At 39.8% G+C, this 72089-nt stretch overlaps 1 protein-coding gene across 1 annotated transcript; it reads left to right on the top strand.

The window, feature by feature from the left end:
• The first annotated feature begins 17817 nt into the window (after nt 1-17817).
• On the top strand, nt 17818-67103 carry NECTIN3 (nectin cell adhesion molecule 3). Its single transcript, XM_059821757.1, has 6 exons — nt 17818-18037; nt 44365-44703; nt 51847-52143; nt 54017-54134; nt 57017-57168; nt 66332-67103. The coding sequence occupies exons 1-6, from the start codon at nt 17818-17820 to the stop codon at nt 66922-66924; spliced, it is 1719 nt and encodes a 572-aa protein (XP_059677740.1). The 3' UTR covers nt 66925-67103.
• Nucleotides 67104-72089: the final 4986 nt, after the last annotated feature.

Here is a 72089-nt window from a genome sequence, read left to right as displayed (position 1 = left end):
TTTATATTCAAGACTGGTATAAGTGAAGGAGATCAGCTAGCTAGTTGTCTTAACTAACATACTTTTACCAAGCTTTTAGTTTCTGCTTTTCTGTCCTTGTTGCAACAAACATCTTTACATCTGAAGTAATAAAATACCATGCATTCCCATGGACAAAACCAGAGCTTAAAAAAAGCTCAGAAAAGATTTTGCACAGTTCACATGTCAGACAAACTTGTACAGGCTCAAATTGCAACTGAAGACAGAGATCAGAAATTACTAGAGGTCTGTACATATGCATTTACTAAAGTTGTCTGTAATTCTTGAGTAATATTGGCACAATGTTGTACAGGCGCAGAGGAAACAATGAGCAGTTTATAAAAATCACCTTTACCAGGAGTTTGAGAAGACAAAAGCAAGCAAAGACAATGAGAAGCCCGCATGCAGATTCCAAAGCTATTTCAGTCATGGGAATGCAAACATGGGTCAGTCTTGCTTTTCAGTAAGATGTAATGAAGTGACTCATAATACAGAGACCAAGCACGAATTAGCATGGTATTGCAATGACATGGATACTGAAAATGTGGGAATTATATACAAATGTTACGAGGTGAAAGAGAAATCTCAAATTACGTCAACATTATCTGCATAAATAAGTGTGAGTATGTGCGTATGTGCACCATGTGCAGCCTCCCTCCCCCTGACTTCTAGCACACAAAAGCTTAAACATAATTAATTTTCTCTTATACTCTTTTACTTATACTTTTTCTTATACTGGGTCACTTTGTGCTCCCCCCCCCCACTCCGCCACCGCCAAATTCCCACAGAAAGGTGGAAAAGGAAGTTCCATCAAGAAAATCCAGTCACATTAAACTGAACAGTGAAGAGGAGTGATTTTCATCTAGCAAAGAATTTACCTAAGCGGTTTACTTTCCGTAGGCACCAGTTCTGCAACGAACATCCTTCAGTTGATAAGCTGTACTGTGTGTGGTGGGGATACTGTCTTTTCTGTGACTGTATTCAGTTGTAGGAGTGCTTTGAAAATATGATCCATCGTAGGGCAGAGGTCCTAGATCTCCCCGCTTTGCTTGGTTCCCAAATTTATGGCTCACAGGAGAGTTTCAAAGGATGGAGTCTTAAGCCTTGTCTCTGTTCCGGCCCTTAGGTGTTGGGCACCCTCTCCTCCCCACCAGCACTGCTGGGTAAGGTGACCTGCCACCAACTCCCATGCTTCCATGCTGCAGAAATATTGCAAATATTGTTGCTACTGGACACTGCGTAACCTGCTTTGTACGTCTCCTGGGCCTCAGGGAATGGCAAGATAATAAAGTGTTTTTCTATAGTGTGCTTGAGTGTGGCCTTGTATTTCCTGCACTTATTCAGAAGTCCTGGACAGAACTATGATATAATTAACGGTGATGGCAATGTAAATGGCAGTCTGGATAGAACTTAAAATATCCAAGATAGAGATTATATTTATTACTGATGTGGCTTCAAAATTATATCAGTGTGGTTTCAGAGGTATGATAAATATCAAGACTAACTCTAATGCTGAAACTCTAATGCCTGCAATGGCTTTTTAGGTCTGGCTTTTTAGCACAAGGGTTGCAAAAGGAATATAAACTAAATTCTTGAACTGCTTTTCTGAGCCAATATTTAACTAATTCTTAATCATGGCAACGGGAGATCTTTTCTGCATAAGTTGCCATGCTCTCCAGATGAACTTGTCCAAAGAACTCAAGCTTCTGGTCACCAATGATCATAAAAGTACCTAATAAATTAATTACAAGGATAAATCTCAATATTCTGGTCAAATACTATTTTAGAAGATATTGTTTCCATTCAGTCTTCTCAAATTTTCCACTGGGTTTTTAATTTTCACTACCTCTTTTAAAATATCTCACCCATGCCACCCTTTCCAACACTGTAGTCTTAACTCTGCTAAGTTGTTCTCCTAACTTAGAAGACGACTGCTGAGGAACATCTGTGAAACGTCACCATGTTCGATTGTAGTTTGGCAAGTTTTTTAATTATTATTTTGCTTTCTGTTTTTTTCTTTGGTAGTTAGTTCTTCAACAGAAAGTGGCTGCATTCTATCGAAATGTCAAGACACACAATTGTTCACCTCAATATAAAACTTAATTGTGGTAAAATGGGGAAAATGTTCCCTTTCAGCAAATCCAGAAAAGATGTTAAAACAGTCAGTGAAGTCAGCTGATACTGCATCACTACTGTTTGATATGGATAGGAAATTTTTGTCATAACCTGATGAGTGTTACATGGCTCAGGTTCAGGAAGTACAACTCAGTGTCATGGCAGAAGATTTTGTGTATGGCACTAAGCTGGAAAAGAAATCAGTAGGAGGTCAATAAAAAATTACTGTGATTGTATGTCAGTGTGCATAGGTCTCCAAAATGTTAATCTCTTGCGAACTTCATCCTCCAGTGGAACTAAAGGGTTTGTCATGTGGATTAAAAATGTAGGGGTATGCTTTGTAAATTACTTCCCTAGCGGGGTGCCAGAAAAAAGGGAAAACACCACCCAGATTTCACATTTGAGATGGATGCCTCTGAAGGGAGAAGTCTTAGAGGGGAAAATGGGTTTGCAGCACCATTTTTATAATTAGTTAAGGGCAAATCTCAGGAAAGAGTGACTTTAGACATGAACTCGTGTGGACGTGTATGCTTATGTCCTCATACACATGGAGAGAACAGTAACAGCACACACCATTATACCTACATCCAAACAAGCCTGTGTGTCCTTTAGAGCCTGACACCCCTGAAGGTGCGTCATTTTAAAAGCTGCATATGCAAAAGCTGCATATACATAGTTATGTCTTGGATTCATGTCAGAGAAAACCTCAGCATGGAAAGAAGACTGATGGTTATTAGAGCCTCCAAGATTTCAACACCAGGCTGTTAGTCACTTCTCGTGTAGTCCACGAAACTGTTGGTCTCAATAGCTTCCCAGGATGCTAATGATGTGTATGCTCTAGCGGGACAGCAAAATAAGAAAAAAATATGACAGGAATCTAACTTCAGTTAAGTGGAAATAAGCAAGCAAATCCAGAGCTTCCAAAAGGTAGAGCTACTGCATTGCTTGCGCACCTGAGAAAAGAGGAGTCACTTCTGGCGATTAGTGGAGTTGGGACTCCACTACGGAGCCGCTCAAAGATTCAGCCCTGGGAACCAGATGGAATGAAATCCTGCACTTTCCCTTCTGCAGCTGTTCTGAGTCTGGGTTGGTTACACGCATGGTGCCTACAACTGGCATTATAGCACAGTCAACGAGGCATGTACCTAGTAGTGACAAAAAAGGGTTGCAGTATAGTTAGTCAGAGTGTGCAGTATCTCTTTCCTTTGCCTTGTAAGCTATTGCGCTAGTTTTCAGTTAAAGTATGCTCAAACACTTTTCAATTTCCTTTTCGCACCTGTGCAGGGGGCACTAAGCTTGTCTCCAGTCACAAAAAGTCTGCTCAGGTGTATACTTTGTTCGGTAGAAAAAGATGTAAACTTCATATGTAAATGACTTGCATAAATTATGATGAGCCTTAGTCCAAAATATATTCCTAAGGACTGGACTTCCCTTTCCCTAATTTATATGCCTATAATGCAAATGCCTACACTTGACCTAGTTAGCTCAGGCTTTCTAATTGTTCGAAGTGAGAAGCAGACGCTTTTAAGGGTATGTTCATCTACCCTATTTTAGTTGTCCACTTTAGGATGAGATGAACTGCACCACAGAAATGCCTTTTCCTCTCTGCTATCTATGAAGGAAATCCAGACTGGCGATAATAAATTTACTTTTCAACAGATTAATCCCCCTATGCATTTTAAGTCCAAGAACAACTTGTACAAGACGTTTCCTCTAGGTGTCCATGGTGTCACCCTGAGCCTTGGAGTCTTTATGTACTACCCATGTGACAATTTAGTGGCCTTAGTTGGGTTTTTCTGATCCTGTTGAGAAATTTTTTTCCTGGCGGGTTATGCTGGGGCAGGGGCACTCCTTGTTAAATTACTAAACTTTTTAAGAAGTTGTCACCTGTTACAGGACTTCCATGAAGCCATATAACATACTTCCAAGGGAGGATGTCATAACCTTCTGAAGGGAGACTAGCCATAAGCTGCGTCCCCATCGCCAAGCACCTTTGCAAGGTTTCCTAGAAGCAGCTGGATATGCCGTAAGGATGCAGTCCATAGGTGGGCAAGTGCGGTTTCTGTAGCTCTGTGCTCTGCTTTGCCCCAGGAGGAAGAAGCTGTCTCAGCCATTCAAAGGCTGAAACCAGATCTGTTGTGTTGCTCGGGCTCCATCCATTAATTACCCTGAGGATTATGTCTAAGGCCTTCAGCTGACTTTGGAAAAAGTCTGGAGCCAAAAGAAGGAAAGAGGCATGAACATCTTTCATTTGCAAAAGTCTGAAGCTAGTCAGTAGAAGGTGCTATACTTTACAACACGTGGATTTGCCATCCTCACCTACAGCTGCAAATTCTGTGAATTATAGTAACCCTACATGGAGGCAAACAGTGCAAAAGTCATTGTTCTATGTTTTTTTTAATTAGTCCAGTGAATTTTATTCATATAAAATATCAGAAAGTTACACGTTTGCACCTACATGTGTATTTTGATATCATTAGTTATCTAGTCTGAATGAATCTGATTAACTACCAGCTGAATTTTATATGGAGAGCAACAAAGAAGTTCTTTTTGCTAGCAGGAGAGCTGTTTTTGAATGTTCACATTCTTGTTTGGAGTGATCTATGAGTAGTCTGGAATCCTATAACAGGAAGAATTTTGTAGAAAATAGCTGGCTGCCTGATAGAGTCAAAAAGTAGCTGCTGCGGCAGTAAATCTCTGCCATAGTTTTGTGTAAAGGCATATCTAAATGAGGAAACTGAGCATTATATTTTAGAAACACATATGAGAAATGAAAGTATCGCACGTGACAACAAATGGTTATTTCACCTGGGAAGGGATACATATAAAATCAAAGTGTGCCATGAAATTGGATTCTATGATACATTTCAAAATGGGGAAAAACCCAGCAGATTAATGTTGTTTGTATATTTTCAGCAGTCCTGCAGTCACCTTGTACTTAGCATTGGCCATGAAATGATGGCAGAATCAAACTTAGTAAATATTTATTTAGCTCTAAGGTATTAAGACTAATCCCCTCAGTTTTCCCTCTGTTTTCCCTTCACACAAATGTGAAAAAGTTGGCACGTTGAAACTTTAATTTGCTAATGATAACCCAAGGGGATATACAGCCATTTCAACTTACAGAGGTGCTTGCATAAGCAGTTACAAAATCATTATATTTTTGTTGTAATATAGGACAAAAGGTTTAAACTTTGCAGTGTGGTGGCTCTTAACTGATTGGTGGAACAGAGGTCTTCTGTACAAAGGCCTGAATCCCATCATTTCATGGGGAGAGTTTTGTGCTGAGGATTTCTGTGCTGCAACCAGGAGCCAACAGATGCTTGGTGGGGTTTCACTGGATCAGCTTTACATCAGTTCAGAAAAAAATAAGTGAAAGAACATGGTCCAAATTCTTCTTTTCTTTTGCATCAGCACAGCTTCTTTAATAGTTAACACTTGTACACCCTGGAAACGTGCCACGCATCCTAACTCTTCTTTGCCCAGTTTATGAGATAGGCGTGTCGCACTTCCATGCCAAAGCTCTGAAGTCGGGCTCTGGCGTGTTCCAAACACATCTTCCAGATATCCACTTCTGAGTGCAACAAGCCTTCTGCTCCTGTAGCTGTCCCATTCTGCTTCTTCAGCAGATCTCCAAGACTTGAGAAAATAAAGCAAGCCCACACCTTCCCTTACATCTGTCTACACAAGATGGCCTTAAGTCAGTCTTTCAATGAACTCTGTGGGCTCTTGATAAGGTCCTTACCATGACAGTTTTTTCCTGCAAAGTTGCCTCATCATGCCCTGTACATCTTTCAAAGGACGGAGTGAATCAAGCCAGGCCTCTTCAGAGCCCTGGCTTCGTTTCTTGCTCTAATATACTTCAGTTCTCAGGACCTAGTTAGGCTACTCCTGCATTTACACATGGTGTAGCCACCTTTACTTAATTCTGTTACCTGTGAACATTGAAAAACCATATTAATTGCATTGTCACACAGTTACAGGTTTTTTTCCTTCCAAAATGTAACTGGATCTAAATTGATATGCATACACTGGGTTATTGACACCTACAGTCATTATTAATACAGCAGAGCAAATTATGATTCTTTTTAGTTAAATAATTACAATAAAAAATAAGGGAAAAATATTCTGCTACATCGAAATCAAAATGAACTTTTGTTGTGTATTTTTCATTGAAATGTTGCATTTTGTTCTCAGATTATGTACCTCTAATTATTTCGTCTTTAAAAAATACAGACCACTCGCCAATGAAAAATGTTTGAAAGGGAAAGCCAAAATGATTCATTAAAAGAATGTCAAAATAAGCAGTTGGTGTTTCTGAAATGAAACATTTCAGGTCTTTTTATACTGCTTCCATATTTTTTCAGTTGTAATTGTTTGCCAAATTACACTCACTGGTGTGAACAATTTCGGTCACTTTAGAACCGTACTTTCAGCGACTTTTCCAGTAATTGAAAAGAAATTATCTATCCCTGCTGTTATAACAATAAAGGATGTAAAAATATTCACTGTAAAATGGAGCAGGAACAATAGACACAGTCATAACAGCTAAATAAGAAACAGTATTTCTGTTTCATGAAAGGAATCCAGTAGGCATTTTCCAAGCTGTCTACACGTAACCGTCGTGAGCGGTCTATAGCTATCTCTAAAAGCAAGCCTTCTAGCACCTCACATAAACATTCCTTCATCTCCCAGGTTGAGGTTCCTCTCTTGCCTAAGTGAGATTCTGCATTTGAGTCTCCAATAACGTATCCTTGCATCAGTACTCTGGTGACTTCTTTATCAGTGCTCACGCCGCCTTCTCTGTCTACTGAAGATGTCTAACGTAGTAAACATAATTCAGTAAATAGGATTTCACATGTTTCAGCTAACTTTTAGTCTTGGAGATTCTCACTCACACCAGAAATTCCAGCCTTTCTGAAAATGGTGTACACTCTTTTGTGAGAAAGTCTGATTTAAATTCACCTACACTTTCTGATTAAAAAAACAGTTTTGGTGAAATTTCCCAACTAACTGTAATCAAGTCAGATCAGGGCTTCTATATTGCTAAGGTTAACACACAGACTGACTCTACATGTGTCAGTGACATTGTTTTGGTTACACCAGACATATAAAATAAAGCGTATGACTAAGTCTTTGCAGGATCAGGTCACTTACAAGACAAGTCACATCTAATATACTTATTTAGATAAAAATAGCCATACATAGGTAGATAAATGCTACATACTAGAATGATAAGTGGGTTGCAACCATAGTTCTATTTTGCTTAGAACACAAGAAATGTTCCTCTAGTAACATACAACAGAAAACTATAAATTACTGTCTGTCTTCTACCTCTGTGCTCTTAACTCTTAAAAGACATACTTAGTATTGCTGGTCAGGGACATATAAATATTTAATGGCATAAATCTCTGCTCATAATACACCGAAATTAAGGACTATAGCATTTTTCCTCCTGGAAAGGAGTTGCACAGTACATAATTTATACTATTTTCCACACATACGAGGGAGAGCGCAATGTCTTCTGTTTATCGACCGAACAGGCAGAGACAGCACCAAGATCACCTTTTCTTCTCATACAACCTGCCAGGATGCCAAGACCCCAGTTCTTACGCAGGGTTCATATCCTTACAAGTGAAATTGTTTATTATTGTCTCACCTAAGTCGGTTTCCTTCCTCATTTCTAAGAATATTATTAAGAATATTATCAATAAGAATCCAAGTCATTCTGATTTTGGAGAAGCTTTTTTATTCATCTGTCTTTCCAAGAGCTTACGACTTTGATGAATGCTTCTCATGGGAAACTGAAGTGATACAACCAACAAACGATGCAGCTAAAAATGTCTGTCAGGGTTTGGACTGAGTATTTTAGATCAGTCTCAGCCAAGGATCCACGGAAAATTTTATTACAATTGGTTATACATTTTCTGCTATCGAAGTGTGAATATCTTCTCTCCTGGTGAAAATGTGCTTGCTTTCTCATTGAAATTCTACATGTTTTGGGGGGCTAATTTTTATGTTGGCATTTATTCTTGAATACCCCCTCTCCCCAACAAGATCGGTTAGCATAACTATGCTACTCATATAACCACAGCTATTTATGCAGGTTATTTAAACCCCGTGCTAATAAAACCTTTCTAAAGCATTGCACTGTTACTCAGCCCATGGACAGCCATCAGTTTCTGAAATGCTCCTAAGAGTCGGACTTGGGGTGGCAGGGGTTAAGGATGATCAGGACTATCTGCTATTTCTCTGCATTTCCTATTTTATTTATTGTGAGTTTCTTTCAATAGATTGCAAGCAGATGAAGAACATAACTGGTAAAATTAAAGAAGCTCTAAAACTAACATAAAATGCCCATTTCAGCTTGAAACGATTAAGTTAAATATCCAGCCCACTCAAGGCTAACGGCAGAAGTCTATAGTGGGAACTTGGAGTCTTCTCTGAAAATGCAGCTTGTGAACTGGATGCTGCCCTTCCTGAACCATGTGAAGTCATTTACACAACCAAATTGGAAATACTAACAAATTTTTCTGTTCATATAACTATAAGCAGGTAACAAACGAAGAGACTAACAGGAAAATCATGCAGTTCCACAAACTTGCTTCTAGCCCTGCAGAACCATGAGATAATGGGGCTGACGGCTCTCACTGCATACAGCCACCGTCGTGGTCCTTCGCGACCGGGTAACTCCGGGAGAAAAATCTGAAAACCAGGATTTGTCAGGTTGGCATCGTTCTTCATGCTCATCAAATTGTTTAGAGAGCTTAGCTGAAGCAAAAAGTGAAACAGGAGAGCAGCTGGTGCAAAACATTTGATAGACGACGTACGTGAGAGAAAGCATGGCTCTTTGGCTGAGGGAGGGAGAATTGCAACAAAGACCTCAATTTATTTTTGCCATTCTACTTATTATACCTAGGATTACCACAGAAAACAAAGAAATAATGGCGGTGTTTGTTTCAAGTGCAAAGTGTGACTGACTGCATTTCATTCTGCTCTATTCCTTCCACAGATTAAAGCCCAAGAGTTACGACTATGTTTTCACACCAAAATCTAGATAGATGAATAAATCAGTAAATAAAAATGATCATTTGCTGCAGGGCAGATGTTAACAAAGCAGTTGTGGTTCAGAAGTGAGACTGGTATCAAAAACATTTGCAAACAGCTCTAGGATTGGCAACCGTCAAAAGCCGAGAGATTCATATTTAATGCTGGTATTTTTCCCTAATTCAGATGTATTAAAAAAAACAGACACCATATGCTCAGGGGTGGGAACAGGGTGGATATACCAAAGTAACATTATATAGAAACTATAATAAAATCACTGTTGAAGAATTGATCCCAGATGACATGCTGTTGAATGTACTTGGATGTAAATGAGCTGACAAAACCCAGATAATTAAATATATAATTAGGCCTTGGAACTTGCTGTTGAAGGATAGTATTGAGGATGCAACTAATTTTACGAGGCATTAGCAGGTGTGAGTTCGTAGGCAGGAGAAATATGTTTTACAGCCTTTGTTTCTCAAGGTGTTTACATGTACATGCAACTTAGAGCACGTCTTCGTTCTTTTAACTCGTTCTTCTCATACTTGAAGTTACACATGCGTGTGTTTAACCAGTTAAGCTTGTACTCTTCCGTGATTGTGTCTGCTAAAGGAGGACATTAGAAGAACGTCAGGTGTTTCGGTATTGTACACCTCACATAAAATATTCCTTTAAACTGATTTATTTCATGTAAGCTGAAAAGAGGACTTTTGTATTTCTGTTGCAGGGTGGCCTGTTTTGGATTACTTAATCCTTTCCGAGTGGATTACTATAAATTAAGAGGAAAAAATTCTCAGGCTTTGTGAACTCTTAAATAAGGTGCAGGTGTATTCTTGCTCCCCACCTCTCTCCCCCCTGCCCCCCCGCCCCCCCCCCCCCCCCCCCGACAAAAATAATGTTACTCCAAACCTCAGTTTCGCAGAATCTGAAAACATTTGTGAATTTGGGACAGTTTCCAGCAAATGGCAGAATGTCTCATTCTGGAGGACTGAAACAATGAAACAGTAAATATTTCCAAAATGAAACATCGATACTTCACATTTAAATGATGCTTTTGTTTAGAAACTGACCTAATTTGAAGGGTCAGAAATGCTTATAAAAGCCAAAAAATTGAGCAATACTTTTTTGGCACAACTGAAATGACATTTTTCCCATATTTTGGCTGGATGACCAAAGAAAAAAAATCCATGATTCATGTGCCCTTAATCTAGACAGATTTTTTCCTTGTTACATAACGATTTTGATCATGAGGCAATTTCTAGGCAAAACAGTTATGTAATTGCGATTTAGGTGTAGTTATTATCAATAAAGGCATTGTTTTTCCTTACAGGAATAAGGGTATACATTTATTTATAAATGCAGCTTTCTCTTCCCTATAAGAACAGCTGAAGTGGTGCAAGATATTTATGTAGATGAAGACTTCAACCTCAGTGACACTTTCCATGTGCACCAGTGTATTTCTTTTCGTGTAAAGACACACCTTGGGACAGACCAATGAATGCTCAGGTTAAAGCAGAGCTTTACAGATTTTCTGTATGCTTCTAACAGCATCTATTAAAAAGGTGTATAGAAATGAAGCACTCTTTGTGCACAGAGACTTGTTTTTAAAGTTTAATAAGGATCCTTCAGTATACAAATATTTTTTTCAAAGAGTCAAAAGCGCATAGGTGCATTCTGGGCTGCTCTTTTCAGGTGGAAAGTAGAAGGGCAAATTCTGAATTCAATTGAACATGTAAAAGTGTAAAAATAGCTGTCTAAAATTAATATGCATTCCTCCTTGCCACTCAAAGTTTTAAAATACTTGATCTGTAAGTGACTTAAAATGTGCTCAAAAATCAGTCAGAGACTGAAACCTTCATTTAATTTCAGGCAGACACTAATTTTTATAGATATTCAAAAATGGCATAATAGAAACTGTGACATACACAGGCTTCATACAGCAGAAACCTACAGGTATAATAAAGTGACATTTTCCTAGTGAACTATGGCATGTTTCAATCTTAGGCTGGTTTTTGAATTCGCAGAAGTTAATATGGTTTCAAGTACAAAACATGGATGTAAGCAGCAGGGATACAGCATATTACTGCAGTTACCTTGTGACTAATGGTTGGACTTGATGATCTTACAGGTCTTTTCCAACCTTTGTGATTCTGTGATTCTGTGACTTTACCTTGATGCATCTTTCAGATATTACATATCCAAGCTGTATCCCTCGGACAGAGGCAGGCACAACCCTTGGGTTCGTGTACTCCACTCATCATACTGTGGAAAGCCTGCTGCATTTAACAATCAATCCACAGAGGAAAAGACAGTGGAAAAGAAGAAAAACAAAACAATAAAGTTACACCACTTATAGTAGCTAAAATCTCGCCGAGACGTGCTCATTTCTAAGGATAAGAATAAGCACTCTCAAGGAAAATGAAAAGACTAAGGGAGGAGCAGTTGAGAAGATGAAGAGAGTAAGTCTGAGAAGAAAAAACAGCAAGTTCCTCCAGGGAATTCTAAACCTGCTTCTTCTCCCATAATTAAGTGAAGCTGGTGTAACAGTGCTGATACTAAAAATGAATAAAGGTTCCCATTAAAATGAATGTTAAAACTCCCTTTTCCTTGAATGAAGAACTAACCTCCTGCTGGGGCTGGGATCACATCAGTGAATCGGGACAATGAAAATACCATCGTGAAATGTAGGTATGCACTATAAAATTGTGACCTCATTGGGTTATACATTTTTTTTTCCGGAAGTCATCTTTCTTCTTTTTGACCCTGTAGAAAAGCAGATTCATTTCGGTTTTCTTTAGTCGTGAGAGAAACATCTCCCGGGACAGCAAGAATCCTCTTACAGAGCTGAACCAGGACTGTCTTGGGTAATTGTCCCTCCTCCACCACTATACCTCGCAGGGGCCGGATGAAGCGGCAGGTCAGCGGCTCTCTCTTGGGCAGAGAAATCAGCCAGAGCGTGGAGGTGTGCCTGGGGGCATCTTTTCGGCCACTGGAGAGACCACTGCCAAGGGCAGGGAAGTGGGACTGCAGTATAGGGGTGTCCAATTGGCACCCAAGCAGACCAGCAACACCTTCGGCTTCTGGCTAATAGTTTTGGCTGGGGAGCAGCCCCAGGGGGAGTGACACGAAAAGTGAGATTGAGCACCCTCCTTTTGCTACACCAGCTATTCCCCAGCTATAGATCAGGGTACGGTCCTTTGGGTTTCTTCCTCTCTTTCTAACTGTACCACTACACTCCTGCTTCTGAAACGTCATGGTAACAGTGCTTGCTCGCTCATTCTCTCTTTTTCCTCTCTTCTCCACCCGTTCCCTTCGCTTTTCTCTCTCTTGCCTTCCTGTGCTCTCTTTTTGCTCATCTTAAGTATCTAATGCTTGTATCTGGAAAGAAATGTGGTAGTTTTAGAACAAAATACACAAACTGTGCATTTGTACATACAAATGCACATGAACGAAGGGTGTTCTCTATTTATTAGTATATAATATCACAATTCTATGTAAGTATACCTAAATAGTTAAAGAGAGAAAGGCAAGAAAGCAGGCATACAGAAGGAGAGCAAGAGACTACAGTAAGAGGAAGCAGAGCTGAAAGAAAACAGAGGAAGCATTGTCTGACTTGCAAATATTCTTCCTTAAGCTTTCTGTCCTCTTTCTCAGTGAGGTAAGCGGCAGCCAGAGATCTAACTGAAAACCGTAGCATTTCCTCGCCTATTATTTTTTGTCTGTCAGAAATGCATAAGGAATTAACGTAGTTGGCTGGGAGTCTTAAACCTCTTGGCTGAGACAACGGGAATCTCAGTCGCATTGTAGACTGGATGATATGTACCATAGGTATGAAACATAATGTTGGGGGTGATTGTTGTCAGTAACCATTACTATTTTGGGAAAAAAACATGAGCTTTGTGACTTTTCTGAGACACATAAAGGTTCTCGCACAAACATGTGAGAGCAGGGCCGCTCTGTGTGCAAGAGAATTACAGTTTTCTAATTGTACTTTGCAATGAAGAGGGAGTTGGTCACTCAGATTTCTCCTTAAAGGGATAGTCTTTGATTGCAACAAGATTTAAGTACGTCATCTTTAATAAGCAAAGTACTGGGCAAATGGATTTTAAAAATATTGTATAACGTGACTGTACGTATGTTATTCTTGGCTAAGCTTGCTTATGATTTGAATCAAAATATTATGATAGATTTTTCTATGAGATGACAACCCAGATCATTTTCCATTATACTATATGCAAAGAGCTGGGAAACATGAGAATAGTCCAACTTTACAACATATTCTTGATTTTAGTCATTTCTTAATAACAGTCATGGTTATAGAAGATCCTTCCCCCAAAAATTCCTGAGTGTATCCAACACTATTAAAAACATAATTTACCAGGGATAAGCCAAACTCTGTGCATTGTGGGGAGCTGTCTGAGCCTTTCCCAAACATGATGGTGGACGATCAGAGCACCGAGTCCACCACTGGGTCAGCAGACGCATGCATATAAATATGCAGGCCACGTCCTTTGGTCCTGCTGAAACCTCTGTCAATCATGCCTGCCACACAGCCTACAGAGATGCTTTTCCATGTCTTTCTAGACAAGGAATTGGGCAGGCACCTTTCTCCATACAGCCCAGAAAATAGTAACTCTGACACAACTATTCTGACTTCGGCTGGAGGAACGATGCAGAAACACAACCACCTGTTAGCAAATCGCAGAAACTCTGTGTAACAACAGGCTAAATATCTCATCCAGCTGGAAGCGCGTGGAAAAAAGGCAGGTTTTGTTTGGGCTTGGTTTGGTGCGGTTTTGTTCTAAAGGGTCGTAACGGGCGGTGGTGTGCAAGCATCGCCAGGGAGGCCCTGTCCCATCCATTCGAATGGAAGCGAGAGTTTTCAGAAAAGCACATTGTTCTGCCACAAATCTATTTGCCGATTCCCACTGAAGTGAATAGCCCTTCATTCCAGCGAGAATTTGCGCCGTCACTTCGAATGTTATGCATATAACTTAATTTCACACTGCTTCAGGACTTTGTTTTCAAATGACCAAAAGGGTTAAGAGAGGAGAAGTAAACGCTTGCCAAACACCCCAGTCTAAATTAAGGGTAAGGGCTTTTTTTTTCACGGGGGGGAAGGGAGGGTGGGTGGACAATGGCCAGAAAGAGAGGGAAATATGGACTGGAAATAAAGTACAGTCTTTTGTATTTCTGCAGCTCAAAGATGCTTTTGAACAGGACCGCTGCCAACTGTGGAAAACCATCTTTTTATGGAAAAAACATGCCAGTAACAACGGATTTACAAGAACTGAGCCAGTGTGTCCTATACGCATTTATTCAATATTATGCAAAATTAATTGTTTGGAGCATCATGCCTTCAGGAGTGTTCTAAGCATTGGGGAGCCAAATTTAGCCTTGATATCATGAAGTCAAACTTCCTTTTGTATCACAAAATCCCCAGGATGCCTGATTACAACAGTGCTGAATCTGGCACTGAAAGATATTGCCTACAGACTGGGCACAGTTCTGTTTAAATATGACAAACTGCATTTGTTTCCTTAGCCTGCATGCATCGATTGTACGTATTTTGGTGCTAGACCTTCAAAACATTTAATTTTAAACAGACTTAATGTCTTTTGTTGTTTTGGAATGAGAATAAATGAAAATATTATAGTAGATGACAATTTGATTATAGTTGTCACAAACAGGATTTTAAGGGTTGCACTCTCAATTACACTATGGCCCCATTATATTTCCTGCTCATCCTAAGAGTGCCTTAGACTTTGTGTAAATATAATTATGAGATGTAATTTGCTTCGACTGTTAACTATATAAGGGGATTTATCTATATAGGACTCGTCTATACAGGGAAATGGAATAATTACACCCAATTAAAACATCTACCTGGAATGTTACATCAGCAAAGCCGTACCAGTATAAATTACCCTACTACAGTTATGGTCATCAATTTTCCCATGTAAAAAGGCTCTTAACATAAATAAAAATGGGGCTCTAATGTTTAATTCAGTACTATATTTATCCAGGTTTATTGGCATGGTGGAATATATTGGTTTCCATGGAATCACAATGGCAAAGAGTCTAACAACAGTAAAGGACCAGGCTTCAAAAGTATCAGCAGAGTGGGAAAACCTCTTTTTTTCCTTTAAACAAACTGTCGTACAAATCTGTTTACGCACTTTTGGACAAGATCCTGTGTACCACCTGAGGAATCCCGAGTCCCAATCCCAGAGCATGAGAACAGTTTTGTGTTAGCAGAGGATTAGACTTAGGGAATTACACTGATTTCACAAAACTTTGAGTGTCTTCTCAGTTATGTAGGTTTGCACAGCAAAATGTTGATGAACATCGAACGTCCATCACGGCTAGCAGTTTGCCTCTAGTAAGTCTTCGCCTGAATTCTGTTTTGTTTCACAGTTACAAATTAATGAGGCCAGTTAATTGGCAAACATTCAGTGTAGCTGAAGACCGGATGAACATACTATTGTGAGCATTTGATAAACTTAGCCATGCGTAGCTTTGAAAGAAACTGCTGTTCATGCCCACCATTGAAGGAAATGATCAAATATTACACTGCATTGGAGGAAATGCAGGGCTTATACGGAACCTGCTCCCAGTAGATGTCTGAGCAGCAGGTATGGTATATACAGCTATTCAATATTTTCCTTGAAGTTTTGCAAGGATAGTGCATCAGGAATGAAAAAGCACGCCTAGATTGTAAAAAAGCAAGAGTCTCAAGCCAATTCTTTTGAGCTTCTCTATTTTGCTGTCGAAAATCTGATTTGGGGATACATCCATTGACGTTGTGCCCACAACACTGACGTACAGATCAGTGCTGAGATGCAGCAAAGAAACTGTATTTCCTAGGAAAGCCACCTTTAATTTTGTGACCTGGTTACAGCCTGCTCTCATCCCAAGACAGCCCTTAGCTGGACTCCTGGGACCTTGGGCAAAGGCACGAATCCCCTCTCCACCGGAGAACGGCTACCTCGCCTGCCATCCCACTGGCAGCATTGGTTTCCGCCTGTGGCTGGGGCATCATGGCTCCCTCCGGAGCAGCTCTGCCCTCGTTGATGACAGCCTTACCCAGAGCAAAGCTATGTGCTGTGTCACAGCCAAGAATCCCTGCGGGCGTTAGCGTGACAGAAACCCTCCGTGCCGCCGCCCGGACCCCTGCAGGCCCCTCTGCCAGGGCTGCAGAGGGCCATATTTGGTATTCCTCGGTGATTTCTGCGCAGGGCTCACACTGCTCCCAGATGGTTTCAGAGACCCCTTAGCTCTGCCAGAGTCTGCCTTCGGATACCGTCATCTCTTGCGGGCTTAGGATGGGGTCCGCATCTTTTCGTGCCCGTGCGCTTGATGCTCCCCTTAGGCTGCCAAGACGCCTACCCGAGCCAGCTTGGGAGGTGCTGTGGAAGCGGCTGCACCTCGCTGGTGATCGGGGAGGACACTGCGTCCCTCTCACGAGGGGTTTGCCAACGGCAGAGCGAGCGATGAGGGGACAACGGCGGGAAAGTTTAGTGCTGGTAAAACCGCGGGGCCAAAGCCGAGCGCCCGCTGCCAGGGGCCCAGCGGCCCCGCGCAGGATCCCCCGCGTCCCGGCCCCGCAGCGGGCGGGCGCCCCCGCGGAGCAGGAAACGGCCCGGCCCGCCGAGGAGGGAGCCGCGCCGGCCGCCCCCCCGCGCCTCCGGGGGAGCCCGGCAGCGGCCCTGACCGGCCCCCCCGGCGGCCGGCCGAACGGGAACGCCCGCGACCGCGCCCGGCGCCTGGCGGAGCGGGCTGCGGCGAGCCCCCGTCGTCCCGCGGGGGACCCCGCCCGGGACGTGCGCTGCTGACCGGTCCCCAGGCCGCGGGGTAGCGGCCGCCCGGCCCGGCCCGGCCCGGCCGCGCGGGATCCCTCGGCCGCACGGCTCCTCTCTCCCACCGGCTTCCCGCTGCCTCAGCGCGGCCCGCGGCCGGCGTGCGCCGGACAGCGGCTAGAAGGACGCGTGGCGGAGCCTCCCTTCCCCACAGGGGCGAAGCAGCCCGGGGGAGGCGGAGGAGACCGGGGAGGCTGCCGGGGAAGGCGGCAGACGCGACGGGGAGAGGGCGGGAGCGGGGGGCGGGCGCTGAGTCAGGCCGGGCCGCCGGGGAGCGCGGCGCCCCCGACCACGCTCGGGGCGGGGGCGGGCGGGCCGGGGGGAGGGGGCGGGGGCGGGGCGGGACGTACCAACAGCCCCCCGGGGGAGGACACCGTCGCACCCCCTCCCACCAGCTCCCCGCGCCGCCCGCGTTGTCAAGGGGAACAGCCCCCCACACACACCCCCCCACCCCCGCGCTGCGCGGGCCCGTCTGCGAGTCCACAGAGCGGGCCGGCAGAGGCGGGGGTCGAGGCGACTTGCCCCGGGGCGGGTGGAAAAGGGAGGGGGGGGAGAGGCGGGGGTCGAGGTAGGCGCGCACGGCACACGCCTCCTTCTCCCCCCCCCCCCTCCCCGCGGCGGGGTGGTGTGGCCCGCTCTGAGGAGGGCGGGGAGCGGCGCGCAGCGCCTCCCTGCTCAGTGACACACGCACCCGGTGCGGGGAGGCGGCGGCTGAGCGGGCGGCGGGAGCGAGCGGGCGAGCGTCGTAGCGGCGGCGACTGGGAGCCGAGCCCGGAGCATGGCAGGGGCCGAAGCCGCTGCGGAGGCTGCCTCTGGTTCCCCCCCTTCGCCGGCTCCTCCTGTCCGCCAGGAACTTTTTCCAGCGGCCGGCGGCGGTGCCTCCCCCCGGTGGTCGTGGTGGCAGCGGCGGCGGCAGCAGCGGCGGCGGCTCCGCTCGGCGGTGCCTCCCGGGCCGGGGCTGGGGCTGCTGGGGCTGGTTTTTTCTCGCTTCTGCTGCAGTAAGTGGAACTTTTTCCCGTTGGTGGCCGGGGCAGGGCGAGGGGGCGGGAGGAGGAGGAGAGAAACCCGAGCCCCGGCGGTGCCGGGGGACTCGGCCGAGTTGGGGGAAACTTTGTCTGCGCGCCCGGCGGGGCGGGGTGGCGGTTGCTTGCCGGCCGCTCTGCGGACGGGGAAGGCGGGGGGGGACGTGGCCGGCATCGCGGTGGCCTCCCCCGGGCGCGACTGGGAGGGAGGGGGGGGAGCGCCGGGCGCGTTCCCCCGCCTTCTCCCTGAGCAGCCCCCCGCTGGCGCCGCCGCCGGGACGCGCACACGCCTCGAGGCCGCTGGTGGGAGCGGGTGCCGGGCGTCCCGGGAGGCCGCGGTGGGGCGGGGAGGGCCTTTGTCCCGGCCGGGGGCTTCGCTTGCCGCCGCGGGGACCGTTACTCGCGCGAGCGCGGGGGCCCGTGGCCCGCAGCCGCCCCGCCGCGCGCCTCCGCCAAGTTTCTTCGGCGGTCGGCTCCGCGCCGCCCGGCCGGGGTGGCCGCAGCCCGGGGCGGGGCGGCGCGGCGCGGCGGGGGAAGTTCGTCTGCCGCTGGTCCGGTGGCGGGGCCGGGGCTTCCCCCGGCGGGCGGCAGGTTATCCGCCGTGATTCCCGTCCTTTGGCTTGTTTGCGGGAATTGGCGGCTGCTCCCCCCCCCCCCCCCCCCCCCGCCCAGGCAGTGGGAAGGGCAGAAGGGCGGGTCTTGGTGTTCTCCGGGTGTACTTCGGGGGAGGAATAGCACGCTCTTCGCTTCTGGTGCTGCTGGCTTGCATCGTTGTTTCCTCTTAATTAGGGTGAAATCGGTGCTAGTTACTGCAGGCTTATGGTTTTAGATCGCTTATCTCTCCGTGTGGGAATGGATTTGTGTACTCTACATCGCCCTCGTCTTGCGCAGCCACTACTGGGGGCACTGCGGTGCGGGCCCCCCGTGTCGATAGTGGGATCACTCGTAGGAAAACACCACCACCGCCCCCCCCCCCCCCGTGCTTTTTTCTGTGGAAAACAAGCAAGACACATAGCAGTTGGAAACTAAATCAGAGCAGGATTTTTATTTTTTTTACTGCATGCAATGTAGTGTGTGTAGTGTCATTTTTACAGCAGTGGAAGATGAGGGGGGGAAAAAAGTGAACTTGGGCAAGAGCACATCGAAAACCGTCATCCTGCTGTTGTATTCCCAATGCAGTAATGAATAGTTGGCGAGGATATTTTATTGTAGGATACACCGTGTCCTTTCCCCCTTGCAGGAAGGAAGAACAAGTTAGAGGAGGTAATCTCTGGAGATTCAGGTGATAAAAATACTGAGGAACTTGGAAGCTATGCCACCATAAAGCAGTTGTATAGTATCTGAGAACTGCTTTTTCAGGGAGGGAGTGGAGGCAGCGCTGCTGTAAGATTGTGGTCTTGCATGTAATAGTCTCCCCCCTCTGGCAATGATGTAGCTTTCAGAAAAGATGATTATTACTAATTTAAGCTTAAACGCATGTATTTGCTGAAAGAGAACCCTGTTAAATTGCGTATGTTCTATCTGTCCCTGAAGAAAGGCAACTGTGGGAAAGAGAAGGGTGGGTCTTCATGGGTTTACTTCAGAGGAGGGAGAGTGGTTCACCGTCATTCCTTGTTCTGATGGTGAACCTGTTACTGTCTCAGTTTACTGAGAGCTAATGTGCTCACGTAAATGTTGAAAGGACAGATTTGGTCCTGGTCAAGCTGAGTAACAACTGCAATAGTTGTTACAGCAGAAGAGTTCTGCAGCACTAGGTGATGCTCTCCTTAGCCAGAGATTACCGGAATGCTTCTTCAGCGAAGATTAACTATATGTTAGAGAAGTGATCTGAAAGTTGAATTGCTTATGTAGAAATTTTTTCTGGGTTGCATACAGTATGTACTGGCTACAGGATTAAGTCTCTAAATTGATGGCTTTCTTATTTTTTTTCATGGATCATCAGCTGTTAAACTAAGCTGCTGTTGAAATAACTGAAACAAGATCTATTGCTGCCTTGTATGTTCTCTAGAGCTACTTGGCTGAGTGTTTTAAAAGGTGTTAAAGACCTATTTTTCTTCCTCTTTAAAATGCATCCAGCAGTTTAATTTCCCACGCATAAAACTTGGGAGCTCTTAGTTGATAACAAACACTTATTAGACAGTATTTGGCTTTATTTGTGGTAAATCGACTTTTTTCAGTGTTAAGAAGGTGCCACATTTCAAAACCTTAGGGCTGGAAGACTTAGCTTTCATAGGGTTGGGGAACTTCTTGCGCTAGCGGTTTTTTCCCCTCCCTTTGTTCAGGGTGATTTCTGCCCTTTTGCGATTAAAAAGGTAAAGTTGCAGACTTGACATAACCTTGCCAAGCTATTTTTACATGTAAATGAAGATAACAGTAACAATGAAGTTGAGCGTCCGTGTGTCATGCAGTGGCTTACTATTTCAGTCTTGATGAGTGTAATTCAGATGTCAGTCTTCCCAGATTACTTTTGGCATACGTGAACTTTTCTGATAATGCTTCAGAACATGTGCCAAAAGTGGGAACGTTGTGTTGAAAATATGTTGTTTTTGAAGTGTAATCAATGAATAAAGGGGGAAACTTAAAAAAATACTAGTGACTTTTGGACTGTGAGGTAAGAAGCAGGGGCAGATGTTTTTTTGTTAGTATCTTAGTTTTTAGGTAACTTTTTTGCCCCTGAAATTTCCCACAATCTCTGTAATTGTCACAGGTGAGTGTGAAGGAAAAATAATGTAATGATTGTAGCTTTTAAGAGTGCTTGTAAATACATTTTGAGCATGTTTAGATTTTGATGGAACCCAAAACTGCTGACTACTTTTGGTTACCATTCTTTGAACTAGTTGGTCAATTCTGGTAATTATAGCAAAAAGAAGAATTGAAAAAGGCACCACACAAAAAAAGCTAGTAGAAAAACTTCAGTATCAGATCAATTTTTATGCAATAATTCTGACTGACAGCTAGAGATGATGATTTATTTGATCTATAATTCCTCAGAGAAAGATTACCAAAAAAAACCCCAATGCTCAAACAATAAAACTGAAGCGGGAAGGAAGAGAGAAAATGTGTGTGGAATCTGAAATAACAGCAACTTTTGGATTTTAGAATAAAAATAAACCTGCTTTAATAAATACTCCCCTTTTTAGGTAAGCAAGACTATCAGGTTCAGGTTACATGTACACGTAATTCTTCCACTTCTCAGTCGAACAGTGCATCATGCAGTGAAGTGTGTACTAAACTTAAACGATCGAAGTTAGTGTAGCTTTGAACTAGGGGAGATGTATGGCATCTATAAGAAACATGACATAACCTTTGATCTATAACATAACTTAGTATATGTTGTGGCAAATATTTTTCAGCTATGCTGTATATAAGGACCTGCATGCTACTAAATAATGAATTCCTCGTAATTCCAGTGCCTCGTTAGTTTGCACACAGTGATGAAGTTTTTGAAAAGTTTTTTGGAACATAATTATGAATTAAAAACTAAGCAAAATGGTCAAATGAGGTGAATAGAAAGGAAAGATGTACAAGATGCATTTTTCAGGGACTTGACTGAAGAAATATTTTTTTTTCATTTGAATTGTTGATTATTCTAAGCTTCTCAGTAAGGCTAGAAACAGAAGTGTTTGTGGGGCATATGTTTTTAAATTCCCATTGAATTTTTTTTCCTTAAAGCAGCCTGGAGTACAGAACTCCAGACTGTAGTGGATCTGGAAGGGTTGGATTCTCAAGATGTGAATAAATACAGGTATACAGTGTACCATATACAAAAGTGGAGTTGCAAATAAAAAAAGGAAATTTCCAAGTAACTATTGATCAGAACAGTCTATTTGAATAGAAACTTTTTTATGGTTTTCAGGTTAAGTCACGACAAAAATATGAGGTCAAGCAAACCAGGTTGCTACCTTGGAAATGGGGAAGTGTGGTAGAGTGTTCAAAAAGACAACAGACTATGTTTTTTTCTCACTGTGTGTAAAAGGCAATGATGATAGCTTAGAAATTCATGTCTGAATATGCATTTTTTGAAAATGGGAAGGAGAGAAATGCACTTTTAGGAAGGCATTAGGTGAGCCAATAGGACAATGCTAAGAGAAGGAGCAGGAATACTATAGATGGTATTTGAAAAGTTGGAGGGAATTAAATGTTGGTAAACTACGTAGTAGGTGAGGCAGTAGTGTAGAATGCTTTGAGTATTACAAAAGAATTGTGATGGTTGTTTAGCCACTTGTGCCACATAGAGGCTGAACAGTCTCTTGATTTCAACAATGTGTTTCTCTCTGCCTCCTTTAAATAACTTGTGTCATAGAATATGAAGATTGTTTGATATTGAACCGAAGAAGGCTCTAGCAGGATTTATTTCTTGTAAGATTATGGAGTCAAGTATCTTGTTTAGAAATATGGTCAAATCTAGGTTGTTCTCTTTACCACCCCCTGTATGTGGTACTGGTCCCAGGATGATACTGGGAAACAAAGGACTGTTCTGTGGCAGGAGAAGCAAAAATATGTTGCCTTTACAGAGCACCTGTACCAGCTGATAACCCATCAGGTGCTGGTGGTAGAGTTTTTAAGGTATGCAAGATCAGGTTTAAGTGCATCTGCTGTGAAAAGGGAAGAGGAATTGGGGGTGTGTTGCTTCTGTAAGTGGTGTGTGGGGCTAATGAGTAGCATTTCTGGAGCTCAAAGAAAAGTTGAGTTAGAAGCTCTAGAATCGGAAGTCTAAATCTAAGTTTTTAGACACAAAATCAGTAGTGAGTGGAAGTAGGGTAATAGAAATACAAAAGCTGGTGTACCAACTGGTAGAAGGCAAGCTTGTGAAGTGCCGGCTACCTGCAGTGCTATTAGTAAACGCTGTCCTTTTTCAGTGTTGATTCGGTTATCTGTTGAAGAACAATAAACTTGAAGGGTGTTACTTACCATCCCGTGTTACACCAGATTGTTGGAGGGAGCTTGACCTACTGTCCTGGGGTTGAATGCAGCTTTGTCCAAACAGAGTTCTTTATCAGAACATATGGCTGCAGACTTCTTAACCAGTCTGTAAAGAAGTCAGACTGCTGAGATTGCCTGTGTTGCCTGTTTGCTGTGGAGTCCTGGTACATTGCCTCGTAAAGGTGAGCTGTGTGATAACAGTTTACTTTGGTCTAGCACTGTTTGTGTTGATACTTGGACTGTTTGTTTCCAGATTTGAATAAATGTGTTGTATTGAATCAGGATTATTTGAACTCCTTTTATATCCTGATGACTGACGGGTATATAGATAGACATGCAGAAGTTGCGGTGAGGAATTTTCTTAGGGACCTGATAATTGGATACTAACTGAATGGCCAGATGTTCTTACTTATATGAAGAATAGCTATAGATGCAATTATTTAATTACTATTTTTTTGCTATGTCATGTGTTGTTGGTTTTCATTGTTGTTGTTTGAAGAGTAGGAGGTGTATATGACATTTAAAAGGTACCTTCTCACCCAACCATTCTGAGGTTGTATGTGGGTTTTTGTATGGGTTTTTTTGGTAGGGTTAGCCTATCTAAAACAAGATTTTTGAAAAGTATTTATTTGAAGGACAGTTGCATTCAGTGCCTCAGAGACCATAACTATTTGAAATGCAGTAATGTATTTTTATTGAGAGGATGGAGAAGATCGGTTGATCAAGCTTTCTTGTTAGAGGTAAAAAGGGTCATTAACACTATTCTCTGTTCCTGGTTAGAAATGAGATGGATTGCCTAGAAAAGGATATCGTGTAAGTATGGGAAGAAATCCTGAGAATCGCTAAGAAGGGAAAGATGTGAATAGCTGAATAGGGATAAAATGCAAGGAAATAAGTAAGCAATTAAACAACAAAATGTGCAGTAAAAGATTATGTCAGGGAAAATTATTATTGTGTTTCCATCTATAAAGTGAGGAGAGATGAAAAAGTTGTTAGGTGACAACTTGTCTTACTCCCCTAGATATGAAAAGACAGTGAAGGTGTAAAATAGTGGGTTCAAATGAGGTGTAGGTATATATGATATGAGTAAGACGCTTGAGGGGACCCATGGCCAATATTTACCTTGGTTCTGGAAAAGCTAGGCCAGTGATTGCTTACTACACAACTTAGTACACAGGCTCATGGTGAAGAACTTCAATGCATAGCACAATAACTTCCAAGTCATTGGGGGGGAAAAAAAAGAAACTTTTCTGTGTTATCCAATAGATGAATGCTTAAAGAGTAATTTTTCTCCTTGTTCTTTTCAGGTAATTAACTTCTAGACTTCGGACTGTTTCAAATGTGAACTCAAAAATGGGTTTTTCTGTTCATGAGTTACCAGTAGAATAAAATTAGCAGCAATAATAAAAAAATTTCTAAGTCTTGAAACTTCTTTCTGTCCTCTGCTCTTTTACCTGTGTCTTCCGAAGTGTGGGGAACTGAGCAGGTGAAGTTTAATGTCAGCATCTTCTCAAGAAGGTCACTATTAGTTGGGTAGTGAAAAGTAACAAGGTTCCAGACTATCCTCTTTAATCACTACTGCTTTCTTCTGTTCCATATTTTTGCTTCTTTTCAGTTGTTTTTCAAGTAGTGTACAGAAGTAAAAGCAAATTTAATTCTGTAATACCTTAAAATGGCATATTTTTGCATTCTCAGCATGAAGGCTAGTCAAGTGTAGCTTGTCTGGAGCTTACTGGTGTACTAGGATTACCTGTAGTAGTAGATGGCTCTTGCTGACCCACCCCATCAGATTTTCATTATCTGGCATTTAAGGTACTTTTGTATGTCTACAGGGATTCATTGTTTTCTCCTTTTCTGTTAGTTAAAGCTGGTATAACATGATAGTTTTTAAACTTGTCCTTAGTATTTTTCTGGGATTAGTTTGAACAGAATGTTTTCCCTAAGTGACTGTTGTTTTAAATACTCTTAGAAAGTGCCAGTGCTGTGCAGTGTACTGCAGTGGCGCATGCAGAATTTTAAGTCACTGAAATGGCAGTCTCCTGCCAAAAAGCCATAATTGCTAAAAGGTGAGTGAAGGCTAGTCAAATGGGCCTCCATAGTTAATATGTGTACAGGTGAGTGGGAGAAAAAAACTGAGCTAGCTTTATGGATTATTGGTTACTTTTGGATCTGTTATTTTCAATAGCCCTTGAGTTAGAAGATTACAAATTAGTGTTTAACTTAAATATTTCTTAACCCTGTTTTGCGTGGGCATTCTTTGTTCACTTCTGTGGCTGCTTTTTTACTTGCACTACCACCCATGCTGCATATTAAGCTGAAAACTAATTATTGCTGGGACAAGCACACTTAAGAACAGCCTATTGGTTGATGGGATGCTGGAGATAATACCAATTTTTTCACGTTCTGTGTTCAGATTAGCTAACTAGCTTTCCTTAATTTCTTCTCAGTGTACATAATCTGTTAGAACAATAGCCAGTTTAGTCAAGCATAAGTTAAATTACATCAAAAGCAATGAACTTCTTCATAATAGAGTAACTGAGGGGGCAAAACTTTTGACTTGGGGTAATTATTTTCCCCAAATTCCTTCTTTAATTTCTCCTACATCACCTCTTGGACCTTGCCACAATAAAAATATACTTAGTCAACTCTACTAAATATTACTACTTGACATCAGAGAAGCAAAGATCAAGAGTTGTTAGGCTTAATTCCAGTTTTGAACATATTTGTAAAGCTTGATAGTATTTGCAATATAAAAAATGACTGCTTGGCCCTTCCCCAGTGATGCTACTTTTGTGCTTTAAACACTTCGATGCACTTTCGACTTCAAAAGGTAAACTTCCTTGAAACAGAAGTAATGTTGTTATGACTTCATGAAGGCACTTAAACATTTAAAGAGGCACTACAGATCTAGAGAAATCAACCATGAGAATTTGATGGTTGTCACTATACCATTAATCACTTCTTAGGAGATAGAAATGCATCCTGTTGAAAGTTTCAGTGTGGTGTTGGTAGCTGAGGTAGCATAAAATAGTCTACCTCCGGTAACTACCAAGTGCAATATACCCATTTATACAGGATATATTGTATATGAAGTTCTGTGTAGCTGTGTTTCAGCAGCTCACGGTATCAGAGGTAGTTCAAGCCTCTGCACATAGCTTATGTGGCAGAGGGTTGAAACTAGACTTATCTTTAAGGTCCCTTCCAACCCAAACCGTCCCATGATTCTGTATGTAGAAAACAATTGTTAAGTTCAATGGCTGTAAGATAATAAGGCTTTTGACTATAAGCAGATTCATTATCACAGTTGATGCATCAGTGTTTTCACATGAACATTTGATAACTTATGTTAATTCTGTTAACTTCTGAAAAATAAGAATGGAATCAGCTGTCAAGAAATAGTTTTGTGTAAACTTTATATAAGATCTTTTAAAGGCTATGCTGAGAGTGTTCTGCCTTACAGAAAGAGGTGAGGACTATGGGACTCTATGAAACTGTTAGTGAAAATGCCCTTGGTGATGTATTTTGAGAGCTACTCTAGAGCTGTGTTTTCCAAGACTAGAAGCATTGCTGAGGTGTGATAAAATGATGTGGCTGCAAATAAGGTGGAAACTGAAGTAAGTGAGGAAAAGGAGTTGTGGTGTTGCCACAATTTGAGAGAGCTCCGAAAAGAGGTCCTGAATTGATTGTTTTAAGTGCATAGGACAGGACTGGACAAAGGAAGAACAGTGAGCGTTATTAACCTTGAGAGGCTTTTAACAAGGTTTCTTAAAATGTCCTTGTAGCCAGATTGGTGAGATATTGTTTAGGTAGGTGGATTATTAAGTGAGTGAAAGATTGTGTGTACTGCTGGACTCAGAAGGTTCTGATCAGCTGCACGAAGTCCACCTGGAGGCTTGTTACTGGTGGCATGCCTTAAGGATCAGTGCAGGGGCAGTTTGTCTGCATTTCAACCCCTCTTCCAGGTCAGTAATGCACTTGAAGCAAGTTTGTGGATGCTACCAGATTGTGAGGGGCAATTGGTACATTGGAGATGAGGACTAATTAAGTGGGACATCTGCAGGCTGGAGAAATGGCTGGCAGAAACCTCATGAAGTTGAACAAAAGCAAATGCCAAGTCTTTCTGGGGCGGAACAACCCCATGCAGCGGCACAGATGTGGTGCTAACTGGTGAAAAGCAGCTTTACAGGAAACAACATAGGGGTCCTTGTAGGTCAGTATGAGCCTTTATGGTGTAAAAGGTGAAGAGCATACTGGGCATGGTCAGCTAGTTGAAGGAAGCAATTACGCTCTGCTATTAAGAGCTTGTGAGACTGCATCTGTCTCACAAGACTGCATCAGTTTTGTGCTCCCAAGTATGAGGCAGATGCTTAGGTGTCTGTGCAAGGCCACTAAGATAAGGAGTCAGCATATGGTATGAAGAGGAGCTGAGAAATTAGTTTGTTCAGCTGTCAAAAAGTCTAAAGCAGGGGATCCCAATTGCTGGCTATGACTGTTTAATAGGAGGTAAGAGATAAAATGAAGACAGGCTGTCTTTAGATATGCCTAGGGAAAGGATACTACTCTGCTGTCATGAGACCCCACCTGGAGTACTGTGTCCAGCTCTGGGGCCCCCGACATAAGAAGGACATGGACCTGTTGGAGCAAGTCCAGAGAAGGGCCATGAAGATGATCAGAGGGCTGGAGCACCTCTCCTATGAGGACAGGCTGAGAGAGTTGGGGCTGTTCAGCCTGGAGAAGGCTCTGGGGAGACCTTAAAGCAGCCTTCCAGTACCTGAAGGGGCTGAAGAAAGCTGGAGAGGGACTTTTTACAAGGGCATGTTGTGATAGGACAAGGGGTAATGGCTTTAAACTGAAAGAGGGTAGATTTAGATTAGATATGAGGAAAAAAAATTCTTTACCACGAGGGTGGTGAGGCACTGCAAGAAGGTTGCCCAAACAAGTTGTGGGTGCCCCAAACCTGGAAGTGTTCAAGGCCAGGTTGGATGGGGCTTTGAGCAACCTGCTCGAGTGGAAGGTGTCCCTGCCCATGGCAGGGGCGTTGGAACTAGATGATCTTTAAGGTCCCTTCCAACCCAAACCATTCTATCATAAGAGGCAACAGACGCAAGCTACAACAAGGGAAATTTTAGTAAGTGTTAGCAATATGTTTTCTCACACAGAAAATGAAGCACTGAAACACGTTGTGGAATCTCTGTCCTTGAAAATACTCAGAACCTGGCTATGGTATGACCCTGAGCAACCTGATCCGTCTTCAAAGTTGTCTCTGCTTTCAGCTGGGGATCAGATTGGGTATCCTCCAGAAGTCTCTTTCAGTCTAAATGAGCCTCATGTTGTGCCTGCGTAGGCAGGAGCTAGTATCTTATAGTTGCTATCCCGGGAAGAAAAGTAGAAGTGGTTGGAAGTCTTTTTCTATTAAAATTAAAATGCCCAAGTGAAGTCTGAAACAAGATTCTCTTATAAGGGAATTTGACTGCTAAAAGCTTACTTTAAAATTGGATCCCATTGTTAACTCCTAATCTAAGTAATAACTTCTAGAGAGTCTCTTAAAGAAAGACTTGTCTCTGTGTCTTCTGTTATTTCAGTAAGTAGCCAGTAAAAGCAGTCCCTTACAGCACAGAGCTGAGTGGCAGTGTGACAAATACTGAAAATGGAGTTTGGCAGTAAATAGAGCAGCTATTACACAGCATTAGTATTTTTGGCTATCGGTTACCTAGGCTAACTGTCCTGATGCAGTTCCTGGACAAAAAGGGTTAACTTGCTGGAATAACTTACAGTGGAGGGTGGCCTTCAGAGCTAAAAAAAAGCCAGCAGTGTCAGCAATGCAGGGGGCAGCAGGCATCTGCATAGCTTTGTAATGTAGCTGGTAACTCATCAGATCTTGTAATGGACAGCTGAGATTGAGGCATCAGATTTTATGATTTGCTGCTCCTGACAGAATATGCTCATTGTAGGTTTAATAATCTGGCTGCAGTTGTTAAATAATGGCAGATAACATTCAAACTTCACAAGTAATTGAAAATGGGAAGTTAATGTTTAGCTGTTTTGCTGAACTTACGAGACTTAGCTATTTTATGTAGTGCAAAGTACAACCTCCCTTCTCCAGCAGACCGCAGTTCTTGCTAGAGTAGGTGGTATGTGGGAAGACAACATATAAAAAGTAGAGGAGTGGCCTGCTTAAGGGAATAGGGGCTTTCCTAGGGAATGAAGGTCTTGTTCCTTCATCTAGGACATCATACATGTCGGTGTTCCTGACCAGTTTTAATGGTTTTCTAATTTCAGTGTTAGGAGGTACAGTTCTGGGGGTGGGGAATGCTGAATGCTTACAACTGGTGCTGTACCCTTAGCAGAATTTCAGGTCTTTACTTAAAATTGATTTTGCAAAAAACAAAACCCAAAAACCAATCCCCTCAAAACCTGATACCTGGGTGCTTACTTCAGGAAATTCAGAATTTTTACTTGTACGGAATTTTTTGCTAGCTTACCCTTGAGTTTTCTTTAAGGACTGTGTACACTCACAACACCAAATGCAGTAGGCAGTCTCTCTGGGTGTGCCATGTTCCTTTCTCCATATAAAGTTGGAACAATGTCCATTAGTGCTTGACATAAAATTTTGCTTTAATCTTCCTGCATAAAAGTATTATCCTATTAAAGACAATTAAACATGTTAATATAATACTATTTTTCCACTGGTCTTTTTCTCCCCAAAATGGCTGAAATGCCCTATGTAGTTGTTTGGTTTTTTAAGTTGCTCAAAGTCAGGAGATTGTATTTGTGCTTAAAATTTCATTCTTGGTTAAGTTGAATAACAATTTCATAGACACTGCTTTTCAATATGACCTGCATTTAAATGGCCATCATTTTGGCTTGTCAATACCAGCCAGCATTTCTGGTAGTATCTGTTAAAAGCTGTTAGGGGTTTTTTGTTGATTTGTTAAATTATCTTGTTCATACTGAATGAACTTACTTGCCTAAGACAAAGGAGAACAGTCTGTGTACTCTTCACTTTGACTTCATTGGCCATTATTGACTGAACAGTTCAGAAATCCTTTTCCCTCCTAACCTTACGTTTTAGTAGGTAAAATATGGCTTAGTTCTAGGAAATTTAACTTGAACATGATGACTTTTTATTAGACCTTCTGTTTGAACATGAAGTTAAATAGTAATTGTGAAATACAGAATTGATGGTTAATTGTTTCCTGGAGTCCATAGATGAAGGCAAACTTAAGCTATTGTTAATAATGTATGAAGAAGTGGAGTCTGAGAACTGCAGTGTAGTGTGGGAAGAACAGAAAATACATAGGTGTGGAAAATTAAGTTACTGTGTAACAAAATCATTAAATACTGCTGTAGTTCTGCACCAGCCTATAAATATAGGCATGGAAATATGCTAATTCTTGATTTAGATCTTTATTGCTTCTCATAGCCAGCTGAGTTGGCTGTCATTCCAGCAAGTGTGCTGTGCAGTCTTATAGTTAATATGTAGATTCTGGCTGACCATTGCAGCTTGCTTGTGCTGGCTGGGATAAATACTGGGAAGTGCCTGAAGGATCAGGTATTAGTTCATGACTGCTAACACTTCAGTAGTTAAAGCCCAGCCCAACTACTTCAATACAGTGTTATTGGCTTGAAGGTATCTGCTGTAGGGTTCCCTTAGTTGTGGTGTATGGTTATAACTTTGCTAGGCACTGAAACATTTGCTACTTCAAATGAAGCTGAGAGAAAATAATATTTTTTGGATTTCTGGACCTTTATGTAATATTCTAATTAAACTTATGGCAGAAGGACTTGTTTATGAAGATGCCTCAGTCAGCTATTGGTTTTGGTAACGTGCAGGATCAAATTTTGGTTTGCTAATTCCACAGGTTACGCACTCAGCAGTATCTGCTAGGCCTGTCAGCATAGTGGTAGTACCTTGACTGTCTTTCAAAAAAACGTCAACTGAGAGATGTTAAAGACAGAGCCTTTTTTTTCTATTTAAGAAAGCTTATTAACTTCCTGGCTACTAGCTGGTATTTGTACTGCTGGGGGACTGCCTAAAATTGTAGTCTTGGCATTTTTAGTTATCAGATGGAGGACATCAGTATTAGTGGTTTCATTATATGTTTGCACCTAGTTCTGTGCATCTTAATAGTCTTCTGTTTTGTGTGAAGGACCTAGTATTGTTGGAAAGAACAAGAGGGTGATAGTTATCAGAGAGAGTTTCCTGTGAGGTTTGGAGGCACCTCATCTGCTGACCTGATTTGGTGTCTTGAGAGCTTTCTCCTTTCAGGGCCATTGGATCCAGGATGTTATGGAGAGATTAAGTCTGGTCTTTTGACTGCTATGTTTTGCGTATATCCATATGGTCACCATTGGTTCTGTCAGGAGTAACCCTGAGTGTTATCAAGAGGGACAGAAGAACTCTGAGGACAAAGGTGAAGGACATGAGTGCAAGCCCACAACCTGGGTGCCTACCCCAGTGAGGGAGAAAGACTTGGGTAGGAGTGAATGTGTCTGGCTGCTGTTGAAGGTAGGACTTGGAGTTCTCTAACCACTGAGCTGTGCTTGAACAAGAACTGTTGAGCCAGAGTCGGGGTCTACCTGATAAAGTAAGATGGGCGTGTCTTTTTTCAATAGCATTGTTAACTTGTGAGGAGGGCTTTAAACTAGGTATGTTGGGATGTCCTCAGGTTTTTCCTCTGTTCACAAGAGAAGACATGAGGAACAATAAGGAAGTGTCTGAGGGGGACATGACGGAAGAGGTTTTTTATCCCTCCCATTGTGAAGGCAGCATGAATGGGGACTGTGCACAGCTGCAGACTTATGATGTCTTTGGGATTCTGGCAATGTGGTGGGACAGCTTGCATGACTGGAGCAGAGAAATTAGCTGGATTGGTGCCTTTCAGGAAAGGCAAGCTGGGAAGGTGAGAAAGGTAGTGCTCTACAGAAGAGTGGATAGAGTGCATGGAGCTTTGCCCTTGAGCAGGTGACAAGCTGGTTAAAGCTTGTAGGTAATGTTAAGAGGACAGACCAAAACAGGTGACACGGTTAAGTGTCTGCTACTGCTGGCCTGATCAAAAAGTAGATGAAGCCTTCTTTAGGCACCTGGAAGAAATTTTATGATTGCAGGCTATGGTGTTCATGGGAGATTTCGGCCACCTTGGCATCAGCTGAAAGAGCAATAGGACTGGACACAAACCATCCAGGAGATATCTGGGGTATGCTAAAGACAATTTGTTGGTGCAGGTCATCATGGGAAGATTTAGGATGATGATGCAGGACTAGGGGGGATTGCCTACTTGATCTGTTACACACGAAGAACTGGACGAAGATGTAATAGTCAATGGCACTGTTGGCTGAAGTAGCTTTGAGACCGGAGTTTGGAATACTGAGAAAAGTGGTCAGGACTGATAGTAGAATCATAACCCTGGACTGTAGAAGAAAAGATTTCACCTTATTTGGGGATCTGCCTGTAATGTTCTTCTGGGGAAACTGTTCTGGTGGGCAAATGAGCTGAGGACAGCTGATTGATCTTCAAGAGAAACCTCTTCAAACTACAATAAATATCCCCTGCAATGTGCAGGAAGTCCAACAGGTCTGGCAAAAGGTCAGCATGGAAGGACAGGGAATTCCTCGCTGAGCCTCAAATGCACAAAGGAAGTCTACAGAAGGTTGAAGCAGGATGAATATAGAGACAGTATCTGAGAGTGCAGGTATAGAATTGGGGAAATTCAAGCTCAGCTGCAGTTGGAACAAGTAAAGGATGTTAAGGGTGACAGGAAAGGCTGCTGTAACTATGCTGTCAGCAAAAGAAAAACTAAAGAAAAGGGGTGCCCACTGCTCAGTGGGGCAGGGGACCTAGCAAGGAAGGACATGGAAAAAGCTGATAAGTAAAATATCCTGTGTTTGCTTTGATTTTTCACTGGTAAGGTCTGCGCTGTGACTTCCTAGGTCCTTGAGTCTACTATCAGAATCTATGGGATGTAGCATAACCCACTTGGTATTGCTTTTTTAGATTCTCATTGCAGTTGCCTTGTATTTCTGTTAGTCTTTGTAATGGCAAGTTTATTATATGGTGGGGCTGAAACAATAATCACATAACTTGGAATGCAAGTTGTTTGTTGTACTTGCTGTGTGTCTCTTGGAATGTCAACCCATGCTATTGCAAATTTGTGGCTAGGTGGAAGAGGCTATGCTGCTGTGTCGTTGATAACTCCCAGATTTTGTAAATGAAGCAGGAGTGATGGCAGTAACTCTTCTGACTTCTCTGATATGTAGTGCCTGACCCCCCAACCCTCAAATTTCCTTTTACTCTCAAAAAAATGCTGGCAGGTGTTGTGATAGCATTAAATGCATTGAATTGCTTTTCCAAATAAGGAGTGGGGAGGTTTGGAGTCTGGAAAGAAGTGTGGGAGGGTATTCATCTGCCCAAACCTTCAGTTAGCAGTCACTGTGGTCTTGCTAGGACCTTTTCCTGGAGAGAATTCATATTGTGGAAGCTATAGTTCCAGGTGGTGCTGGAGGGTACTGGAATCTTGTCTATTGCATTTCCTGGAGTATGAGATGCCCCAAGTAAACATAACTACTTGTTGCTGATAGCAAGTTGAAATAAAGATGAATTACAGAGTTAGAGAGGACCTTATGAAACTGAGTGATTGAATAATGGAACAAGCTGAAGAGTAGATAAATGTTCAGTGATATCCATGAGACCCTCTTTGTGGAGAGGAGGAGTAAACTTCGTATGTATATTTTTGCCTCTGAGCTAACTGTTAGTATACTTGGAAACAAGGCCTTGGCTATGTGATGGCCAGTTCCACGAGCTGATTATTTTTTATGTTAGTTGTCTTCAAAAGGGTGTGGTGGGCAAATCAAGTGTTGGAGAAAGAGAACAGAAGAGAACATACTGTCCTCTGTCATGATATTACGTTGGCATCTGCTTTGAACTTTAAGTGTAGTGATGCCAGTTTTGGAACTTCTAGACTTAGCTCTGAAGAATATACTAGAATTGAAACCTTTTAAGAATGAACTTATGTCTAGAAAGTGGCTTTTTTTGTGTAATGTACATAATTGTCTCTTAGTATCATGAAAGGCAGTTGACAGTAGGTGATGGGGCTGACTTAAAGGCAAATTAAGTTCTGAGTACTTCATATAGAAGGCAGAAAAGCTGAAACACTAGCTGACTAAAACTGATAGGTGTTAACTCTGTCTCCCCTGAGTTGAATTTCTGTCGACACCTTGAATTCACAGCCCTGCAAATAAATGATGAAATGGAGCTTTTTAAAATAAATTTTAAGCAAGCAACAATAAACTTAAATCTAAACATCAGGTTATGTTATAACTTACTAATGAACATACTCAGAATGAGTTACTTTGCTCAAAGCTGAAGGCTGGCTGTTACTTCTGTAAGTCTTAAGTGTGGTTGAGAATGAGAAAATGAGTCTCGAAGGAGTGATGTGAGTATGTCACAGTGACTCAGTTGAGGACAAACGGATGCTAATAGAGTTTTTGTATGGATTCATGTACACAGCACTGAAGAGGTAAAAGCTTTTAAAAAACACATGACGAAAGCTGAATATCTGCTTGTGGATGAGAATACAAGAAATAAGTAATAGAGAAGAGTGATTACCTGCTGTGAGCTGGCTGTCCCTCTGATGGAGAGGAAAACCTTTACTGAAAAGAGTAACTGGAAAGGATACAAATAGAAGAAGCAAATGGCGAAAAACATTCGGTGAGAAAACAGCTATCCAACTGAACAAGTTGAATACAACATTGAAGTTAAACCCCAAGTGCAGTTGACCCGAGGATGAAAAAAGTAGTTGAAAGTGCTCTGTCTTACTAAGGAAATATGTGCTAGCTAACAGCGCTGGTGCTCTTGAACACAAACTTTTGGTTTCATAATATTTTTTTTGAAGTGCTACCAGCAGAGCATTAAAAATGAAATGAATTGGCCATCCCAGACGTCTTCTGAGTTAATTTCTTCTTTCTGTTTTTGGTAATTCCTTCATGTATAACTGCGTTACTTCCTTGATTTGCAAAGCAAGTGAGGATAGTCTTGAAACACAAGTGGAAAAAATGTGAATCAGCAGGTTGCTAGTAAGAGAACTGAGAATGATAAGACTTCTAAAAGCAACGTAGTCTGAAATATTCTCAGAGTAGTGAGGTCTGGGGGAACCAAATGGTCATGAGAGAGCAAGTGGTGTAAGTGCATGGAATGGATTGTTGCTAATAAGCTTCTAAAAGGAGAGCTTGTAATTGCGTCCATCAGCACGTGTGTCATATTGGCTAACAAGAATTTGAAGGAAGACCAGATGATTACTTCACTAAAAATGTCTGTAAATAATTAGGCTGGCAAAAATCCTTGAACAACAGATCATGTCTCTACCCCAGTGCAGGAGCAGCTTAGGTTAGTTTGGATGTTTGGTTTTTTATAACATCAAACCCTTCTAAAGGTTGTGGAGGTTTAATATTTTGGCCAGGGTGTTCACTTGAGGAATTCACTTTCTGTAGCGTTAAAGGTTTCCTTGATTTCAGCAAGTTTTGTTGTTGCTTTTTGTGGTGGTTTTTTGTTGCTTCAGTTTATCTCCTTCCTAACCTCCACAGGCATACTTAGCAGTACGGGTATCCTCTTGTTGCAGTGTAAGTACTTCAGCACCTTTATTGGGTTGCCCTTCTTAGAGAACAGTGATCAGCTCTTCCAGTCCGTCCTTGTAGGTAAAGTTTTCTAGGCCTTAGAGCACACTTAGTTTGCTTTCTGACTGTCCAGGTGGCTAATACCTGAAGTATGATGTTCAAGCTGAATGACTGCAGATGGAGCCTCACTGATGTTGGCTAGAGCAGAAAGTTTACTTATATATTAGTGTATTATAGAGTGGCGCTTGCAATTCTTGAAACATAATCACCATATACTTATTCTTGCTGTAACTTTCAGAACAGTCTTTGCTCTCTAACCAGTTAGTTAACATCCTGTATCTGTTACCTATACTTATTCCTGCTGACTACTATTCTAATTTGGACCTATTAGAACTTAAAGCTTTTTTCAGGCTGACTGGGAAAGATTTGTTATGTGGAACTTCACTTTTTTTTTCTGTATCTAATGCAGTTACTTGGCAGCCCCACCAAGATACAAAACAGAAGTGCAATGCTCCTTTAGACCTCCTACTGTATCTGTTTAGATACTTTGGCTTTGTGTTTAAACTGAATGCCACATAGGAGGACTTTAACCTTTTCCTACAGGTTAGTTTGTCAGAACTATTGACTCATGTTTTGTGTTTCAAAAGATTCTGAAGGTCATCTGGAACTCTTTAACAAATTTTCCAATCAAAGATTTGAGTTACATGAATAGCTGGGTTTTTTTATCTCTTGCTTTTCTTTCCGTGTATTTATACCTATTGCTCTGGTACCTGGGGATTTAAGTTTATTTAAATGGCAATATGAAGCATTTTGTTGTGTTTAGGAGAGGAAGTGGTGTGTGTTTCTATGGATAACTTCTGAACTACTTGTTTACTCTTACTACTAGTTGTTTGAGGGAGTGGGACTAAGAATGACATGTTCTCCTCTAGTCCTACTTCTGAGCCAACCCATTTGTTGGAAAAAGAGTACCTTGTTGTCTTGTTTCCTTTTAAAGGGGGTGGGATTGGGAGGTTTGTCTGGTTAAACAGAGGTTGGAATGTTCATTGCTGAAGAACTTCCAGCTTCCTCATAGCTTGCCTCCCTTATTGGTTCAACATGTCTTGTTCGACATGTCTTGTAAACATCTGAATGCTTAGCATCAGGATAAACACAAGTGTCTTAATTTGCTATGTGTTAGCATACATAGAAGATGGTAATGTAAGAGTGTGTAAAACAGATGCTGATGCTAATACGGTTTAAGTTGAAATTCCAGATCAAGTTTTAAAGTTCATGAGACTTGGTAAACATTCTTGGTGAGTAGTTAGATTTAAAGCTTTAACCTTATAAAATTTGCTTTCTAAGAGTGTCCTTCACAACTCAATTTGAATCATGAGCCTAACCTTTTTTCAAACTTTCCTCTAGTGTCTTACATTGTATTTAGTTACCTGCTGCTTGAAACTAAAGGTCTGTGCAGCATGGTAGGAAGCAGAGTATGCAGGGGCACAGTCTCTGCCCTGTGTGGAGGTAGTGAAACTAGAATAGAAGCACCAGTTAACGTGAGGAAAATGGCGTTGTGAAATAAGAATAGCGTGTCACAGCCGTGCCTGACTTCAAGTGCTGAGGTGCAGAGCTTTTTTGAAGCTCCAACTCATGGCTGTATGAGTTGGGCTCAAGTTATGTTAATGTTAAACCAGAGTTTAACTACTTTTTTTGTTGGCTTCGTGTTACACTGGAGTAAAATACCTCTTTCTAATCTGTTTCTTTGCTTTCTGTGATGAAAATGTCCATCTTGTTGATAATAAGTGTTTATTGTTGTGCCATAGAGGTTTGCACACTTGATCATCATACATGATGTATTAGGTTGAGAGTATTTTGTCCAGTATTACATTATCTGGCCTTCGAACAGGCAGTATGAATCTTCTCTCTGTGGGCTCTGCATGCATCTTGTGAATGGTAGCTGTAGCCTTCCCCACAATTATCAGTATTCCTTGATACCTATATAGACACACATTTTGATTCAGCAACTAGAGGAAGATAATTGACTGTCCTTTCCATCAGCTGTGGGGAGTGAAGGAGTTGAGTAACACCAGCCTCTTGGTAGAGTAGTGTGCTATGTTGTCAGCTCTACCCTTAGGAGCAGCAGGTGGAGGTTCAAAGTACTTAAATGCTGCAGAACATCCTATGATAGCACTTAACTGAGAAATTGTCTGTCTTGAGCTTGATGTTTTGAGTAAAACCCCTGCTTCAGCAGGAGTTAACTTTTGATTGAGACAGTACTGAAATTAAGAGACTGACCTTTTCATGTGTTCTCAAACTCAACCAGTTCTTGTGGCCAGCGTCTTCAACTTTTAGGTTGCTTGAGAAATTTTACCTGTGTGCAACTAGTTTTTTTTACAGTTTTCAACTAGAAATTATGTTCCCCTTACTATAGCCTTTGTAAGCATGTAGGCTATAGACACCTAAAGGAGAGCTGCTTACATGTTAGATAAAGTTAAGACTGGAACCTAGTTTTGGTCCATTTGTAGGTATGAAAAGCTAACATTCAGAAGTTAATAGATGCATTTCCAAGTGATGAATATGTGTGAGCCACAGCAGTGATATATCAATGCAATGGGAGAAGTCTAGGAGCATGTCATTAAAGAATTGTTGTCATAATGTTCCTAGTTTCCTTTTGCTATCAGCTAAAGTTGACCCCTGGATTCAAAAGACTGAGTCCTTTGAACATTAATAAAATGAAAAAGCAGCCTGAGATAGCTGGCAAATGCGGAAAAGCTAAGAGGATTTCTGTCGTCTTGGCTTCAGACTATTCAGTTGCTACGCCTCATTGCACCAAAATTTTTTGCCTTCTGGTAGGCTTTTGTATGCCTGTTATACTGTTGTGATAAACACTGAAGAAGGTTTTAAGAATTGCTCTTCTAAGATGGAAATAATATACCTCTGGTTTGCTTTTTTAAAAGAGTGCTGTACATAAAAGGGAACTTGAGCTGAGGCTAGTGAATGTAATGCTTACAGAAGCCAACCACTTACCCTGTTTCTGCTCCTAGACCACTTCCCCCCCCCCCCCCCCCCCAAAAAAAAAAAACTTGATTGACAAACTAGCACTCCACTTCAAGCGAGGACTGTGATAATGCAGATATGTAGGCAATAACAATATTAGGTTATAATACTATCTCTTTGTAAGTGTGTTTTTTTCCTAATTACTTGCTTAACAGTTCTAATTGGAAGCTAGTGTTGAAGCATTTTGTACTACTTAATCTTGAATCTCTTCCATTTCTTGGTTCTGATCTTTTTTTGACACAGTAATTTGATTGTGCTCTGGTACTCAAACGACACACACTGACTTCTTCCCAGTAATTTAAGAATGTATTTTTATAAAGCCTGAAGTTGAGGTTTCAGGCTTGTTTTCTGCAGTGTCCTTAAATGATTTGATTCTCTAGCTAAACAAATCGTAAAATACCACTAGAATGTGCGGCTGTGCTCTTGTTGCCTCTGTTGCATTGCCACTTGTGATTGACTGAGCAGGGAATGAGCCAATTCAGAAGGCGAAATCAGGAAGAAAACAAGTGACTGCAGTAGGTTGGGCTCTCTCAGGTACCTGATGAGTGCTGATGCAGGAGAAGGAGGGATGAAAGAATGAGTCTAAGCTTTCTGATGTCAGCTAAAATTAAACTGACCTAACAATAATGCTTAGCCTGACCTTAAGAGTGTTTCATGGGAAGTTCTGCTGACATAGCAACTTGGTCTCACCAAAATGGGATGTTCTTGTTGTTCTGCTCTACTCTTGGTTGGAACTCTTTTTAGTTCCCAGTGTTAGTGTGTGCTAAGGCCAGATACACCCGTGAGTTGAGTAACTTGCTGCTGTAGGGAAAAACTTAAGTCTTTCTGCTCTTCTGCAGTTTGGCTTCATTGTCTTGTGGAAGCAGTTGACAGCTAGTGCAAGGTAAGTGGCTAGAGAGTGTCAGTGTGGTCTCTCTGTCTTGCCAGGGGTATGCTGTTAAGTGTGCCACAGTTCTATAGCAGGTAACAAAATGGATTGCTTTTGTCAATAGACTTGTCCATGGCTGTTCCATACAGAAAAATTTTTAAATCTGCTGTTTATTACAACAAATAACAAGGCTGGAAGTGTGGAGACTACTCTCATTTTGTAGCATGAGTACTTCGTTGTGTTAAAAGGTCATTATATTTTCAAGACCCTGTATTTCCTCAGTATCTTTTTTCAGTTAGTGAGGGAAGCTTGCTTAACAATTACTAGTGTACAGCTACTGTTATCATGGTCAATATTGGGTAGCTCCTAGTTCTGTGGCTTTTAATGCCAGAAGTGAGTTTTAGGGATTTTTCTTGTTTAAGCTTCAAACTGATTTTTGACAAGTTCAGTAAGAATGGTAAGTGCTTCACTGTTTTGAATAAGGTTCTTGCAGTGGTCTGAAACTGGAAAGCTAGTGAACACAATGTAAACCTGGTAAAAACTTGGTTTGGACAAATGGTAAAGTCTAGTGTTTATCTGAACTAAAACAATAGCTTTGTAGAATTTGGACTGAGAGAGATTTGCAGTACTGGGCCTTGAAGTTTGGTCTGTGTGGTGATGTGAAGGATGGGTGGGAAAGTGAAGAGAGAGTGCAGGTTATTTTGGGGAGGGAGCAGGGGGTATCAGAACTCAAAGGGCCAAAAATGTGTTCCTCAGGAAGGTGTTTCACCAAAAATATTAAACAAGAGGCTTACACTTTTCCCTCCCTGCACTCTCAAATGAGGTAATCCATTGTTCAGCTTTGAAATTACTTTATCATAAGACTTTAAGTTGAGGTAGGGCAGTCTCATGGTATTAATAAGTAAGTGTGGAGCCATGAATAGTAAATGACTGCTTTTAAAGTCTTAGTTGTTAAAATTAGAGAAGAGCTGTTGCAGTTTGAGAAGCTGAGATACGGCCTGTCCGTGTCTGCAAGCAACTAAGTTATCTGTGAAATAGGTTGAGAGTCTTATTAGCATGTTTGCAAATAGATAGGTGTGTCAAGTAGATCAACGAAGAGGAGTATCCACCTGCTTAACTTCAGTTAGCTTTAGACATGAGGTGATGTGATAGACTTGGATGTGAAGTAGTACCAGCATGGATTAGATTGCTCTGATAAAAATTGACTTAAGTGTATAGGGACTTAACTAAAACTAAAACATCTAAAGCTATTGGAGATGGCAATATCAGGCTGCATATGAAACAGTACTGGACAACTTCTTGCTGATGAAAACAAGGTAAATCCCCTGTTGCCTGTGCAATCTGAACAGTAGGTGTTCAAAAAACGTGTAGACGTGGCATTGTGTGACATGGTTTAATGGGCATGATAGTGTTAGGTTGATGGTTGGACTTGATGATCCAACAGGTCTTTTCGAACCTTAGTGATTCTGTGATTCTGTAACTGTTTCATAAAGGAGGAAGTCTGGCTGACTGACACAGACAGGGACTTCTAAAACATTTGTACAGGCTGAATGATACAGCTGGGTACAAAGCTTTGAAATGAATGGGATAGGGTGCCATATCGGAATGTGATACTCAAGTGATTATTGTAACCCACCAGTAAAAGTAATCTGACAGTGTCTTCAATTAAGTGAGTTAGGCAAGAACCTCATTCCATGTTTCAAAGGCATGCTAGAACATATGACCTGTCAGAGCACACAGGATTGAGGAAATGAGACGGAAGATATAAGCTATTTTTTGTTTTCCGAGTGAGCAAACAGAAAAGGGAAAAAAAGATCCACAAAAACTTGGTCAAATCTAAAGGAAACTGTAAGAAAACTTCATGGTACTGTTTTTTCCTTGAAGTTATAAAATAAGATCTTGATAAGTAAGTGAATATGAATTGTGTCCTTAAGGGGTGTTGAGAATCATGATAAGCAAGGACTTCAATATTGTGAAAGTGCAAGCAAAGAAGGTGAGATTTCAGCATTAGATTTCAAGAGGAGGAGAGCTAGGCTTTATTAAAGCAGTGAATGTGTCCTATGCATCAGTACCTTGGATCAGTTAAGGAGATGAATAATGTGGCCTTGAAGTGTCTTGTTCTTCAGAGTCTTATTCTTCAGAATCTTGTGCATTGTAAGCCTCTAAAGCTTTATTTTGGAGTAGACATGTATCTGTTACTCATTATTCAAGTACAGTCTTCGAGCAATATATTGAGTCTTGAGTGGAAGTATCTATGTCAAAGGAAATACCTATCTTAAAGTCCTGAGTCTTGAAGAGCTCTGCATATCAGCATAGTAATTAACTTGCTGGTTTGAACTGTTAGCTTGATTGCTCAGCAACCAAAAATAGTTGAATAATAACTGGCTGAAAATTAAAACTAGAGATGCTATTGGAAATTTAAGGTGTGGTTGTTACCATTTGAGCTTTAAACTACAAAACTTCAAACACTTGGAGTATATATACTGTTCTATAAACTATATGTAAGTTCAAGTTAAATGATGAGCATAGATGAGTTGATTCTTACGTCTTTGGAGTCTGAACATGTATCAGAAGATACGTGTAAAATTTGGTGTAATGATCTATTGGTTCTACTTCCTTTATTGGAGAAAGTGAATGAGCAGTAAGATGTAACAGATGAATGTTCTATAGCTGCAAATGTGTGTATATAGAAATAAATACATGAGGCCTGTCAGGTAGGTCTTTATGTAGCTAAAGCCTCTAATTATTGGAATTAAGAGTTGTCAATTAAAAAAAAAAAAAAACGAAAAAGAAACAAAACAGCTTCTGTGTTCCACTAATTAGGATGACTTTCCAATTCAGTTGGTTACCTTCCCAGAATTCCAAGCAGCTTTTGTGTAAGTTTACTCGTGGGGCTTTTCTGTGCTAAGTTTGTTGTAGTTATACACAGCTGGTCATTATGTTAAGGTTCAGTACAGGTTAAGATTCAGTAGATTTAAATATTACAGATTGCTGATTTCTGAACAAAAGTGTGTTTTTTCTTCACTTAAATGACATTACAGAATATACACGTTCAATAACATCTTGGAATACATTGCAGAAATGTAACTTGAGCCTTAGTTAGATATAAGATAGAAAGCAATAGTTAAATACTTTCTAAGGAACACTCTACCTTATCATTAAATGTAGGAATGGCAGGTAGAGACTGTTTGGGCAGAATTCTTTGCATTTCAGTTAGTGTTCAAATAGTTGCCCTCTTTCCAATGTCTGTCTTAACAGTACGTATCAGTTCTAGAGGCATGAGAAGACTAGACAAAACCTTCTTTCGTTACTCGAGGATTAGTCATCGTAGATACTCTCTCTATATGAAGCTTACTCAGTTTTTTGGGTTTTCTTTTTTCCCCTTACCAGCCCCTATTAGTGACTGGCATATCAAAAATCTTGGTATAAAGTTCTGGCTTAGTTTGATTTATTTGTGCAACTTAATGTTTTCATACTATTGGCATTAGTCAGTAGTTTTATACTGAAGAAATCCATAGCTGAATCTTTAAATCACTTGTTTGGGTGGCTTCATTGACTTAGTTATTGAACACTGAAAAATCAATGGATGGGAAATGGAAAGCTTTCGACAATGGACACATGCATAAACGAATATAGAGAATTTTTTCCTGAACACATGGTTTCTCTTTTGTGGGGACTTTCTGACTGAAAAGGCAGTTAATGTCTCAAGTTGAGTGACATCTTCGTGCTTGGGAAAATGGGGCTACTGAAATTTAGACTTGAGTCTTGTTCCATGGGTGAACTTTCTCAGTAACAGCTTGAGTACTGATTTGATAAATGAAGAGAAAATCAGAGCAGTTGAAATGGCTCTGTTAAAACTTAAGCACAGTAAAAAGAAATACGTTGTGGACTAAGACTTTGATTCTTTTTCATCATGTTGGTTTACTCCAAGACAATCAGTGATGGAACTTGCTGGAACATCTGTTTGGCAAAAGGAATTGTGAACCTGTGGTTTAATGAACTGCTTTGTCCTGGTGGATTTCCTTGCTTGAAGGGAGGTGGTGTAAAATGCTGAGCTCAGAATGCAGTTGCTACTGTGGAAAGTCTTTTTAGATATTAAACGGAAATATATTGAATCTTAAGCAAACACTTGACTATACCTACTCTTGCATATTTACTGTGTGAATACAGAGGGAAGATCTAGTATGAAGACACCACACTACAGTGCAGCAGAACGATTGCATTAGTATGATGGTACATATCTTTATTAGAAACTAGCATACTGAACCTAAATTGAATTTTTACATTGACTGTCACTGTTGAGATGGAGTGGTTTGGGGGTTTTCTGGTTTGTGTTTTTTAATTGTTGCTTTGCTTTAAGTAGTTACTGGTATGCTAAGTGGTGGAAGTTTCACTTATGCATTTCTCCTTAAATTATGAGGAGTCTTATCTTTTGAAAGTAGAAATAAGTGCAGTAATTAAGTTAAATATTTACCTGATGTTCTGGATCAGTAATCAGACTGCTGAAGTGTTGTGTCTGATTACTGTTTTTTTAGTAAATCTGAATATATGCAATGATCATACCTAGTTAAATTCCCAAAAGAGTGATACACCAGTTACACAATTATCAGGTCAGTTTTATAGCAAGTTGTGTATTAGTGATAGTGTTCTCTGAAGAATGGTTAATCTACACCTAGCTTTGATGTTTCTGCTTAAAGCATGCTTTTGTAATGTTTCCACAATGCTGTGAATCAGCTACAATATGGTTATTCAGAAGAAAGTAGGAATTCTCTTCGAAAAAGGCAAGCTAATTACTGAAGAAGGCTTTGTGTGAAGACTTGGAGGCGTAACCTTGTTGTGTACCAACTAATGATTGCTTTATTTTTAGGTGCCTTAGCTGGACCTATTGTTGATCCACATGTGACAGCAGTTTGGGGGAAGAAGGTTGCACTGAAATGCATAATTGATGTAAATGAAACAATAACGCAAGTTTCTTGGGAGAAGATACATGGTAAAAGTTCACAGACTATTGCTGTTCATCATCCTGAATATGGAATATCTGTTCAAGGAGAATACCAAGGAAGAGTGTCATTTAAAAACTACTCGCTTACTGATGCAACAATCATCTTAAAAAATGTTAGCTTTTCTGATGCAGGAGAATATGTTTGCAAGGCAGTTACATTCCCACTTGGAAATACACAGTCATCAACAACTGTAACCGTACTAGGTAAGTCAACTTCTTCATGAAAGGAGGTGAGATGAATAGCACAAACTTGTTTGTGGAATTCTGCAAACTTACGAATACATTGTATTTTACCTTTTAACCCAATGATAATTCAAAAAAATCTATTTGCTAGTCTTTCGTAACGGCTGTCTTTATTCTTATTGACTTCATTGAGGAGACTTATTTTGGGTCTTGCTTCTTTAGAACTTGCTCTTTGATTGTCCAGATAATAAAAAAAAAAGTGGTTCCTATTTAGGCATTGTACTAATATAAACATTTGGACAGTGCTTTAGAACTTAGACTTGGCAATGCTGATACTAGGGAAGTCGCTGTGTACTGAGAAGCTGCCAAACAGTTCTAGGTACCACCTTGCCTAAAATCCCTCAAATTTGTTGCTAATATGATAAGTTAGTGTAGCTGTCTGGGGCTGGTGATGTAAACTGTTCTTTGCACAGTATAAATGTAAAGCAAAACTGCCTAGGCTACCACTGGGAGTTGTGGGAAGAAAGAGGCAATTTTAGCCCCTACCCTGGTGGTAGATAGTCATAATTTGAAGCTTATATAAACTCAGTTTTTCACATAAACTAATTTTGTCTATCTTGTTGAGGGTTTGGTATTGCTGTCATAAAGGACTACTACTGAAGCACAGGTAGACTTAGGTGGTAGTGCGGTATGAGGTAAAATGATTATCCTGAAACTTTAAAACCGATTGATTTTTCCCTGTCCTTATAGTATTATACCCTCTTATAATAGAGTAAGTTATTTCTGTGTCTGCTGCAAGTAGTCAAGTGGTAGTTTCTACAGCTGAGGTGCCCCTCAATGACTTCTCTTTTTTTGTAAGGAAATCTGTTTTTTAGGATCTTCTTGGTCTTCGATAACCACTTTCTACAGTAGTAGAACACTACATGAGATTAATCACCTGGCTGTGACACAGTATGTAAACTGGCTTTCACCACAAGGTGGGGTAGAAAAAATGCATCGAAGCAAGTGGCTTCATCCAATTTGAAACAAGTAACTTGACTAAAGTTCTATGTGATATTCAGAGCATGTAGCCTTATGGCTCTCTTTACTATCTGTCTTTTGTCTGTACTACAAGTGGATATGTCTGTAGCTATTGTAGCGATCTTTTGACTTCAGCTTTCAGCTATTGTGCTTTATCACCATACAGTGGGAGGCTCTTACTGCTTTCCCTCATCTCTTCCAGTCAGTCGCTATTTCTAAGATTATTTTTTTCAGATCACATTAGTAGTTGTGTCCATTTTGCCTTTCAAATTTTAGATTTATGGAGAACATGAGAAGGAACTTGGAAAGCCAATATATGGCCTGTGTGTTTATTATTCTATATTTGAAAATGCAGAAGGACCACAACTTGCTTGATTAAGATATATATTATCAGAAATTGCAGCTGGACTAGGTGAAGAAGTATTTGTCAGGCATACAGTGGTCCTGATAATAGTTTTTCTTCATAGTTGATGTAGGTGGTTGCCGGTAGTTGTAAGCCTCTTAGACTCGGTATGAACCTCTGAACTGCAAAACCCAACTACTACTTGCAAAGATGCCTTTCCGTCCTAGTTAGCAGCTGTTTGGCTTGCATGTACAGCTGGGTAGCCAACCCTTTGTTGGACTTAGCTATGTTCTGTGACCTCAGCAGAGCATTTTCTGTCCTTCTGAAAACTTTTTGCTATGCTGACATCTAGACCTAAACAGTAAAAACACTGAGGAATTAATGGTTTTCAGAATATGCATGTAACTGAAAAACTTCTGAGCTTTACTCACCTGAGCTCAGCAGTTACAAGCTCAGCAGAGTCTTAAGGCATGGAATAGCTCCAATCAAAATTTGAAACCTGGTGTAACTTAAAATCAGCTTTATTCTGACTGTCTTTCCTGCTGTTGTTAAAAAAAACCTCTCCCTTAGGTGAGAGAGAAGTCCTAGGGCTGAAACTGTTTCCACTCCAAGCAGCATTGCCTTGTTTCCTAGTCCGTGTCTATTCCTATTGGGCGAAGAATTAGTTTCCTTCCTATGTGTAGTGGACACACTTAAGTTAAGCATGTAGTAGATGCTTGTATACTGTAAGGCAGAGACACTGTAGACACATGGGGAAAAAAAATAACTACAGGATAAAAAGTACTGTATTTTGCTGCAGTACACTGGTCACTTAAGACCATATTTAGAACCTTGTTTTAAGCTACTTCAGCTTAACAGACTTACCACCTTTGACTTTGCTTGCTCACAGTTTGCTTCGCTTAGTGCTTCATGTTGTCTTGAGGAAATCTTTTGCAAAAGAAGAGGTTAGGACAGTGAAAATATGAAAATGCTTTGAGTCAAACAGGTGTTTTATTTTGTCTAAAACTTTAGTTCTTCCAACTTACCGTGTTAAACTAGGGCAAAAAAAATGCGAAGAGCTGTATGTCAAGGTGTTTCTTTATCAAGATGTTGACTAAACTGGCTGAAATAGTGTCTGAAGGCAGAAGGTATGGTGTGTGACAGGGTAGCTTGCAGAGCTAACATAATTACTAAGTTACTAGCTTGAGCTCTGTACATGAATATTTCAAATACTTGGTTTGGTTTGACTCCTACTGTCTTGCTAAGATAAAGCTTCTCAGCATGGGTATAGATAAAGTAGATCTTGGTCTTCAGCAGGCTAGCTCTTGGCAATGCTACCAGTGAAGAATAGGAGCTGCACAGATGAGAAAGTCAAAGGTAGATGTAGGTCTGTCACCATGAGTAGATCCCAGATGGACTAATGTAGAAATTCTTACAATAAGGAGTTAAAGGAAGATGCATTTCAGACAGTATGGAAAATGAATCCTCTCAGACAGTTCTGATGAAGTATGGTGTTTGAAAAGTGCTAGCTGATGAGAGGTACACTTCAGTACCACACAATACTCTGGGCCAAGAAAAAGTATTTAGATAACAAATTAATGAACTGACTGGTCTTAAAAAAAATCAACCAAAAAACCAAAAAAACCCAACCTCAAAGTCAATAATAAAGAATTAATTAGTGGGCAGGATAAGTTACAGAGAAATATAAGGCTACTGGTTTTGAGGGGAGAGAAAACAAAAAGTAGAAATACTGTTTTGGAAAAGTTATTTCACTAAATGTCAGTTGTGATGAAGAAGGGGCTGACAATTCCCAGTGTCATGCTGTTGCCAAGGATCTAGTGAATTTAATGGTAAGTGGAAATAATACTGTTTGTGTTGTAATCGTGCCAATTTTGTCCAGACCTCCTGTGCACAGTGGCAGAAGAAAATTAGTTTTACAACTAACAGAAACAGTTGAAAAAGGATTATGAAATAGTCAAAACCAAGAAGAAACTTTGAGGCCTGGAAGCCCAATGCAATAGGATTTAAGGCTCTTCATTTTTCTGCATGCCATTTTATGTTGTTTTTCTATAAAGAAGTGTTAGGACTTGAGCAGCGAGAGATCTCTGATGGTTCCTGTGAATGTAAGGTGAAACTAGAATAAGCAGTGTTAAATTAGATAGTGGTCATGAATCAATAAAAGGGCTGGTAGAGATGTGCAAATTAGTTGAGAGTTCCTGAAGAGCTGCATGTCTAGCTCCCATACTTCAGCCACCATTTCTTACAACTAAAACGTAATTCATGCCATAATATTGCTTTGGATTAGTGTGACTAGTCTTCTCCTAAGATACATGAATGAGATGATCCATGTGTACTGACCTTTTGATAACCTCTGTGTATTCAGTCAATATATCTACTCTGTTGATTATTTAAAGCAGATGAGGGAAACAGCCACTGCCCTTGAACTCTTACATTGTGAAAGCAGATCCCTTCTGCTTTTGGATCTTTGTAGGATTGGTGGCTTCCTTTCCCAAACTAAGTGTTGTCCCCACCATCTTTTTCATTTGACCTGAATAGACCATAATGTTTCTACTGAATGGGTGAAGCAGCTTCTCTAATGCTCTCCCAACCTCCTTCATGGGTGTCCCTGCACCCACCACTGTGAGCAATGAATGTCTGTAGGGCATGCTTCAATATGATTCACGTGGCACAATGAATGGTCCTGGGACAAAAGGACTGCTACAAGAGTCTATGTATATATAGCAGTTAAACTTGGGCCGGGGGGGAAAGCTCCAGGCAAAAAAATCCCAGAAAAACCTTCTGAACCCCACACTTTGGGTAATAGTTTTTCCAAGTGGAAAACGCTAAAACTGTTTGCTAGTGTTACAGGTGAGATGCCAATTGCCCCTTGTAATTAGGGATTCATTCACAAGATATTTATCTTAAACCATGAGTGAAACACTTAGAAAGGCTGTAGAATAAGTAGCTGGGTTTCTGCTGGTTTTGCTTCAGTTGCTGGGACAAAGTAATCCCGAAGGAAAGACTAGAGAAATAAGTATCATAACAGCAGTTAATTGCCACTTTTCAGTATGGGGCTATTGGGTTATCTTGTAGTTGGTGTGTAGTCCAAGAATCATGATTTATGGAAAGGCATGACAGTAGAAGCCTAACCATTTATGAAGTACAAAAAAAACCTGAAGTATCAAAACACTGGACTGAGGAAAGTATATCTTATGAAGTTGAATAGTTTTGAATAGTTCAGCTTTGTGTCTTTCTGACAAGTGTAACATCAAATTGCGCAATGAACTGAAACTGGCCAATATCGCAAATTGCAGATATCATTTGAGAAAGCAAATTTTTTTTTTCTAATAATGACTATCCTAGGAGAAACTAGGCTTTTTAAATGAGTCTATACCCTGTTATCTGGCTACTACCACTTGAATGCATTTTATTCTAAAAGTATGGTAAGTGAGGCAGCATACTGAATAGTCTGCTCTGGGTCTGGAGATCTCTGCTACTTTCGTTAAGACTTCTTGTTGACTTACGTATCCCTTCACAGAGGGCTAGAGGAAAAATTCTGGAGTTGTGTACTCTTTTTTTGAGGAAAATACAAGTGAATAGAAGATATGAAACTGTTTCCAGCTTAAATGATTTGGATCTTGAAGTTCAGGCATGAAAACCTAATGATAGCTGCTAATGTAATTGATTTCATTGTGATGGAGGTCTTGGAGCGGGGGGGATACAGCTAAAATTTTTATCTTTGTGCTTTTAAGACACTAAACATAAATTTGGGTGTTTACTTCTGCATTTCAGTAATACTGCAGAAGCTATTAAAAAGGTGACTGCTAGTGATTTGGGGGGAAAAAATGCAGTATTGTTTATGTTAAATCAGGGAAACCAAATTGTGACTCAATTAACAAAGCTATACAATGTCAAGTTCTCCATACTAGGTTTTAAGGGCTTTTTTCAGATTATAGAATGCTTCAGTATGTACCTGAGTTCAAATATCCAAGCTCATTGCAGAAAGACTTAGTTGTTGCTAGTGTTGGAGAGCAGGGAATCAAATTTTGAAAGAAGTTCTGTTATGACATGCTTCAGATGTAGAAGAGCGCATGTAGGACTGGGCAGAAAAACCCTGCTGTTGGTTTGTTTACAGTAGGGTCACTAACAGATCACAGCAGGTAGGTATTCAGAGAAACAAAGTAGAAAATAATCCGCTCTCAATAACAGCGTAAACAACCTTCAATTTGGTAATGAGATATATTCTTTAAGCACCTCGAAGCACAGAACAGAAAAAAATATTTTTATAAGGTTATCTGTTTAGTAGTTGCCTTTGCTTTTAGTGTAATTGAGCAAATCATAAACTACCTTCTTCATATATAAGCTGTGTTAAAGTGAGCAGGAAACAAATCAAAAATTGGTTCTGGCACTGAATTCACTCAAGCTGGAAATACTTGTTGCCCAGTTAACTCTTAGAAGTAGAGGTAGTTGGAGAAGTACCTTGCCAGGTATTGTGAACTCTGCTATATTTCATTTCAAGGTAGGTGGGTCAGCTTCAACTTCTGGGGAAGAAGGTCTGTGAACTAAAATTCTTCTTAAACGATACTGAAAGGCACAGAACTTGCAAGAGTTGTATCTGCTTTATGATTAGTGAGGGCTGATCCAATGAGATGGATACTGAAGCATTATGGTGTGTAGTGGTGGCTTTACTTTGGAGGACTCTGATAGCCTCATTAGATCAAAAGACGAGGATTATACAATTGGCTAGTATGCTACTGGGAAATGTGTATCTTACAGTATTGATGATAGAAACAGGCCATCCTAGAAAGCAAAACCTTGGTCTGTATGTGCAGAACCAGATGGTATTTCTGACTTAGGCTGCAACTGGTGGATGGCTTGTATGGGGCTGAAACAGACTTTAAGAAGGAAGTTTCTTCAAAAGCTTTTCAGTCTACGGTCCTCAACAGTAGACTTACACATCAGGAGCTCAACTTCCTTTTGGAAGAAAGTGTGTTCTCTAAACCTCAAAAATTTTGGGGTGAAAAATGGGTTTACAAGGAGGTCAGATCCTTCCACTTCTGGATTTCTTGAGTCTTGGGCATAGTATTGAGTTCAAACTTTGTACTTCTATAGGTGATGGCCATCACCTATATAGGCAGAATTTTATTTATACATAGAAACAATTTATTTGTAGATCGAAAACATACACAAATTTTAGATAAAAATTGTGTATATTATGTGTATTTGTGTGTACATATTAGATTTTTATATATGATATATGTGTATGTATAATAAATAGTTTTTTAGAGGTTAATTGTCCTTTTCAGCATGGAATCAATTGGTATTGTTGTACTGATCATCAGAAGCTTAAACTCTTAACATCAAGTGGTAAAACACTGAATTAAATAACTTAGAAATGACACAAACTGATAGTATAGATTAATACTTTAAGTCTAATGCTTGAAAGTGCAGCAGAATCCAAGTCGTCTTTAAAAACCACAGTGTAGTTTCAACATAGTATCTTAAGCTGTTTGTTGCCAGACACTGCAACTGAAGCACTGTAGTTGGTGTTTTGAACCTAAGGACTTTGGAATTCCCTGTCAATGCATTAAATGTAGTGAATGAGCAACGTTCAGCTTTGTCTGCTCCTTGAAGTTCAACAGTATCAGCAGGCCGAAGTTTGTAGAACTATCATTTCTATGTGACATGATCTTATTTCTAGGATATCTGACTAGCATGGGCTTTTGCAAATGGATTAGATCTTGCCCAACTTTTCTACATAGCAACAGTTTCCAAGATGTGCAGCCTTTCTTGTTTAAATTGCCTTTTTTTCCCCTCCCTAGTTGAACCTGTTGTGAGCTTAACAAAAGGACCAAACCCTCTAATAGATGGTGCAAATCGGACAATAGCAGCCACTTGTACAGCAGCCACTGGAAAACCTGCTGCAGAGATTGACTGGGAAGGAGGTCTTGGTGAAATGGAATCCAGCTCTACTTTGTTTCCAAATGAAACGGTGACAGTTGTAAGTCAGTATATGATTGTCCCTACACGATTTGCAAGAGGAAGACATATAACTTGTATTGTGAGGCACCCTGCTTTGGAAAAGGAGATTAGATACCCTCACGTGTTGGACATACAGTGTAAGTATTCTGTAAGGTAGTTACTACTTGGTGTGTATCCCATAACCACCCTCTTTATCTGTTTATACCTTCCACAGGAAGGAGATGAGCACTTACTGCTTCAGGAAAAAAAAGGAAATAAAAAAGTATAGAAAAGTAGGTGATAAGAGGTAGGTCAGGCAGGAGTAGAAACCTAGGCTCTCTGTATTAAAAAAACAATAAAACATCCAGCCACAAAGCTAGAATGCCATTATGTTTCTACTGTTTATTTTGGATACTGGCTCATGGGTAAACATTATTATTCGTGTTTATATTTAACATTGAAAAGATTACAGACAAAATAACAAACTCAGTTGATCTGTAAACTGTTTATAGTGCCTTACAATTTCAGCAGTATTAAATAGTGCCTTACAATTTCAGCAGTATTAAAAAAGAATTCTAATGAAGATTGATGTTTGAGATGACAACTTAAAAGTAGGTCTTATGAGGGTTGGTAACTTATCTTCAAATGACTTACTAAGCTTTTCCCACTCATAAGTTGCATAAGGAAACAAGAACATAATATATACATTCCTAATGTTTGTTGTTCAGCTTCAGGTTGCTCATGTAATTCAAACCTGTACCAGGCTTGTTTAACAAATTTGTGGCTTTAAAACACATGAATACGAAGTGAGGTGGCTTACAATACTGCTTAGTTAAAACCAGTTAAGACAAATAAGCTTTAGGCATGTGATCCATTTTTTTGTATAGACAATGAATATGTGACCAAAGTGAGCTATTTGAAAGTTCTTCCCTTGGTAGCCTGTCTTAACTCTGTGCTGCTTTAAAGTTCCTAAACCACAGAAGTCTGTCAATTCAACTAGAAGAAATGTAGTGGATGGAAAAAGTGAACTTGGCTGTTTCGGTTTGACTAGAATCTCTTGTTGGTTTGTTTTTGTTCTGTTTAGTAAAGAATCACTTATTTGGGCATAAAATAGTGATTAGTACTGCTTTATTTTGTTGTTGTTGAACTTCTAGATTGAAGTGCCATTGATAGAGAAATAGAACTAAAGATTATTTGTTCCCATTATTGTCTCAAACAGTGAATAAGAGAATGAAGTTCTGTATTTAAAGTGAAATGAGGGGGCAAGTTGGTCCTAAACATACTTCTATCTGAAATTAGTGCTAAGGCATGTTTCAGAACTTCTAACGAAATTGTTGAGTAAGCAACATAACAGCAACTGAGAAGCAGAGATTTTATGTCTGTGTTTGCTAGTCTTCTTTCAGTCTTCCCTTATGCTTACAGCTTTTGCAGTGACTCCTTTGTCTCTGCTGTAGGAGCTTATACCAAATCATAGTGGTTCTTCTGTCCTCTGGGTTCTGAATATTTTACCTAGGTCTCTCTGGCTTATCTGAAGTGGCTTCCTACCTTTTTAGAGCCGTAACAACATAATTCTACAATATGATGCCAGTGGATAACTGTTAACCTTTTTAACTGGCATCTGTCAACTTGCTGATTTCCTAATTATTTGGCTTCTCAAAATGCTGTTTCTGATCCTTTGCTGTATCTTGTTAGTGATACATAGCTCAGAATTACCATTCCTCATTTCCCAAGAAGTTTGAACTGACTCTTTTCTTCTGAAGTCCTTTCACTTCACCAAAGTGCTGTATGTTTGCTGAAAACACACAGTGGGACAGTTGCATGGATTAAAACAATTTACTGTTCCTGATCTAATCCACTGCTGCATGTTATGCTGTAGCTTGGAACTGTATTGGTGTTCTTGGAGTATTTTGTTGTTAAATTAAAAAAAAAACCAAAACAAAAACCACCTTCTGCTCCACTGAGCTGACCATTACATGCAGTTCGTATTGAAAGAAAATATTGTGATTGATAGGTTAAATCTTTTTTTGTTAGATGCCCCAGAAGTTTCAGTAACTGGCTATGATGGAAACTGGTTCATTGGAAGAGAGAACGTTCAGCTCAGATGTAATGCTGATGCAAATCCATTACCTATGGAATTTATGTGGACCAGGTAACTATAAAAAGGGGCTTGCCACATGATTGAAGTGGTATAATATCTTAGCTTACAGTAAACAACTGTTTTGAAAACAAGGAGAATATGACTTGTATTGGGTTGTAATTGTACTTTCCAGCCTTTTAAAAGGAGGCTACGAGATGTACGTATGAATGTGGATGAGTGGATATCTTGTAAATGTACAACCATGAACAGTTTGTCATTACTCTCAGGATTAAATCTTTGGTAGTTACTTAGTAGACTAAACTGTGTATGTGGCAGTATGTAGAACAAAGCCGTATAAGTCTAGTAGGAATACAGCTATTTCATCAGTTCTGTTTCAGTATTAAAGCAGATAGTAAACACTTGAACAGACTTAGCAGTATCTGCATTTAAAATCTGGAAATTATAGTTGAGATGGCAAATACTGCTTACTGAATTATAGAATTTGTCAGGTTTTTCAGAAGTGCTCAAGTAGTTGCCGAGACAGATAAATGCCGTGTTTTGCATAGTGATGGAAACTAGGTCTTAAACACATGTCTCTAGGAAAAAAAAAAGTTTTTTTTTACTTAACAGCCGCATTTCATAAATATATGGATTGGGTGGGCCCTACTCTGAAATTTCCTGCTTTGCTTTTGCAGCCATGGATGTACTTTGGGCAACAGACAGAGGAAGAAAATAAAAGCAAGCATAGATCAAAATCTGTCCTGTGAAGAAAAAAATCTCAATAAACCCAGCTGTTCTAAATTGATCTGTGGCCTGTAGAAACAAAGGAAATAACTTTCCTAAGGATAGTGTAAATTCATATGTAGCTATATTACAGTGCTTCTGTAGGTAAAATCACAGGAATATTTACTGATGTGAAGCTGTAATCCATTTCCCTACCTTCTCAATGGTAGATACAACATAGCAAATAGGAACAGTAGTCATAATGTGGTTTCAAAAACTTGTATTGATAAGTTTTGAATTGCTTGATAGCAGTTTCACAGGAAAACAAAACATTACTATAACTGACTCAATCCTAAAAGCAGCTGCAATACTGACTTAAGATTTCAATGGCTAAGTCTAGTCAGAACGGCATGGCTACACTAAATAAGGTTTAGTAATATGTATGCCTTAATAAAGTGTATGCTTTACCTACATGCTGAAGTAGGCTGCCATCCCTATCCTATGCTTAGCTCAAATTCAGTGTGATGAGATTTGAACACACAAAAAATTCTATGTTTAAAGAAGCATGCTAGGCTCTCAACAGCAGTACTGCTTGTTTCTTCAGATGAACTGGGTTCTCAGTTCTCTGATTTGATTTTGAGATATATGTAAGAACTAATCAATACAACCTTTATTTCCAATTCCAGGACAAATATACATAACACTTCAAAGCACTTCAAGCTTCAGAGGTCACTTTTAAACTTCCTAAGGTTAAAACTGAACCAACTTTTACAAGACAAGCTTAATTTTCTGGAATATAACTACTGTACATTTTCTGTTTGAGCAACAGCAAAAGCTATCCAAGAAGCTGTAATACTGGTGAATGAGTAATTTGGGGGGAGGGGGAATTCTGTGCGAAAGGAGAATAGGTTGAGTGTTTAAGGAGATGAAAACTAACTATATTGAAGTTGTGTGCATGTTACTCTTCTCAAACTATAATAGTTTCTAGAATTACCACACCAAAAAATATCCCTTGGAAACAAAGGTGACATTGCATTTGCTAGGATAGCAATATTTTCATGGTCAGTAATATCTTAAAATGTTGCACATATGAGAACTTGATTAGAATAGAGCTTTCAAACCAATTCACTATTTTATTTTTTTTAGATACTTCTGATACTATGAATTATGAAGTACATGCTTAATCACGGTTATCAGCTTCATATGGCTGAAGCAATTCTGGGCAATAATTGCTGTCAGCAAAGCAATAGGAATGTTGTCTTGAACCTACATTTATTGGAGATCATGTTGACTGTGAACTGTGGGTTTTTTCCATTTGAATACCTATTTTTAAGTGTCGGGGGTGGCTTTTTTTGTTTGATACTACTTCCAAAATTATACTTGCTAAATGCTTCCAAGATACTGAGACCTGATGATCACGTTTTAATATTGACTTAGTCCTGCTTAGCTGTTAATAGATACTTAAATAAAAGCAAAATGGGATGCAATGGCATGAAATGACACAGGTGTTTAATGGGCAGTTGGCAGCTCTGTTAACATAGTTCCAGTGACTCTGCCCTTTCCCCTTGCTCTGTTGTGCTTACACAGTTGTTACCGCAATCATGAGCAGAATGCTACAGGGAAATGATAATTTGGAAAAGCCAATTGATAAGAATTTTTTTAACCAGTTATTTCTCCAAATGTATCACCAAGCACCAAATTCAGTCTCAGTGCTGTAATTTAGATGGGAAAGTGATGGGGGATGAGAAAATTCAGGTTGAGAGGGAATAAACTGCTTGAACTCTTGCTCAGAAATCCTAGTTAAAATGTCCTGTAAGTTAAGTGTGTACTGACGGAAAGATGTATTGTGGTAGCTCAGCTGGATGGAAAAGAACAGGCAGATAATCCGGACAGCAGTATAAGTGCATCTTGATTGACTGTTAGTTTTTTAGAGCTTGAGGTGCATTGTTCCTCCCAAATTCTTTAGAGGTAATGTTTTCTTAGTTGTGGTAGTGTTCATCTGTAGACAGCTCACTAGTGCCAGCAGACTTGACATTTAAAGGACTTGGCACAGAAATTAAAATACTAAATGTTCAGGTGGACACTGAGAATATTCAATGAAAGCCCATTGAGAATGTCAGAGCACAGTGAAAAGTTCACTTTCGAGACTATTGCAAATGTAATTTTCAACTAGTTGCATTTAGACTTCAGTCTTAAAGATTCACAGTTGAAATATAACTGTTTTGTTTTAGGCTGGATGGACAATGGCCTGAAGGATTGCTATCTGTCAACAATACTCTGCAGTTCAGCAGCCCGTTGACTTACAACTACACTGGGACTTATATCTGTAAGGTGACTAATTCCCTTGGTCAGAGAAGTGATCAGAAGACTATCTACATATTAGGTAAGTCTTACTGCTCAGCAAAGACAGTATGTTAACTCGGAATTTTTTTTGGCCAATGGTTGAAATAGCAAACTGAAGAGCCAGTTGATGCATAAAATATTTACGTCTTGTAATTGTGTGAAAAGCCATTGAAAGTACAGATTTGAGAGCTACAGTAAAACTTCGGATTCAACTGACTCTTCAATAACAGCAACATACATTGGAAATTCTTAAGATGGAGGTAGTTCCCATAGTGCTTCTGAGATTATTACTTTCTCTTGGTAGGTGAACTTAGTTTTTTTCCAGTATTAACCTGTGTTTTGGCAAGATGTAGTGACTGCAATAAACAGTACCTTGTCTCTAATACATAGAAAAAACAGATGTTAGTGGGAGGGGAACAACAACATACAGAAAAATTAAAGATGCTCTGCTTTGAGGAAGTTAGGATTATGTTCTGAATGTGTGTTGTACTCCAGTTACTCATTGTCTCCTTGGCTCAGGATGCAAATACCCAGTAATCATGAAGTTAACTATCTCTTGCAGAACTCTTGCTGATGTACTTAGTATAATATGGCATATTTGTGTCTGTTTAGCACGACTGCTGTTGGAAAACATCCTTGTATCTATTAACACAATGTAATTAATGTTTTCATATGACACCGTCTTCGTGAAAGAACAGCATGACTTAGGGTATATGTGAATAGTGCTGTACAAGTGTGAAAAAGCTCTCCAGATTTCCATAATGGATTAGCTAAATTAGTTAAGACCTAGCTTCATCAATAAGTGCTAATGTATTATCTTTTTTTAAGGAAAATAGTACAGATATGGAAACTAAAACTTGATTCTGTTGTATGGTGTTGCTGCTCTTCAGTAAGTTTTTGACATTAGTTATTCTACAATACGAATTGTCAGATGTATGTTGGCCAGTTACAGGATACAAACATAGATGACTTCTTCATAAGAACTTAAAACTAAATATGAACACTAAGGGTTGATGAGAATGAAAACTTAAGACTAGAACTGAAGGTACATGGTGTTTGAAGCCACACATCTATCACAATTCATATTTGATAGTTATTTGCATTTTTAGAACTAAGGCTGGTGTTTCAGTCAGACTGATGTAACTACACTCCAGGCTATTGTGGAAAACTAGTAAGTTCTAATTAACTGTCAAGTTAATGAGCTACTTACCTGGAAACTTCTAAATAGTTTGAGACAGTGGAATTATTTGTAAACAACTGAACTGATATAAAATTCTAGCTATTAAAAGACTGTTAAGAGCTGCAAATTAATATGAAAGGCACTTCTGAGAGAAGTTACTTTTGGATGCTTGGTTCTAATGCTTGCTTTACGGAGCAGAACTCATAGCTGTGTAACAGTCTCAAAAAAATTACAAAGACTGTCACGTTGTAGGAAGCATCAAGTCAAAAAAAATGGGAATATAATCATAAAATAGGATTAAATCTTCTCCTGGAATGTAATGTTCAAATACCCTTATTCTGAAAAAAACAATATGGTTTATAGCTTTTTTCTCGGCCTTACTCTGTAAGGAAGGGGGGAGTTTTTTCAAGTCCACCACTTCTCAAGTTGTCAGTGCTATGAACATGATCTGCTGTAAGTAGAACTCCATGCTTTTTACCATGACTGTTATGCGTTAAAATGTAAGGTTATCATTCAAATTATGTTTGTGACGAACAGACTAAAATGGGCTAACTATGAAATATTGTATGATGTTTCTTAAAATGAATCAAGTTTTTGAAAAGGCAAAATAAAAATACATGTGAGTTGAGCTGTGGTGATAGCTTATGTTTTAGGCTGTGGCAAATGAAACATGAACTAGCTTACTGCAGAGATGGTTAAGCTGCAGTAGGTGATTTTTGGTGTGGACTGATGGATACTGGTTACATGCATGCTGCTTTTCAGCTTTGTTCAGTAACTGTGTTTCGTTGCAGTAACTTCATTGCAAATAGCAAAACTTAGCTGGTTTTAAGGAGTGCCCAAACTGGACTACAGCTAGCTAGAGATCATACCCAGGGTCATGGTTCTATGAGTTATGTGCACCAGTAAAAACAAATACTTTAGTTGACATAAATTTAATTTCAGGTTTTAAAAACTTCATGGTAATCTTGCAATGTGTACCGTGACCAACATAGGAGAAAATACCAGTGATATTTAGGCAACTTAGAATAAATCTGGTGCTGTATCACTGCAACTGATGGTCAGGCAAGTCGTACACATCAGTTTAATGCTGAAAGAAGCATCTAGCACTCTGCTCTAGATACTTGAGAGAAGATTATACCAAACTGATTAAAAGCACTGTGTATTAATTTTCAGTATATTGGAGACTTGATTAAAATGAGAAAGGTGAGGCACTCATATAGTACCTGTATTGTTTTCAGAAATTAATAATAAGCACATTTTCTTGTAACTCTAAGAATAATTTTCCAGTGTGACTGGCTCTTTAAATAACTGAAACACTATTAAAATGATGAAGGATGGGTAAGTGACTGTGAAATAGCAAAAAAGTTTATCTTAAATAATACTCATTCAGGTTACTCTACAGATGTAACATAGAGACAGATGTCAGGAATTCAGAAAATAAGACTGAAGTAGTAAACGAAGTCAAACTGCTTACCACCTTAATATTTGACATAAGTGAGCAGATACTATCTAGTAATGGTAAACATGGCACTGCTGTACTGTAGAGCAATCATGAAATTAGCTTATTTTTCTCTTGGCTATTTCCCACTCTAGGAAACTTGGCAAAAACATAAAGTGGAACGTAGAAGCTAGCAGACAAAGCTGTACAATCACACCATCTTTCAAATTTTAGCTATGAAGCTGTCAAAGAGGATTTATGAAGCTAATGTTTCTGAAGAGTGCTGGTAGTTGTAAAGCTTTTTAATTGCTAGAAGAAGTAACTACTAAGTTGAAATGTGGTGTAGGATTGCAACATAAGCTGAGCAAAAAATGATTTTGGTCCTAATATGCATTGTTAAAAAAATAAAGCTGTATTTTGAATTTTGTTGTGCTCCTAACCTTTGTGTTTAATATTATTGGAGTGGAATAGGGAAATAAGATAAGTGGTTGACAGGGACTAAATGATAGATTCACCAGCTTTTAGTTACAGGAAATAATACATCTTGATATGGATAGGGAAATACGAAAATGGTGTTGGAAGCTAGGGACTTAGTTAATATTGGTTTTAAGGCACAGATATCTTCACTATTTCTTACTTGTTCAGTGATGTAAAGTTAAACTTGGTTTGTATAGTTGTCCAGCAAAAGCAAGTCATGCTCCTCATGGAGTTCAGAGGTAATCAAGTGTTGTTGAAGTTCCTGACTTACAGTTTTTCCAAAACAAGCTGTCAGCTTGATATGTAAAGCACTTCATCTTGCAATACAGATTTAGTCAGGTTTTTTACACAAGGAATTGAACTTTATTTTCTTGGCTCTGTGTTCACTCACCTTCATACTGTTTACTGAGGCTTCCCCTTTCTCCATTTGTGAGAGAGGTGACCTGTAAGACTGACACTGAGATAAGAACATAGTTGCTTCCTCTGTCATCTTTTCAAGTGACTGCCTTTGGAAGAGACTACTTTTTGTCAAAAGTAAAGCCAGCCTTTGTTAACCAGCAATCCTAGCAATTGTAGGAAGATGTGACTTGTAAGTTCAGAGTCACCTTCTTGTAGAGTGGATGTTGTCAGGGTTAACATAGCAGAGGCTGATGGGTTTTTGCTTTTTTCTTTGTACATGGACATCTTTTCTGAGTATGTGTTGTGAATACAGATGCTTTTGTATTTTCTAAAGTACGTATTGGGAAAGATACTGATAAACCTCTGTTTTATGCTGTATAGAAAAGGTGGTCCCAGAATATCCTGTTAACTTGGATGCTGCCTGCTATAGCAGGCTTTGAACTTTAAACGTTCTTACTGAATATTCCTTGCAAGCTTCCTTCCTATCTATCATGCTGCCAAAATGGGTGGGGAACAAACAGAAGGATAATCCTAACCGAAGTTTAACTCCAATGTGGAACCTGTGTACACAAGACACTTGATGGGGAGAGGGTTACACAGTGTCCTTACCCACTGCTTGACTTTAGGGTGGGAATGGTTGGGAAACAATGATAAACTTAGTAATTATTTAATCTTAGACATTCAGAAAGCCTTCTTTTGTGGAAAGGCTACTTTCCCTGCTGCTATACGGGAGTTGCAGCATAAGCTTTTCAGCAGTTGAAAGAAAGGGCTGTTAATCTAATGCTCAGCTACATAGAGTTATCAAGTACTTGAATTTTTAGGTATTTAGCATTTAAGTGAAATTTAGCAATAACAGCAGGTTAAGAAGCAGAGGTAAATATGTCTCTACGCAAACGTACATATAATAAATATATAGTCAGACACTTTCTGCTCTGTAAAATGAGATCTGCAAAAAGAGAGACCTTGTAATTTGTGCAAAGTCAACTCATTTTTGGATTATAAGTAATTGGTAGCAGGTCCTTGTCTTGCAGAAGACAAAGAAAGGGACGTGGGAGTCCAAGTGTGGATCTTGAATTGTGTGGGGTTTGTGTTGTTTTGTAAATGGGGAGAACTAGACTTTATCATAGTGTTTGAAAATGGGCAGACTTTGTCCGTATTGATACACAACAACTAGCCGAGGTACCTTCCCTTTCAAAACTTTGTTACTGTAATGCAAAGTGACAAATTTTACCCAAAGATGATGTGTGCCAGTATTGAATTTTCTTCTTTATTATAGAGCTGGTCACCTTACCCCTGAAATAATTTATAGTGGGCTAAATCCAAAATGGCTTGTAGTTAAAAAATATCGTGGTCTCCAGTTGATTTTTACAATGGTGTGCTTGCTGGTACCAAGACAGGACTTAATTTAAGATTTTGAAGCTGATGGTCTGGTTCTAAGGATGATCCATCCATCTCTTCGCCTATTCATCTTTCTGACACTTGGCTTCTTGTTAGCTTTGAATTCCCACGGAAGCAAAGGTGGGTGCTGGACATTTGAACAGGATGTGTACTGCAGGGGGATTGAGGGGTGGAAGTGTAGTGTTGGGGGACACAAGACACATGGTGTAGTTGGGTGTCTGTACTAAACTTAATTGTAGAAACTCATCTGCCCAAGGTAAGTTTCGTATTGCAAGACCTGGGAAAAAGGTATCAAGAATAGTCATTTAAGGGAAAAGTAAAAATATCAGACTGAAGCTGTTGAAAGTTGGTACCAACTTTCATGGGAAACATCTGGGCAGTAATTAATAAAGGGAAAACTAAGCATAGTGTACAAGGACCATGGTGCTTTGTTTGAGAAGGTATTAGAGCTTCATTTCAAGTACAGAGCAAATCTTGCTTTTCTTGGTAGAAAACTGTCAAAGGCTTTGAAACAAACTAGGAAAACTTGGCTGCTTTTTATGTATGGGGGGAGCTGATGGGTTTACTCTTTCAGACCAGAAAATAGGTTTTTGCTTCCTTCAGTTATGTCTCCTATCCTATCTTAATGAAAGTGGTAGCTACATAATAGTAGAAGAAATAGTTTGTGGGTCTTGACTTGTCCTCATAATTACTACAGGGTATAAGTGATAAGAATTTGAATAGGGCCCAGAACATAGTAAGAGACTAAAATGGAAATCAAGATGCCTTTAACCTATGAAAATTCTTGAGAATTTCTGCTGCTTTAAGCTCTGTTGTGGTTTAAGCCCAGCCGGCAACTAAGCACCACCCAGCTGCTTGCTCACTCTCCCCCTGCCCCAGCAGGATGGGGGAGAGGGTTGGAAAAGTACAAGTGAGAAAGCTCATGGGTTGAGATGAGAACAGTTTAATACATGAAATGAAATAAAATTGCAATAATAAACATAAGAATAAAAATTGTAATGAAAAGGAAAATAACAAAAAACAAACAAGACAGACAAGTGATGCAAATGAAAACAATTGCTCACCACCCTCTGACAGATGCCCAGCCTGTTGTCAAGCAGCGGTCCCCTGGCCAGCTTTCCCTCTAGTTAATATACTGAGCATGACATCATATGGTATGGGATATCCCCTTGGTCAGTTGGGGTCAGCTGTCCCGGCTGTGTGCCCTCCCAAATTCTTGTGCACCCCCAGCCTGCTCGCTGGCGGGGTGGTGTGAGAAGCAGAAAAGGCCTTGACTCTGTGTAAGCACTGCTCAGCTGTAACTAAAACACCCCTGTGCTATCAACACTGTTTTCAGCACAAATCCAAAACACAGCCCCATACTAGCTACTACGGAGAACATTAACTCTACCCCAGCCAAAACCAGCACATTCTCCCTGGCCTGCATGGATACTTTGGTATGTTGTTGTAGTTTGTGCAACAACACAAGCCTACATCCATGAAAGAGATGAGAGCTGTTAAATGTTGGGGCATAAGTCAAATGAGAAACAAAATCACAGAATCATTAAGGCTGGAAAAGACCTGTAAGACCATCAACCCAACACCACCATGCCCACTAAAAATAATAAGTAGGAAATTGATGCTTTGGAATAAAGTGTCATTTGAAACAATTAAGTTAAAATCAAAATGATGTGTTTAATCTTTTGTGGAAAGCATTAAGAACTCTAAGAAACAGGTATGTTTCTTTGATGTGAAATGTAATAATTAAACAGCTTGTTGGTATGAAAGAGTATGGTCTTCCATACCAACAGACAAGAGTGGCGTTTCCTTAATTTGGAGATAGCATTTCAGATGTGACTTGCAAGCAAGATGTTATAGAGTAGAGGTAAGGAACTCTGACATTACTGATTGTAACGTTGTTATCTATTTGGGAAACTTGCTTTGTGCAGGAAGTAAAAACATAAATCCAGCTTTATGTTCAGAAAGCTCTGGGTGACACTGGAACTTAACTTCACATGTTCTTAGTTGTAATTGGCCTTAAACAAGGAGTGATGATTTTTAATTTTGTCTGTCTTCAATAATAAAAGGTACCGACACAAACAGACAGTAGAAGTATTCATGATTATGTGTTCTAGGAATACATATAAACAAACACTGAATTGATACTACATTTGCAACGAGTTTAATATTAATGTTAACTAGTGCTTGTAGATAATGCAGCTGGACAACCTGACAACTGGTGGATGAGACGGAAGTTTTGAAGGAAAAGCTTTTCGTAAAACACTGGTATTTCAACATATTATTAATAGAGTGATATTGCCACTGTGACTTTCACAAGTGATGGTTAAACTTGAAGGATGCGAATACTACATACTTGTGAATGTGTGTTTTACATTGTGGATGTGGAGGGATGAGACTTAAGACCTCAGTATCAGAGGGAAACCAATGAACAGTTACAAAGCCGGTTAAAAAAAGGGATATATAGCCTGGAAGAAGATATTGCTGGTACTGTCTGAAATGGTATTTTAAGCCAATAAATCTTGTGTCTGAAGCAAATATATTTTCAAGGAAGAGGGTTTTGAGTTTAACTTGGCTACTTCTCATGGATTTGTGGGACATGGGAGCCCTGGTAAACTTGGATTCCTTGATCTCTACTTGTTTGTTAAATTATCAAACTCACTTTAAATCAGTTTTTACTAAAATCATACTCTGAATTCCTCTTGTTCATTTTGGTAGTGCATCTTCCTCGTTCAGTTTCCTGTCTTCTGTCAAATTAATTTCATTTATATATATCTCCCTAACAAATCACCACTTTTACATAGTCAAGTAATACAATTATGTGCTTTGAAAATCTGCGTAGAATTTTACCTGTTGTTGCGTTCAGCAGTGAGGTGCAGTCTGAAGTATGATTTGTAGTGATCATGACAAATGTGGCAATTATGTCTAGTATGAGAGAAGTGTATGGCTGTTTCTGAGTAGTAAGATTAAAAGTCATATTTATAAATCTTTAAAGTTATGATTTGTCAAATAACTGGAAGCTTGACAAATCTCCAGTTCTATCTGTTTTACTTTTTTTGTGGTGGTAAATTTAGGGTGCCTCTGTAGTATGGTGGTAGTAATTTCCATGAATCTTGCTTTTGGGCATTTAACTAAATAACATAATGAGCTACTTGGCTGTCCATGTAATATTCTCTCTAAAAGATTCAAGCTATAATAACATGTTAAGTATTTGTTGCTTTACTGATTTGAAAATGACCTTGCATTGGGCGAGGCAAAAAGCTAGTTTTATTCAGTGTGGCACAAATAGAAACTGGAGTTGCATGTAACATTGCGACTGACTGGGGTAATCTTAAGAGGCTCTCTCAGTGTCATCAGCCCATCACTTGCAACCTTGTCTTCAATACAAATGCATACATCTCCAGCAGACCTAAAGAACAAAGGAAAAAGCTGAGTGCTGGAGAAGCTCCGTATCTGGCAATCTCTTGTTTACTTGCATAACCTGACATGAAATCAGTTGATGCTGTATATTGAGGAATGAATATTGAAATTTCTTCGTGCATGAGGGATCAAGTTGCTTTTAGGAGGAATGCATAGAAGTCACTTTTACTTAAAGTGTTCCAGTTGTTTATTTGAAAATCCTGAAAGCTCCTTGCTCAACATAAGTGTTATTTTGAGATTAGTATGTGCCATTTTTAACTATGCTTCTTTCACTAATCCCAAGGTGAAGCTGAGTAAGTTGTATTAATGCAACAAATGTTTTCAGAGAGAATAGCTTAAAAATCAGTAGTTCGTGTGCTGCTGACTGAGCGCACAACTCAGTTTTTCATTCTTACACTCAGTGCCCAGAACAGACTCTGAAGTGGGAATTTAATGTGGAATAATACACTCTGTGGCATAATCAATTAATTCGATCCTGTATTCCTAACTGGTAGCTGGGAAGATAGAGGACTGCTTTGGTTTTTCCTAGTAGGCAGCATTCTTCCATGGGGGACGTAAACAATGAACTATGAACAGTGAACAACTGAGCAGAAAAGCTGCATCTCCTTACTTGGAGGAGGGCAAGATGTCTACTTAAAGACTATTTTAATTTTATTTTCTCCCCATACTTACTATCCTGCTGCAGCATATCTCAAACCCACATGTAATGAAGCTAGTTCAAAGCCTGTGGAAAGTGTAAGACCTTTTGTAGCGCCATGAATGTGAGAATGAAAAACTATTCTTGTAGAACATACCCATCAACTTTGCTTTCTTATAAACCCTTAACTGAGTTAGCTTGCATTGACATTCTGTGCCTTTTCTGTGTCTTGTCTACTTCTTTGCTCTTTCCATTAGATCCTCCTACTACTACCACTCGACTGCCCACGGTTCCCTGGCATCCTTCGACTGATGGCATCACAGGTTTAGCAACAGAACCTAGAATAATAGATTTCCCAACATCAACCTTGCCAGCAATGCAGGAAGACACTTGGGGTACCGTCATCGGTAGTGCGGTGGGTGGGGCTCTCTTCTTCATACTGGTCAGTGTTCTGGTTGGAATTATCTGCTATAGGAGAAGACGGACGTTTCGTGGTGACTACTTTGCTAAGAACTACATTCCACCGTCAGATATGCAAAAAGAGTCTCAAATAGATGTTCTTCAGTCAGATGATGTGGATTCTTACCCTGACAGTATAAAAAAAGAAATAAAGCATCCAATGAACAGCTTAATATCTAAAGATTATTTAGAAGATCCTGAAAAACCAGAGTGGAACAATATAGACAATATTAACAGGTACCAGGAACGTTACGAAAGACCAATGGATTACTATGAAGGTGGAACTTTGGGAATGAAGTATATGGGTGGTGAATGCTATGATGACAATGAAGAAGACTTTGTTTCTCACATAGATGGCTCGGTAATATCTCGGAGGGAGTGGTATGTTTAGTAACCACTGAAAAGGAAATATGTACCTACAGTTCATTTCATTGGCTGATCACTTTCAGATTGTTTATACTTACACAAGAGGAGGAATAAACTTTTTGAAACTGATTTTTTTTTTGAAGGTTTTTATATTGTGACTTGACACATGGAAATATTGAATCTGGGGAAAATGTATTTGAGCTGCTTTTTTTCCCAATGCTGTACTACTGTTGAAGATTTGAGTTTTAATGCAGAGTGCTTATATTGGTCTATGTCAGAGGTAAAAAAGGCTAAATTAAAGTTGCCATTCACAATTGTTTAAGAACAAAAAGTGGCTGTCTTGGCTCTCTGATTTAAAAGGAAGTTTACCTAAGACAATGATCAAATATAATATTTTGGGGTGTTTACTTTGCAGATTAAGTAAATTACTCCAATCTAGGTACTATCCATGGTAAACTTAATGCTTCTGTATAGCAAATACTTTACTGATTAAAATGAGTTACAGCAGAATCAAAGCTTTATTTTTAGTTTTTTTCTGCACAAAAATGAATACCTCTTAGCATTTTAATGAGCCTTCTTGTAACTATGTACTTAAAAGAAGTCATTGCACTGAAAGTAACTTATGAACAAGATTTTGAGGAGTAACTGTGTGAACAGGTCAAAGGCTTGTCTTTGAATAAGATGAAAAATTATTTTTCATAGTCATTAATTTCTAAAGCTTATGCTAGTGTGTGTACATATCAAGACAGTAAGATATTTTGTTAGGCCTGTAATTGGCAGGATATCCAAACTCATTAATGAATACAAGACTCCTTTTGCAAGTACACAGAGTACAATTTCAGAGACCCATTTCTGAGGCTTTGTTGGGAATCTTAGATTGAATTTGAAAGCTGGAGAGTTGGACACAACTAGGAAGAAACTGTAATAGATTTCTGAGCTGAAGGCTAATGTTAAGTTGCTTATTTTCCCAGGTGCCAATAAACACTAAGCATGCTAAGACGTGTCAAAGCATTTGCTAGAATTTTTATGATCAGAAGTTAAAACAGCGGTTTTACGCTGCTTCTGAATAAGTTACAATGCTTGAAGAGGCTAACTGGAATTTCAGTTTAGTAGTAAGGAACTAGACACTTGCATTGCTACTTCGTGTAGTGAAAATACACTCTCCGATGGTGCAACTACAGACTCTGAAACAGGAGTTTAGGGAAATTGTGCGGTCTCTGTACCACAGTGGATTTGTTTTCCCTGCAAATAATAGATACTGATTTAACAACATGTTCTTTGAAATGGCATTGTATGTAGGACATCTCATTTGACTTCGGAAGTAGTTCTACTTTGTCTTGAGCAGGTTCACCAAACTAATTCTGCTGATTATGTAGGGAGGAATGAAATAACTTTAGATGAATTACAGAACAATGATACATATATAATCAGACAAGTAGATCCTTTGAAGTGCCATTTTTAAGTGTTTAGCTCGAAAATGAAACTGATAAGGCTATCAGTATTTGAAACCAGAAAAGGGAAAAATCTCTGCCACCTTGGAAACGAACAGGCTGCACAATTACGGCTGCTTCATGAGCATTCATGCTGGAAGTTCTTTTCTATCCTCCTAATCTTTTGGTAGCTTACAGCATTTAGAGCTTCACAAAAATAGTTGTATTGAGCGTTGTAGACAATACACTGTGATTGCTTATGATTGCATGTCTTTAAGAAAGATTAAGACAACAGCTTTATTTGAAATTCAAATGGAAAAGCATCCCTGAACAACTTAGGTTCACATTTGGATTAATGAAGTACTGATACATGATTGACCAAAGTCTCAAGAACAATAGCAGATTATATTTTGTGTATCTGTAGTTGGAGTGCAAACAAAAGGAAAGGAGATAAATTTATAGCAGAAGGTTCTGATCCAAATTATTTCTGGAATAACAAGATCATACCTCTCTTGGGGAAAAAAACCAATAAACTTGATATATCATCTTCAAAAGATGGTGTTACTTGGAAATGAACATAACCATAAACCTGTTCTCCACATGGGATATCTTGCTTTTGTCTCTGTGGATTTTCTGTTGGATTTTTGAAAAAAAATAAAAAAATATTTAATTCCTATGGGTTAAGAAGTTGAAATGTTTTGGAGTTGAAGTTGATAATAGGGATAGGACTTACGCGTGTTGCAATGTTTTGTACATGATGTCTGCTGTAAAAAGAATTGATTGTAAGTACAAATGGCTGTTGTGTGAATAAACTTTTTTGTTACATTCTGGAACATAGGTAGTGTTCAAAAATGTTTGACAGATATATTCTTAAAATTGAAGATGAAAAAGCATAATAAAACCAGCGGCTGGGTAGAAGGAACCAAAGTATTTAAGCTGTTTAAGATGGGCTTTTTAGCATTTCCTCTTGGAGACCCTAAGCTTATAAACCATGTGTCTTAAACTATTTTTAAAAGTATGAACCTTGAGAATGATTAATAGGGATAGTTGCAGTCCAAACAGTTGCACTTAAGCACAGCTGACACACTAACTAGGACTCACTTTATTTAAAAAAAAAAAAAATGTATTTTCAGTTGCTGTAGCTCTGCTTTAACCATGTTTCTTGGAGGGAATCAATTCCCATGTATTTCTGACCAACCAATTGTTAAAATGCTGTGTAGCTGGCACTATGCATCTCGTGTTCTCTGGCTTGTTCAGCTCAGCATGGTAGTCTGAGTTGCTGATTGTTCCTCTGGTTAGACCAATAGCATTTTTGTGCCTACACTTCTGCCAAAGCAATTCAAAAAAGCAAATGAAGTGAGCCCTGTGGTAACTTCAGTTCAGTTGCTGTGTGTTGCTGCACTTCCTGGGATATCGCCGTTTTTCCTGGCGTTCAGAGGTAAATGGGTGGCTATTGTCATCTCAACCAAAATGGGATTCAATGGCTGAACTTCCCTGGAAAGTATACTACTTCATGATGTTTCAACATTTCAGCAGAATTTACCAGGAAAAAAGGCAATGTTAAGTCAGTACAGTATGAAACAGTCAAGAAACTCTTCTGATGTAATCATAAGACCTAAGTGTCTTCATTATTTCTGGACCTAACAGTGTATATTGGTTACCTCCAACTTTCTCACCTTAAACAAGAGGGCACCTGGTGTAAACTGTACTTAAGCCAATTAAAATGCAGTGGTTAAGTAAGCCTTCCGCTGATGCATGTGCCCATTCTTCAGGAGAAAATGGGCATTAAGATTCTTAGGTATATAGACTGGTATCTGACAGACAAGTGCAGCTTATGCCAAGGAAGCTGTTCTGTCAAATAGAACCATGGTCACGGAAGGTGGTATGTTATGTTGGTCTTCTGGAGTGAATTAGTTTCCTGCAAATTGTGTTCATCTATGACCTTATTCTTTAACTTGAAGAAAACCACAAAAAATGCTTATTTCAGTTTTGTTCAATCTACTTAAAAATATCTCCACGAGTGATATCAGGGGAGTATTGCTGTCAGGTCTTCCATACGCAGTGAGAAGACAGGAATCCCTTTATCAGATAGGCAGTAAGGTGGGTTTGGGGGTTGTTTCTTCAAAATGAGGAATGAGAAAGATACCTTTGCCCAGTTTTCCAGCGTACAGGCGGAACAGCATTAGAATTATGAGTAATCAATAAAACAGATTGGATAGTTGTTATAGTTTTTTGACCTGTGAATAGAATATATGGCTGGAGAGGCTCCTAAAATTTCTTCTGATAAGAGATTAAATGAAGGATGGTTGTGTGGTGTTTGGATAAACACAGCATATGATTATTTCCGAAGAAAAAAAGCTGAAGTAAATTGCATTAGAAATATGTAACAAGTATAGAGCTGTGTTGATTTTAAACTCCTTTGCTGTTACCTTTCTGATCCAGTAATCAGTGTAGATCAGAGCATTATTTCTGTGTGCTACCTGTATTTTACCTGTCAAAGTTTTAGTGCAGTTAACGTGAATTACTCCAGTAACAGGTTTCACAGCTTTGAGACTTAAAACCTTCTGAATTCCTAGTGTAATGAAATGGCTGACATTTAAAGACTGACAAATGTGTTAATTCAGTATGAGAGTCGTTAAACATTGGATTTGACAATGCTGAGGTAAAAAACAAAAATGCTTTTAAAAAAAAAACAACCCCAGCTTTTCTTTCCTCTTCTTAATTTTTTTATAAAAATGACTGTTTCTCATAGCTTGAAGTGCGAAGTCCTAGAAATGATAGATGGTCTTAGAGATTGCTTTGATAAGTCTAAGCAAAGTATTAGTGAGTTTGCATGTTCATTGCTCCTGGTAGTGTCTCTTTTTTCCCCTGATTTTAAGTTTCCTTTTTTCCCTTCTGCAGACTTCAGTGGCTTTAAAGAAAGATTGCCAATAAAACCATAGTTGTTTAGCTTTTTGAATTAACACCTCATTTGCTCATGTAAGTGCAAAGCATGTGTTCTGTAACTTCATCTTGTCTTGAAATCGAAAAATAAAAGCATGCAGCTAGTATTTATTAAAAGTAGCCAATGAAATTTTTTGAAATTTTAGTAATGATTCATGAGCTCTCTAAATTTAACCAATTTTTTAATTGGGTGGCTGGAGCCAAGACTGCAAGAGTGCTAGTGCAGGACAAAACATTCTCTTTGGTCATGGAAGGAAGAAACATTTCTCAGAGCAATGCTGAAATAGCTTATGAGTATTGAAAGTATGTGAACTTCTTAAAGATGTAATCTATGCTATCACATTGCAGATGTGCCATTTAAGCAGACATCTTCTGTTGCTGTAGCAGGGGCTGTGATTGGAGCGGTCCTTGCTCTTTTTATCATTACCATCTTTGTGACAGTGCTGCTGACCCCAAGGAAAAAAAGGCCATCCTATCTTGACAAAGTGTGAGTATGTGTTGGATTTTTTTTAATTGAAACCAATATGCAGAAAGCATGTTTTTTTTATACGGGAATTTAAATGTCTGAGTTTCCTTAGCAGCTGTTCAGCTGTCATAATTTCAGGGCTGTATTTTCAGAGTAGACAAAAATGTAAAATCACCTGCATTTCTGAAAAAGAAATGGGGAAGCTGAGAGTGAATTCAGAGATAATATAATTCTGTATCTCGTCTGAATTTTTTTTGAAAGAAAACTGCTCATAGGTTTAACCACAGGTCTAGGGAGACGTCCATCTTGACTGATGCCGCAGACTACTAGTTTATCATAATTGTAGGTCTA

This window comes from Gavia stellata, chromosome 1 (genome assembly GCF_030936135.1).
Source record: "Gavia stellata isolate bGavSte3 chromosome 1, bGavSte3.hap2, whole genome shotgun sequence".
In the NCBI taxonomy this organism is placed as follows: domain Eukaryota; kingdom Metazoa; phylum Chordata; class Aves; order Gaviiformes; family Gaviidae; genus Gavia; species Gavia stellata.
This window is presented reverse-complemented; position numbering and strand designations above follow the sequence as displayed.

Excerpts from the sequence above, each read along its gene's own strand:
- NECTIN3 (XM_059821757.1), top strand. The coding sequence starts at position 17,818 with ATGGCAGGGGCCGAAGCCGCTGCGGAGGCTGCCTCTGGTTCCCCCCCT. Across the intron at positions 52,144-54,016 it reads TCACGTGTTGGACATACAGT|ATGCCCCAGAAGTTTCAGTA; the intron begins GTAAGTATTCTG and ends TTTTTTTGTTAG. Across the intron at positions 54,135-57,016 it reads ATGGAATTTATGTGGACCAG|GCTGGATGGACAATGGCCTG; the intron begins GTAACTATAAAA and ends GTTTTGTTTTAG.